At 46.2% G+C, this 72,089-nt stretch overlaps 1 protein-coding gene across 1 annotated transcript; it reads right to left on the reverse strand.

Annotated features, from left to right (window-relative positions):
• Positions 1-16,768: 16,768 nt before the first annotated feature.
• On the reverse strand, positions 16,769-49,758 carry LOC137562078 (mucin-12-like). Its single transcript, XM_068273415.1, has 4 exons — positions 49,673-49,758; positions 35,852-35,917; positions 22,699-22,876; positions 16,769-16,913 (listed from the first exon to the last, which is right to left on the reverse strand). Exons 1-4 carry the CDS (start codon positions 49,695-49,697, stop codon positions 16,769-16,771), a joined length of 414 nt encoding a protein of 137 aa, XP_068129516.1. The 5' UTR covers positions 49,698-49,758.
• Between the last annotated feature and the right edge of the window lie 22,331 nt (positions 49,759-72,089).

The following is a 72,089-nucleotide window of genomic DNA, read 5'->3' on the forward strand; positions in this document are numbered from 1 at the left end:
ATTTCCAACCCCTTGTTTTGCATACTACACTATATTGGGCTCTCGGTATTTCTTTTGTCTTTAAAAACAAATAATAGTTCATAGATTTTAGCTCTGGTATACGTCAATGAATGTGTCATTGAGCAGAGACAATGAGTAGGAACTTAAATACTTGATTTAAATCTTACTAATATTATAAATGTGAAAATGTGGATGTTTGTTACTCGATCACACAAAATGGCTGAACGGATTTGAATGAAATTTGGCACACACATAGTACATTACCTGGAATAATATATAGGCTACTTTTTATCCCCATAACCAAAAAGTCAGCGGAGGCAAATACAAATTTCACAGGGAAAATGCAAACTGCACCCCTTCTAACACTGTAAATGGAAGGTTCTCAAACTTTGTACAGTTGGTCACTGGGTGACTGGGGTTAACCACTTCACAACTGAGGGGTTTTACCCCTTGAGCACCAGAGCAATTTTCACCTTTCAGCGCTCCTTCCATTCATTCGTCTATAACTTTATTATTACTTATCACAATGAAATGAACTATAGCTTGTTCTTTTTGCCACCAATTAGGCTTTCTTTAGGTGGGACATTATGCCAAGAATTATTTTATTCTAAATGTGTTTTAATGGGAAAATAGGAAAAAATGTGGGAAAAAATGTATTATTTTTCAGTTTTCGGCCTTTATAGTTTTTAAATAATGCATGCTACTGTAATTAAAACCCATGAAATATATTTGCCCTTTTGTCCCGGTTATAAAACCGTTTAAATTATGTCCCTCTCACAATGTTTAGCACCAATATTTTATTTGGAAATAAAGGTGCATTTTTTTCAGTTTTGCGTCCATCCCTAATTACAAGCCCATAGTTTATAAAGTAACAGTGTTATACCCTCCTGTCATAAATATTTAAAAAGTTCAGTCCTTAAGGTAACTATTTATGTATTTTTTTTTATTGTAATTTTTTTTTAATTACAAAAAAAAAATAAAAAAAATTTGGGGAGTGTGGGAGGTAATGAGTTAATTATTAGTGTATAGCTAATATATTTGTATATGAAAAATGCTTTAGGCTGTAGTTTTACTATTTGGCCACAAGATGGCCACAGTAAGTTTTTGTTTATGCGACCAGCAAGCGTACAGGAAGTACACTTGCAGGAAGTTCAGGGAGGCTGGGAAACTCTTTTTTTCACAATGATCGCGCTGCTTCTCGTAGAAGCAGCTGATCATTGCGGGGGGCTTAGCTCAACGAACAGAAAAAGGTTTTTCCCATTCACTGATCTCCGGGTGAGCGGGCGGCGGCGTGCACGAGCAAGCGGGAGCGCGGACAGCGGCGGAAGCGGCGTCCCTTGGTGTTAACAGGGTGGAAAAAGGGACGAAGAAATCCGCACCGCTGGGGGTAAAGTGGTTAATATTCAGATAAGTGGGTGGAGCCTACAAAAGTCAATAAAAATTCACCTATTGATTTTTAAGGGGAATATTTCATTGCTGCCATTCTTGCACTGTTAATGGCACAAGCCTCAAACCTGGTACAGTTGATCATTGGGTGACTGGGGTTCAAATTCAAAAAAGGGGGTGGAGCCACAAACAGACAATCAGATTTGTTTCATTTCAATGCAAATTATTGATGCCAGAGACCGCAAAGCTAACAAATTTGGTCATTGAGTAATTGAGTAATTGTATGTTAGGGCTACAAAAAGTGGGCGCAGCCAACACCAGCCAAATACATACCCAGGGCAGGGAATCCCGGGTCATCAGTGGACAGAGACAAATACAATTTTCACTGGGAAAATGTAAACTGCAGCTATTCTTACATTGTTAAGGGTAGGGTTCTCAAACTTTGCACAGTTGGTCACTGGGTGACTGGGATTAATATTCAGAAAAGTGGGTGGAGCCTACAAAAGCCAATCAAAATTCACCCATTGATTTTCAAGGGGAATATTTAATTGCTGCCATTCTTGCACTGTTAATGGCACAAGCCTCAAACCTGGTACAGTTGATCATTGGGTGACTGGGGTTCAAATTCAGAAAAGGGCTGGAGCCACAAACAGCCAATCAATGCAAATTACTGCTGTCAGAGACTGCAAAACTCACAAACTTGGTAATTGAGTCATTAAGTAATTGTGTGTTAGGCTTAGAAAAAGTAGGCGGAGACAACACCAGCCAAATACATACCCGGGCAATGCTGGGCCATCGGGTAGTATAAAATAAAAATGCAGGATATCTAAAACAAAGTCATTTTTCGGAAAAGGAGAAAAGATACAATTGAATATCACATCAGTTTATTTTCACCTCAGATGTCCTTTAAAGTGGACCTGAACTCTTGCACAGGACAGAAGGAAAACAGAGAGAAATGCAACCTGTGTGTCTTTAGAGAGTTTAGCCTGACTAATTCCCCCTCATCTGTGTCTAATCACAAGTGTAATTTGATTTCCCCCCTGTGTCAGCTGACTGCCATGCCAGATAAGTTCCTTTGAAAGCACAGGATGATAACAATATGTCTGCTTCCATGAAAGAAGGAAGTAAACACATTACAGATTTATTGCAGGATTTGTGTCAGCTGTAACAAAGAATTTTTATTTTATTTTAATAAAAGAACAATAACAAAAGGATATTGCATTGCTAATAAGATACAAACATGTAGGCCCAGCATGATGAGGGTTACAGATGGAGGGTATACAAAGAGGGGGCTAAAATGCATGCTCCCCCCTCCCCCCTGAGCTGGATTTAAGCCAAGGCCGCATAGGCCATGGCCTAGGGCAACACAAAATCAAGGGTGGACAGCAGGCCATGGGGGGAGGGTCACCTGGCTACCTTTACTAGAGGGAGAGGAGTCATACGGCTATCTAAAAGGAAAGGGAATAGGTCACCTGGCTTCTTATGTTAGAGGGATGGAGGAATGGGTCATCTATCTCATCATGTCACATGTCACTTCGGGTATCCTTTAAAGGATACCCAAGGTGACATGTGACATGATGAGATAGACATGGGTATGTACAGTGCCTAGCACTTAACTGTCCCTCAGAGGGGCTCACAATGTAATCCCTACCATAGTCATAAGTCTATGTATGTATCATAGTCTAGGGCCAATTTAGGGGGAAGCCAATTAACTTATCTGTATGTTTTTGGTATGTGGGAGGAAACCAGACTGTTTGCACGTAGACACATGGAGAAAATACAAACTCCTTGCAGATGTTCACCTGGCTGAGATTTTAACCAGAAACCCAGTGTTCCAAGGCAGAGAGCTAACCACTACGCCACCATGCTACCCTAAGGCTATGGAAGTTGCTCTTTGCACTATATGACAATGTTTACTTCCCGGAAAAAAGTGGCAATGAACAGTACTTTGATATGAGGGTTGTTAATATGTTCCCATGTTTGCAGTTATTATAGCCATGTTGCATGTAATATTGTTTTCGTTATAGGATTTCTTCCAAACACTTAGTACTTGTAAACCAAGTTATGTGCCAGCAGAGGGCAGTGTTATCCCATAATTTAATGTTGCACTCTTTTTAGAGGTTTTTTTTTCTCACTTGGAAGCAGTAGCATAGCAATAGGTGATGCAGAGGCTTACTGTGTGCTCAGGACGTGTTCTAGACTTTTTGCTGCCTGAGGCAAACTTGTGAGGATTCCCCCTCCCCCCCCCCCCCCCCCACTCCCTCGGACTTGGAGTGATTGCACAGCACCCAACAATTTACTCTGCTTCATGTAATGCTCCGACATGACATGCTGCAGCTCAACAAAATAGCACACTGGCTGGCTGCGAGTCTGTGACAAACAAACTGCTCACCCTCAGCCACTCCATTCCTCCTCAGTCAGGACAGCAGTGCCACCTCCTCCCTTCTGCTGTGCAAGTCAAATGAAACACTGCTGCTCTCCTGCCTCCCCCCTCCTCACTCATTGTCAGACTCCTCACACAGCACAACAAGCTGATTTTCCCCAATAATGACCTCTTCCCCTCGCTCGCACTACTTTAGCTTCTCCTCCTACTCTGACTGCTTGTGGTAAATGTAAACACACAGTACAACCTTATTGCCCCTGTAATCTCTGCACCTGATGCAAGTGTTTCACCTTGCTTCATGAGAGAACCGGCCCTGCAGCTACTCCATTTCTCCTCAGTCAGGACAGCAGTGCCACCTCCTTCCTTCTGTTCTGCAAGTCAAATGAAACACTGCTGCTCTCCTGCCTCCTCCTCACTCACTCACTGCCAGACTCCTCACACAGCACAACAAGCTGCTTTTCCCCAATGATGACCTCTTCACCTTGCTCTCCTCTTGCTTCTCCTCCTACTCTGACTGCATGCTGTTAGTGTAAACACAGTAAAAAAATGCTGCCCCTGTAATCTCTGCGCCTGATGCAAATGTTTCACCTTGCTTCATGAGAGAACCGCCCTGTGTGTGCTGGGACTGGCAGTGGCGCTGCACCGCTGTGCCCCTGCTTCCTGGCTGCCTCTTCTTCCTCTTTAACTTCTGCTAGGGCTTAATTTCGGAGTATGGCATATTTTCGAGGAAACAGTATAAGGGGGTGGATCTACTGGTCCTTGCAATAGTGTATCTTGTAGTATTAACTGTAATACAGCTTGAAATTTAGAGAAACAGGTGGCTCTATGGGGTTGATTCATTAAAGGAAACCCGAGGTGACATTTGACATGATGAGATAGGGCTTGATTCACAAAAGAGTGCTAACTGATAGCACGGCAGTTTTCATGTGAATTTTCGCATTGCACGCAAACGTGAATTCTTGTGTGAAACTGATATCGTTTTTGCACGAACATTCTCGTTTGCGTGCAAAAATGTTATTGTTTCACGCAAAAATTCATGATCGCGCGCAATGCGAAAATTCGCGCGAAAACGAGCGTGCTATCAGTTAGCACTCTTTTGTGAATCAAGCCCATAGACTTGGGTATGTACAGTGCCTAGTACACAAATAACTATGCGGTGTTCCTTTTTTTCTTTCTCAGCCTGAAATAGTTAATATCAGGTATGTGAGTGGCTGACTCAGTCCTGACTCAGACAGGAAGTGACTACAGTGTGACCTTCACTGATAAGAAATTCCAACTATAAAACACTTTCCTAGCAGAAAATTGCTTCTGAGAGCAGGAAAGAGATAAAAAGGATCAATGGTGCCTAGATTTTAGCATACTTCAAGGAATGTAGATCTGTCATACTTCAAGGAATGTGTCATTGAGCAAAAACAATAAAACAGTTAAAACTTAAACAGTAGATTTAAACATAAAATAAAACCGCGGAATATCTTAAAAAGTCATTTTTAGGAGAAGGAAGATAGATACAATCGTTTATTTCATTCGTTTATTTTCCTTCGGGTGTCCTTTAAGCTGCTGCGCTGCTAAAGGAGCTCAGCGCACGCTATGCTGCGGTAGTGCTGGTAACTTACTTGCGCTCCTTCTAAGTCCCGGCTGCTCCACTGAACCTGCCCTGAGCCCTGGCGGGTCCAGTGATTTTAATGGACGTGATTCCCGGACTGGTGTGTTCAAATGTATGCTATTTGGGTTGCACTTCATACACTTAGTCAGTGTCACCCTTATCGCATATTGCTATGCCGACACTGTGAGAAGGGAGCACTGTACAAACAGGTTGCTCAGCTGTAGCTCAGGAATGTGTAATGTTCAATGGGGAGGGGAGGAGGGAGGATGGGCAGCGCAGGCAGTGGCTTTCTGTGCAATGGGGTAACAAAAAAAAACCCAATTCACTCGTTCGTTCTTCACTTGTTAATCAATCCAGTGTACTGGAAGGCTAAATGGCACTGTGCACCTGCTACATTCTTGGCTGAGACCTCAATGAATGATGATTTCGCCAAGCCTGTGTGAGCCTATCCTTTTCTAGCATGTGTGTGAGCCTATACTGAGTTCTTTTTACTGTTGTTATGAATGTATGCTTTGGCTGGGGGAGTGGTTAGAGTTAGGTGTCAGGCAAGCCAATAATGGAATACTGATAACAGAACATTATGGGCTTCATTCACAAAGCAGAACTAAGTGTTAGCGCTGCTGTGAAAAGCCTTTAGTGCCCCTTAAGTAGCTCTGCGCGCATTAACGGCTGCGCAGAGCTACTTCGCGCACAGCCCCGCTCGGTGCGACCTTTACAGGGCAGCGGGTGCGACGATCACTATTACCCGCGATGTACGCTGCCCGCACACTGAGCGGCGATTTACTGTGTGGGCGCAAACCACCTAACACCCTGGTTTGCGCCCACAAGGCATTAGGACTCACTAACCAGCTTAGCGCCGGTTAGTGAATCAAGCCCTATGGATTTTCTATCAGCAACACCCAGTGCCCAGTTTATCAAGTAGCTATGTTAGATGTATGCGGGTGGTCAGGGCCAGGCCGAGGCAGAGGCATGAGAGGCTTCAGCCTCAGGGTGCAGTGCAGGAAAGGGTCAAAAACTCACTTACTATTATTCCCCTATTGTGTTTGAAGCAGAGAGAAATAAGAAAAGGGGATACATGGCAGTGACTGCAAGCCAGATAACTAGAGATGAAGGTGTTGGGGGTCCTGGGGAGCCTCTTAGTCTAATAGCAGTCAGTGTGTGAATGCTGGGGTGGGAGGGATGGAGGGGCGCACTTTGGTGTCTCAGCCTTGGGTGCTGGAGGACCTTTTCCCAGCTATGCGTGGGACAAGGTGGTGGTGGTGGTGACTGTGGGGGATGTATTGTGTTTCTATGTTTGCTTAGCTATCTCACACATTGACTTGAACGCTTAGATTGTAACAAATTTTTCCAAAAACTTCTAATAAGGACGGGTTCAAAACAGGTCCACTGCCAGACCGTTCCCCAGAGCTAATGCCAGTTGAAAGGGCCGGATTTAAACTTCAGGAGCTTGTAGTCGCAGAGATTCTAGTGCCCTAAACTCCGCCCATCAACATAGGCCACACCCCAAATCATGGTCATTATTTTCTTATACCACATAAAGAGCTAAATATACATGAACCTAGCACTGGTGTGATTGGGCCTGCACAGCCAAATCTACTTTAACTATTTAAGCCACCTGGATGTGATTGTAACGTCCAGGCGGCTGCTGTTGCGCTGCTGAGCGTGCGCCCATGTTGCCCCTATTATCCTGGAGATCTAAGTCCCAGGTAGAAAGACTGACAGCTTCTTATCAGAAGCCACCATCTTTCTGATAAAAAAAAAGAGTTTCCCGTCCTTCTTATGCTTCCTGGAAGTGAGAGCATTCGCTTCCAGGACTAAAACATTTTTTTTTGACTGTGGCCATCTTGTGGCCAAATAGTGAACCTACATCTACATACATTTTTTTTTATAAAATAAACACACATTATTACATTTAAAATTAACTGTTTACCTCCCACACCAAAAATTACCAAAGTAAAATTTTTGATGAAAAAAAAAATTACAAAAAAACAAACATAAATAGTTACCTAAGATTCTGAACTCTTTTAATATGCATGTGAAGAGGGTATATTACAAATAGTAATGGACGCAAAACTGAAAAAATGCACCTTTATTTCCAAATAAAATAATGGCGCCATACATTGTGATAAGGGCATCATTTAAATGGTGTAATAACCGGGGCAAATGGGCAAATAAAATACATATGTTTTTATTATGGTAGCATGTATTATTTTAAAGCTATAATGGCCGAAAACTTGTTTCAATTTTTTTCTTAATATTGCTGTAAAAATGCATTTAGAAAAAAAGAATTCTTAGCAAAATGCACCACCCAAAGAAAGCCTAATTGGTGGTGGAAAAAACAAGATATAGATCAATTCATTGTGATAATTAGTGATAAAGTTATTGGCGAATGAATGGGAGGTAAAACTTGCTCTGATGCATAAGGTGAAAAATACCCGTGGGCTGAAATGGCTAAAAAAAAAAAAAAAAAAATGATATATGGCCCTAGTTACCTTACAAAACAGACTATACACAATTGGGGACCAGGAGACAGACCATCGGGGGTAACACACAACTAAATTGCCACCTTACATTGCCCCAAGCACACCCCTCACCAAAATGAGAAGAGCAGGTGCGAAATGGCAGTGTGTGTGTCCAGAGTGCACAGCCAATCTGCACTGAAACTGGTGCAGTACAGGGACAGAGGGAGGAGGATGCAATACCCACACCACCCACCATGTTGCTCTCACTTTGACAGGAGGCACTGATTAAGCCTCTGATCTCCACCCCTAACTATGCCAGCGGCTGCTGGACTGGAGCTGGTTGGTGAGTAACATCGTCCTCCAGCTCTGCAGAGACAGGGGACATTCAGGAAGGGAGGGGAGCTGCCTCTGCCACACAGTGGCGGCGCCAGGGGGGTGCTTAGGGGTGCTCAAGCACCCCCTAAATTTTTACAAGCACCCCCAAAGCACCCCCTGGCGTGAACTGACTTCAGGCGTCTAAGAGACGCGCCGAGTCAGTTCACAGCGGCAGCCCGAAGCAGCAGAGCAGGGCTACGGTAAGATGGCCGCCCGAAGCCCTGCTCTGCAGACTTGGAGTTGTGCATATTGGGGTCATTTCTGATAACGATTGTGCATATTGGAATCATTTCTGATAACGGTTGTGCATGTTGGGGTTATTGAATGTGTTTTTTGTTCAAATCTGCTCACATTACATGTATTTTGTTGAGAAAACCTGCACAATTTTGTGAATTTTCTGGGGAAAGGGTCACCAAAACTTGGGCCCTCTGTCTTTGCGTTGCACTTTTAAAGGGAACCCTAAGTGAGAATAATATTGAGGCTGCCATATTTATCTCCTTTTAAGCAATACCAGCTGCCTGGCTGCTGTGTTGGTCCTCTGCCTCTAATTCTTTCAACCATAGCACAGACCCTGAACAAGCATGCAGCAGGTCAGGGGTTTCTGACAATATTGTCAGAACTGACAAGATTAGCTGCATTCTTGTTTCTTGTGTAATTCAGTTCACTACTGCAGCCAAATAGATCAGCAGGGCTGCCAGGCAACTAGAATAGTTTAAAAGGAAATAAATATGGCAGCCACCATATCACTCTCACCCTGGGTTCACTTTAAATTACAGTTAGCCCCGCCCTCATCCGGTCATGACCACGCCCATTTTTTCCGATGCGACGCACTTCACGTGCTGCAGGTTGTGGCCACACCCATTTTTTGCCGCGCCACAGGTCGTCGGCTGCCCCGGAAATTGGTCCAGCACCTGCATAGCACCCCCTAAAAAAAATTTCTGGAGCCGCCACTGCTGCCACATAATGTGCCAGTAGGCACGCCTACACTACAGTGCCTTCCGGTAAATCCAGCTCTGCCAGTGGACCAACGGACATGCAGAATAAACCCCATGCTTAAAGATGAGCGTAATGGCGTAATTACGATTTCGCGAAATTTCGCGTAATTAGTGTAATTACGTTTATGGCCGTAAGTACATAATCGTAATGAAGAAGGATTTCGCGAAATTTCGCGTAAGCGTAATTTTCGCGTAATTTTCGCATTGCAACGGGTATTACGAAATTAATGCGTATGGCCATGCTCCCGAAGCGGAAAAGTTGACGCATGGATCAATGTTAGGTAGCCGCCGACTTTAAGGGTTAATAGCAAAGCCCCCTTAAATGCTAAGAGCCTCAAATTTGGAGAATATATTAAGGAGATCAGAAGGAATAAGAGGAAAATTTTTTTTTTCAAAGACCTTATAGTTTTTGAGAAAATCGATGTTAAAGTTTCAAAGGAAAAATGTAAACATTTAAAAACCCGCTGACTTTAACGGTAAATAGCAAAGCCTGCTTAAAGTTTAGGAACACCAAATTCCCAGGGTATATTAAGGGGATCAGTGGGAATAAGAGGAAACATTTTTTTTTCAAAAAGACCTTATAGTTTTTGAGAAAATCGATTTTTACGTTTCAAGGGCGAAAATGTCTTTTAAATGCGGAAAATGTCAGTTTTTTTTGCACAGGTAACAATAGTGTATTATTTTTATAGATTCCCCCAAGTGGGAAGAGTTTTACTTACTTCGTTCTCAGTGTGGGAAATATAAAAAAAAACGACGTGGGGTCCCCCCTCCCAGACCTCTTTAACCCCTTGTCCCCCATGCAGGCTGGGATAGCCAGAATGCGGAGCACCGGCCGCGTGGGGCTCCACACCCTGACTATACCAGCCCGCATGGTCTATGGATTGGGGGGTCTCAGAAGGGGAGGGGCAGCCAAGCTTTCCCCTCCCCCTCCGAGCCCTTGTCCAATCCAAGGACAAGGGGCTCTTCTCCACCTCCGATGGGCGGTGGAGGTGGAGGCCGCGATTTCCCTGGGGGGGGGGTTCATGGTGGAATCTGGGGTCCCCCAGATGCCCACCCCCCCTCCCAGGAGAAATGAGTATAGAGGTACTTGTACCCCTTACCCATTTCCTTTAAGAGTTAAAAGTAAATAAACACACAAACACTTAGAAAAAGTATTTTAATTGAACAAAAAACATAACCACGAAAAAAGTCCTTTAATATTCTTAATTAACCATTAATACTTACCTGTCCCTTTAAATAAATGATCCCTCGAAATAGCCTCGGAAATGTTCTATCAGTTACAATGTAACAAAGTTATTACAATGTAACAACTTTGTTACATTGTAACTACGCTGCACCCGACGTCACTCGCCGCCGCCGCATACGCGTCTGCGCTGCACGGACCCGACAGAGCTCTGAGCTATATAGCTCAGAGCTCTCTAAAGCATCTTTGTATTTTGGCTCCAAGGAGCCCCATTGGTCCTTAGCAGACCAATGGGGTTCCTTCAAATCAGAAAGTATTAATGGTTAATTAAGAATATTAAAGGACTTTTTTCGTGGTTATGTTTTTTGTTCAATTAAAATACTTTTTCTAAGTGTTTGTGTGTTTATTTACTTTTAACTCTTAAAGGAAATGGGTAAGGGGTACAAGTAGGTCTTTTTAAAAAAAAATGTTTTTCCTCTTATTCCCACTGATCCCCTTAATATACCCTGGGAATTTGGTGTTCCTAAACTTTAAGCAGGCTTTGCTATTAACCGTTAAAGTCGGCGGGTTTTTAAATGTTTACATTTTTCCTTTGAAACTTTAACATTGATTTTCTCAAAAACTATAAGGTCTTTTTGAAAAAAAAATTTTTCCTCTTATTCCTCCTGATCTCCTTAATATATGCTCCAAATTTGATGCTCTTAGCATTTAAGGGGGCTTTGCTATTAACCCTTAAAGTCGGCGGCTTTTTTATATTATACGGAGCGTTACGGTTTAACGCGAAATTACGGTAGCGTTTAATGCGAAATTACGGCATGAACGAAACGCGAAATTACGCGTTGAAAATTACGCTTACGGTATTTTCAATTACGATTATAATGGCAATTACGCTACTGTAATTTCGCATCGTAATCGCAAATTTCGCATGCGTAATTTTAGTAATGCGAAATTACGAAAATTTCAGCTCAACTCTACCCATGCTGTCCTGTGGGAAAATCTGGACCCACTTACACGTTTTTCGCCACCATGTCTGGGTTTGCTCGTTGCATTTCTGAACCTGACCTGCACAATTTTTTTCTGCATTGCTATAGAATAATGTATGTCCCCTTCCTAGTGCAGTGAGTTTACACATGACCACAGACCACCAGATGCACTGCCACGCCAACATAGCACAAATTGAGCCTACAAGCAGATGCAGTGGTGTAGCTAAGAAGCTATGGGCCCTGGTGCAAGTTTTACATGCCCCCCCCCCCCCCCCCCCAGCACTCTATACATAACAATTGATATGGTGCACCAAAACCTGCCAAGGACAACCACAGTGTCAGAGGTGCAAGAAGGGGATGGGGAACAGTTTGTTAATGATTACTACTATTTAAAGCATCTATAGAAGTGATTATTACCACCACAGGACCAATAGAGAGCTAATACTGTGGTTGAGGGAGGGTCCCTCTGACCCAAGGGCGATGCGATCGCTACCTCTGCAACCCCTATTGCTACACCACTGAGCAGATGAGCTGTGCAAAGACAGAGTTGTTGCGGAGTCGTTGTCTGCATCTGTTGTCTTTGATTAATGTTGTTGACCTGAGATTAACCACTTCACCCCAAAGCGGTTTTTACCCTAACGAACAAGAGCGATTTTCACCTTTCAATGCTTATCCCTTTCATTTGCCAATAGCTTAATCACTACTAATCACAATGAAATGATCTATATCTTGTTTTTTTCACCACCAATCAGGCTTTTTAGGGTTGATATTTGTTTTCAGTAATTACTATGCATTTTAAAGGGAGAAACAAGGAAAAAATAAAAAAATACACTATTTCTCCAATTTCATCCCCTATAGTTTTAATATAAACACTGCTACTGTGCATAAAACCCACACATTTTATCTGCCTATTTGTTCTGGTTATCTCAACATTTTAATGATGTCCCTAGTACAAAGTATGGTGACAATATATTATTTGGAAATAAAGGTGTATTTTTTCTATGTTCTTTTTCCTCACTAATCTCATGTGCACGCGCACGGGAATGCACGTGCATGCATGGGTGGACGCACGTGCGGGAGCGCGCACGTGCATGCGCACAGCGGCAGCGGCACCGTTTGACTTAAAAAAACGTTAAGAGACTCTAGCAGGAAATTTTTATAAGTCAGGTTGTCATTAAGTACAAGTACAAATTCATACATACCTGGGGCTTCCTCCAGCCCCCTTTGGTCTGATCACTTCCTCTCCACCGTCCTCCACCTCCTGGATCCTACGCAATCCTCCCGGTAACTTCGGCCGGTCTGTGCAGGCGCAGTGCAACCACACGTGCCTCTTATTGCGCTCCCATGGCCGAGAACGTTCTGCGTCTGTGAAGTATTATGAGGAATGAGGCAACTGAATAGGACGGTGAGGGTCAGATGGGGGCTGGAGGAAGCCTCAGGTATGTATGAATATTTTACTTTTACTTGATCTCAGGTACACTTTAATCAGAAAGACAGCAGATGTAGACATTAAGTATAAAATAAATCTGTGGAATATCTAAAAAAAAAGGGTCATTTTTAGGAGAAGGAGGATAGATACAATTGTTTTTCTCGTCAGTTTATTTTCACCTCGGATGTCCTTTAAGTTGAATGAAATAAATTGCCGTCAGTAAGATATCTCTTCTTATTACACTTTGGAGAGTTGAACAATATTGTGACAATCAGGTGAGGGGGAAACTGGGCCCCTTCTTACTCCAGGGCCACATAAGAGCTACTATGCTTACTGTGGCAACTGTTGTTCTCCTAGTCCCTTGAGTGCAATTAGGCTAAGTCTTCTCATGTTCTTCCCCACTGATTGAGTCGCAGAGAACAGGATGTAATATGAAATGTTTTTGAGGAGATGTACAGTGGGTAAAATAAAAATCTGTAGGATAAAAATGGATGAAAAAAAACGTGTGGAGTTGTAACATCTGTTTGGCTCTTTATTATCAAAGGAGGGTAACCGAGTACATGATGGTGGTATTGGCAACATACAGTACCTAAACTTAAAACTTCAAAATAACACAAAGGACAGCCAACTTGAATTAAATGGCAATAGCGGTCCCTTATTTATACAACTAGTAATAAATAACAATAAATCAAAACATCAATAAAAATAACAGTCCACATCCCAGTATAAGCAGAACCCGAGGGAGGGGCTTTGGAGGCTGGTTTACACAGCCTGTAAACCGGCACCCGGCAACAGTCACTGTCTCAAGGACAACTGTGAGCTGACACACCAAAAAGGTCCTCACCAACGGGCAGGGCCGGATTTGTACTCTTTACCGCCCAAGGCCAATGTCACCAGCCGCCCACCTTCAGTATAGGTAGGGAGATGACCCCTCCCCCTTCCCTCCAGTACAGGTAGCCAGATGACACCTACCCCCCCTTCCCACCAGTATAGGTAGCCTGATGACCCCCCCCCCCCCCCAAGTATAGGTGGCCAGATGCTTGCAAGCTTGTAAATGCTGCACCAGTTTAGTCTGCTGCTTTGGTGCTCCTCTGGTGTTTGGTGAAAAAAACAATCTTGGATAACTGGTCACTAATTGAGGCAAACCCACTACTGTCTAGGGTATTTTCCTATCCACCATCTTTTGTTTATCGTAAAGGCAAAAGTTTACGAGACAAGTTAGTGAGAGCCGACATTAAAAAGCGCACAACGCAACAGAACACTTTCCTGCCAAAAAAGATGGGTACTTTTGCCTGTTTAAATTGTCAAAATTGCTCCAGCATTATAAAGGGTGACCACATTAGACATCCCACTATGGGCAACAAAACTAATATCAAGGGACACTTTTCTTGTGTAACATCTAATGTAGATACACTTTCTGACGAAGCTCCGGGGGCGGGGGGGAAATGCATTAGCGTGACTCACAAACATATCTGCACGCCGAGCCGCCATGCCAGCGTGGTAACTGCATTGCTGAACTTCGGAAAGAGTCTGGGCCCAGTGAAATACTATGGAGGCGTACAGTGCAGCATAAAAGCTGATAAATATATATACAAGTTATATGTTTGTGGACATTAAACTATGTAGAAGTCCCTGTTGCGAGTGGACAGGTGGACGAATGCTCTGCTGTTAAAACGCTATGCTTGGAATAGGATTGAGAACAACCTTCTATATGCATAATCCAGATGATGTACCTATATATGCTGTGAATCAAGAGGACTATACAGATTGTTTCAGAAATCACGTGGTCAAATCAGATGGTGGTCACTATTAACATTGTTGCTGCAACAAAGACAACTGTTTATGCAAATCATGCTGCAGTCTTTAACATAGATCCGGAATCCAATCCATTATGTGGTGTATTTCCTCTTAGAGCATGCTAATATCTTTTTTCTGATGGTACCACAGTTTTTTACACGGACATTTGAGTTTTTGTCTATGGACATTGAGTGTATAGTAGGCCCCAAGTTTTCAGTAACTGGAAGTTCAAATAGGCCCAAGTGTTATATGTATTATATGTGATGAGTTTACCATGCGCAATATGCTTTAATTTCTGAGCTGGCAGCAATATATATGTGATCATATTGGTCCCTACTTGTCTGCCTCTGTGAGAGTATTAAAATTTGTTTACCTGGTCGTTACCCACAAAGAGGACTCAGGATACCTCACGTTACTTACTGGAGGCTGTAAGGAGCACCACTATGGTCCAATATATATATGGCGAGGGTTTTATTTTATGATGGGATGGGGTATACAGGTGCACTCCATGGGTGGATCGGCACTCACTGATATAAGCTTATACATGCTTTACCAATCTTTTTTCTTACAAATTAATAAACAATCTATATATTTTTGCAATAACTAAATGGTAAATGAATTTTGTTCTACACTCAGGCCTGGAACCCACTGAAATCCGCAAACGCAAAACGCAACCGCTAGCGTTTTGCATGAGCGGTTTGCAAGCGGATTCATGCGAGTTTTTGGTCGCGTTTTGCAACAGTGTATTTTTTTCCTCAGCGGTTGTGTAGCGTTTTGCGTTTCGCGTTTTTATCCTGATTGGTCCTGTGAATTATTTTTAATTTTGTTACAGTGTGCTGAACCGCAAAACGCTAGCAAAACCGCTCAGTTTAGGTTTTGCTGAGCGTTTCTGCTAGCGTTTCAATACTTTACATTGAAGCGCTAACGCTCCCAAAATGCTGCAGGTCCTGCGTTTGCGTTTCTGGGAAACGCAAACGCTCCTGTGGAAGTTGCCCCATCCATTAACATCAGCTGAGCGTTTTGGCAAAACGCTAGCGTATCGCAGCGCTGCCAAAATGCTCAAAAAACCGCTCTTGTGGGTTCCAGCCCTAATAGTGTGCGACATATACTGGCTTGGTAGTTTGTGGTTTTTGTCGATGGTTTAATGTTGCCAGTGTCTGCACCTATTTTTTTTATATGACTTTACAGATATAACTTTGCAAGTATAGTTATACTCGAACCGAATATACATATATTTTTTGTAACATCTAATGTAGTTTATTTTTTTTAATGCCCATGTGGGATGGGCTATGTGGGCCAAACATACCGTGAGGTCAGCGTGAGGATAAATGAGCACCAAATTAATATTTGCCTGTACAGGAAATATAATGACCCTAATAGAAAATTTGATTCTCCTATAGGAGAGCATTTTTTTGATTGTGAACATATGGTTGGCGAATTACGTTTGTGTGTACTGGAAAAAGTCGCTATCACTGAAGGAATGGACGGACAGACATGCTTGCTCAGACGTGAGCATAGATGGATTAATAAGCTAAGTACTTTAGCACCCAATGGACTAAACGATGAATTCAATCTGAAATGTTTTTTATGATTGTACTGTCTCTTTAAACTTGGCCACTTGTTCTTTAAGCATGTGCCCGCCCCTTGTGGGTGTGTTTTTTTACTCTAGGTATGTAATTTATATGTGAGCATGAGCTCTGTCATGTAACACTTGATAAAGGCCTGATGGCCGAAACGTCGTGTGGTTTTGTCACTATGGTGCAATAAAATAGTGCTACAATTGCATTTATCCAGGTAGAGACCCTGTCTTTTTCTTCTATTCCTCTGGTGCCATGGCCTAGGTGGTCTTGGCCTAAATGTGGCCTTGCCAACAGGGACCATAACCTAATACTGAGGACACCATACCAAATACAGATCCTCAACAACCATCCTGACCGTTCCCCCGCCAACTGCAAGGACAATGAAATTAAACCACCCCAGAACTCAAGAAAACAAAACCAAATATAATAACGTACAAAGGCCGGGTGGGAAACGTCTTCCACCCTCCAAGAAATGGTCAGCCTCTGCAAACGGACCGTAATGGCTATAAAATCTGAAAAAAATTACATTTCCTCATCTCTATTCATAGTTAAAATTAAACATTTTTGGCCAGAAGATACACTTCAGTTTTTTTCAATAATATTTAATCTTGACAAAGTAATATATAGCAATGAGTACAACTATGCTTCCGGCAGAAATTCCTGTGCCGAGGCCAATCTTTGAAACGGGCTCTGTACAGTGTGTTGTGGCGTATAAATAATAGTCGCTGCTTGGGCATCTGTTGGATAGAATATGATAGAGACATGGTAAGTAACAGCTGAGGTAGGTGCACAGAACATTGCTTTAAACAATTTGTGCCACAAATTACGTAATTCACTTTATTTATGCATCATTTATGTTGCTAATGTACTGTGCAATTTCACTTACTAGCTACATAAATTGCTTTAATGCCAGTGAAGTCTGAACACTTTGGGACGTATTTACTAAACCGGTAAGCAGAATGACATGCGTAAAATCTTACCTTTTATCTTACCTTACTCTTTTCATTGTGCGGTAGGACTCCACGGACGTTATTCTGCTTACTGCAGTTTATCGAATACACCCCATCACGTTTATAGAGATTTTATGTGAATTTACGCCGTTGTGGGGCATGTCAGCAATTTTACTGCATACTCTGACTTAAAGAGACTCTGTAACAAAAATGTCATCCTTTTTTCTACTATCCTACAAGTTCCTAAACCTATTCTAATGTGCTCTGGCTTACTGCAGCACTTTCTACTATCACAGTCTCTGTAATGAATCAACTTATCTAACCCCTGTGGGATTTGTCGCCCTGTGTCTGGAAGGCTGCCAACTCTTCAGTGTTGTTGATCTGTTATGCATGCCCCCCTCCAGGCCCCTCTATGCACACTCCCGTGTGTGTTATTTACATTAGGCAGCCACTCTGCTCTCTTATTTTTTACAAGCTGGATAAATTGTCCTCTGTTAGGCTGGGAAAGGTGCTGGGCAGTCACATGCTGAGGAATTACAGACACTTGCAGAGCTGTCTGCAGGAAGAAACAACCAGCCTGTCACTCTTCAGTGGGTGAGAGCTGCAGGGGGAAGAAGGTAAACACACAAATGATCTCTTGAGATTCAAAAGGAAGGCTGTACACAGCCTGCTTGTGTATGAATGTATTTTCTGTGTGGACATACTGTACATCAACCTACTTCCTGTTTTGGTGGCCATTTTGTTTGTTTCTAAACAAACTTTTTAAAACTGTTTTTGACTACTTTTAATGCAGCCGGGAGCGGCAAAATTGTGACAGAGGGAATAGGAGATGTCCCCTAACGCATTGGTATGTTTACTTTTGTGCAATTTTAACAATATAGATTCTCTTTAAAGCAGGATTGCCAGCCATAAAATCAAATTCCATTTACCCACTCCTATGTGTTTATTATGCAGTCTACAACCTGACCATGCATTGCAAGCATTCCAATCTAATTAGAAATGTTTCTGTTGTAATAAATCATATCTCAGTTAGCCTGGCTCTATTTGGAACATTGCCTGAGAGACAGGGGCGTAGCTTGGGGGGGGGGGGGGCGGGGTAGGACATGTGCCCCCGGGCGCCGCCTCCCTAAGGGCGCCCAGCCGCCTTTTGTTTGTTTTTTTAAATCTCCTCTCTGCCCGATTCTCCTGAGAGTAGCTGCGGTGCCAGCGCATGTCATTACGTGCTGTGCACGCAGCTTCCACGTGCAGGATGCTGTCACTGGAGCCCCGGGAAGTTTGAGTCAGGGCTGGAGGCCTGGCTGGATCGTGCGTGCGGGGATTTACCAGTGTGGACTGTCACTGACTCACTGGAGTACTGATCGGACTGTGTGCGCCATCCACACGGAGCAGATGCAGCTGCCTGTGCTGTGTCGTGGAATGGAGGGCGCCCCCCGGGAGCTGTCGGAGGGAGCCGCATGTGGAGACGCAGGTGAAGAGGGACTGAGAGGAGCTGCACTTTTACATGTGAGCTGGGGAGTGCTATACACATGCTGGATGCTGCAGCTGGACACCCGGGAAGTGTAATGGCCTCTGCATCTCTAAGGATTGGCTGATACAAGCACAGCAAACTGACTGTAGAGCAAGACAGGGATATTCTACTACGGACTTCAGCCACCTCAGAGTAAGCTGCCCGCTGCCTCTACTCTACCTGTCACTTGCTCGTTTTCCCTTTCAGCTGTGGAAGGATGGCTCTTGTTACAATCACTGCTTCTATAGCATTCCTAATGTTAACCCCTTCCTTCACTCCTCTTCTCGGCTATGGTATGCCAGTTTCTTCTATTCAGGCTTAGTTCAACGTCCCTAATTTTTTGGCACTAACCCTTTCATAACTGAAACTCTTGTTACTTTGCACTAGCACTTTTCTTGTGTGTATGTTACTGTTTTATTGCAATTGCACAATTGTCTAGCACATATGCCCTGTAGACTCGTGATCAGTACTTGTATCCCTCTGGGGATTCATATCAATTAATAGCACAAAGCACCTGCCTATTTCCTTAAAGGAAACATCTAAGCTGTTAAAAAAAAGAGATGCACTTACCTGGGGCTTCCTCCAGCCCGTGGCAGCTGTCCTGTGCCCTCGCTGCAGCTCCGGTGGCTCCCGGTCTTCTCCGCTGCAGAACCCGACCTCACCAGGTTGGCTTCCAAGTCAGCTTCTTCTGCGCTCCATGGCGCGGGTCACGTGGTCTTTCCGACGTCATCAGGACAGTACTGCACAGGTGCAGTAGTTCTGTGCCTGCGCAGTACCATCCTGATGACGTTGGGGAAACCACGTGACCCGCGCCGTAAAACGCAGAAGATGCTGATCCAGAACCTGACCTGGCGAGGTCGGCTGTGCCAGCAGAGAAGATCGGGAGCCACCGGAGCTGCAGCGAGGACACAGGACGGCTGCTACAAGCTGGAGGAAGCCCCAGGTAAGTGGGTCTCTTTTTTTTGTCAACAGCTTGGATCACTCATAACCCTGCTGATACTTTTCTACTATCTACCTCAATTCCACTGAGCACCTTCTGCTCAGACATATATTTTTTGTAATAAATTGTTTTTCTTCAGGTTTATTCCATACTGATATCAACTTCTTATTACTGAGATATTGTGTGGCTGTTGCTAATATCATGTAAATACTCAAATAGAATACTTATAATAGAAAAGTATACCCGTTCCTACTTAAGAACGGATTCGGGTTAAGAACGAACCTTAAAGAGAACCCAAGGTGGAATTTAATAAAGTTAGTAGGGCACAGAGGCTGGTTGTGCACACTATCACCAGCCTCTGTTGACCTATTGTGTGCCCCCAGGACCCCCCTGCGCTCTGCTGTCCCGTAACAAAAACCACCATGCTAACGAAACAAAGCGTGTCGCCAGCAGGCTGTTTACCTGTGAGTGTCTATAACCGCCACTCCCCTGCCTCCTCCAAACAGCGGGAGGGAAGGGACGCGGGCGGGTAGCACCGATATAGAGGAGACAGGGGAGCGGCGGTGACAGACACTCACAGGTAAACAGCCTGCTGGCGACACGCTTTGTTTCGCTAGCATGGTGGTTTTTGTTACGGGACAGCAGAGCGCAGGGGGGTCCTGGGGGCACACAATAGGGCAACAGAGGCTGGCGATAGTGTGCACAACCAGCCTCTGTGCCCTACTAACTTTATTAAATTCCACCTTGGGTTCTCTTTAAATCCCTATCTCGTTTGTTAACCGGGGACTACCTGTACTTGTATGATAAAATGCTAAATGCTTGAAGAAGCCTGCAGGGTCAGGGACAGGGGTCAGACAGTCAGGGATGGAATCACAGAATGTATGTATGTCATATACACATACTGTACATACATTCCCTTTCACTAACTGACTGACCCTGTCCCTGAGCCTTCAGGCTTAAAGAGAACCAGATATGAAATGAAGGAAAGGTTTATACATACCTGGGGCTTCCTCCAGCCCCATACGCACGGATCGCTCCCACGCCGCCGCCCTCCGCTGCCTGGATCCGCCGGTACCAGGTCCCGTCATTACCGCGAGTTGGCCAGTCGGCCGGCTGGACGCGGCCAATTGTCCGCATCACAGGGGCTCACTCCATATATCTTTGCGTGCGGCTGCATACTGCGCAGCCGCATGCGTAAGGGTATGGAGGGAGCCCCTGTGTATGCGTACAATTGGCCGCGTCCACCGGAAGTGACGGGACCCGGTACCGCCGATACAGGAATCGGAGGATGGCGGTGTGGGAGCGATCCAGGCTTATGGGGCTGGAAGAAGCCCCAGGTATGTATAAATCCTTTTCCTATTTTAGCTGGCCATTCGTCTCTGGTTCCTTTTAAAGCTTTTAGTATTTTATCATACATTCAGCCAGCCATTATCCCAGTATCTGGGGGGAAGAAGCTCTATCAAGTGGCTGGATAGAGTACTGGTTAAACAGAGTCTGAAGCGACTTTAAAAACAAGCTTTTTACCTTATATTCTACATGGGCATGTTTGCCCCAGCTAAAACGCCACTATCCCGCGGCTGAACAAGGGGTCTTTACCCCCCCCCCCCCAATTCCCCCCCTGCAAAATCCACAGCCAACTTGGTCGTAGATTTTGCTCTTCCTGGAGGCAGAGCTAATGGCTGTTGCTCTGCCTCCATGCGCGTCTATCAACGGCGGATCTCCGCCTCTCCCCCGCCCCACTCAGTGAAGGAAGACTGAGAGGGGCGGGGAGAGGCGGCGATCAGCGCTGAGAGGCAGGGCTGCGGCCATTAGCCTTGCTTCAACAGGAAGCGATCCCCGGACACCACAGAGGGGACTTGGGGGGGGGTAAAGACCCCTCGTTCTGACGCAGGATAGCGGCGTTTTAGCTGGGGCAAACATGCCCATGTAGAATATAAGGTAAAAAGCTGTTTTTAAAGTCACTTCAGACTCTCTGTAAGGACTCTGCCTCTAACATAGGAGACCGGGGTTCAAATAAATCTTCGCTCCTCCTGTTCAGTAAGCCAGCAGTTATTCAGTAGGAGACCTATAGAACACATCCCAGTGGCTGCAGCTCTGGCGCTTTGAGTCCGACAGGAGAAAAGCGCCAAATAAATGTTCTCTGTCAAGTCTCTGTGTCTATAGCACTGACATCTTCTGCAGCACATTACATTCGAGTACATAGTCATGTCACTGACTGTCCTCAGAGGAGCTCACACTCTAATCCTACCACAGTCATAGTCTAATGTCCTACCAGATCATTATTATGTATTTATATAGCACTGACATCTTCTGCAGTACATTAGAGTACATAGTCATATCACTATTAACTGTCCTCAGAGGAGCTCACAATCTAATCCTACCATAGCCACAGTCTACTGTCCTACCATATTATTATTATTATTATTATTATTATTCATATAGCACTGACATCTTCTGCAGCACTTTACTGAGTACATAGTCATGCCACTGACTGTCCTCAGAGGAGTGCACAATCTAATCCTACCATAGTCCTAATCTAATGTCCTCCCATATTATTATGTATTTGTATAGCAGCACCGATGACCATGCTCACATTCTGATGCGGGACCACGCCCTTTTTTGTGCTTTGCCACCATGGGGGGGGCGCATAAACTGTCTTTGTCCCCGGGCGCTGAAAGCCCTAGCTACGCCTCTGCTGAGAGAAGGAAGCTTGTAATCTCCCCTCCCACATTCCTGCTCCTCACTGATTGGCTTAGGGCAGAGTTCAGTGTGAAGCTGCTGAAATACGATCTATGCTGTGCTCACTTGTTTACAAAGCGAGCTAGATATGACTGTGCAGGAGAAAAAAAGAGTAAGGGAGGAAATGACATTAGGATTGGCGTCAGTCAGAGGCAATACAAATGGAAAAAGACTGAAACAGTTTTCTCTTTATTTACTACATAAAATTCACTGTGGACAGTGCAATACATATCTTACGTAAGCAGAACAAGTAGTTATCTACATATATACAGTATATATTGTTTTTTTTTTCCTTGGGTAGTATGGCTGTCCTTGCTGCATTTAAAGTACAAAAAAAAGCAAAAAACAACACACAGATAAACATATCAAAATTGTTTGATACTCACGAGCACTGGGGACCTTTGTTCCTAGCAATAGAGCATTCACCTCCGTTACATTCGAAAAAAAAGGGTGAGAGTGGGTGGCAATACGATACACAGGCTATAACACCTTCCACAGTCATGATCTTAGAGAAGAACTCTCGGAAGCCCTCAGGAATTGCAACCATGCAATCTTCTGTAGATGCTGCAAAGAATTACAGCAATAAAGGTTTAAATTAATTTACATGACATTTTTACACTTTACTGACATTTATGGTGTAAACACCCTGAGTGAAACTTGACTTTGACACTGCCCCCCTCCCCCCAGGATTTCAGCCCCCACCACTCCCCCCCCCCCCCCCCCAGGATTTCAGCCCCCACCCCTCCCCCCCAGGATTTCAGCCGACACCTCTCCCCCCCCCCCCCCCCAGGATTTCAGCCCCCACACTTGGTCATTAACCATCTTAGCGGTATGGACGAGCTCAGCTCGTCCATCACCGCCGATGGCTGCCGCTCAGGCCCTGCTGGGCCGATTTTGACGAAATAAAGAGCAGCACACGCAGCCGGCACTTTGCCAGCCACGTGTGCTGCCCGATCGCCGCCGCTCTGCGGCGATCCGCCGCGAGCAGCGGCGAAAGAGGGTCCCCCCAGCCGCCTGAGCCCTGCGCAGCCGGAACAAATAGTTCCGGCCAGCGCTGAGGGCTGGATCGGAGGCGGCGGACGTCAGGACGTCGGCTGACGTCCATGACGTCACTCCGCTCGTCGCCATGGCGACAGGAGAAGCCAAACACGGAAGGCTGCTCATTGCGGCCTTCCATGTTAATTTTGGCCGCCGGAGGCGATCGGAAGAACGCCTCCGGTGCGCCATCTAGTGGGCTTTCATGCAGCCAACTTTCAGTTGGCTGCATGAAATAGTTTTTTTTTTATTTACAAAAAACCCTCATGCAGCCGCCCTGGCGATCTTAATAGAACGCCAGGGTGGTTAAACAATACCGTCATGAGCAACAAACCAGCACATTGTGACATATTCACTAAATAGAATGGCATTTCACTGTAACCACGCGTGATGGTGCTACTCTTGAAGTTGTCGATCATTTTTGTTATCTTGGCTCCACAACAACACCTGCATTATCCAATAGCAAAGAAATAGACTCTCGCATTGGTAAAGTATCAACAACCTTTGGGAAGCTTTATGCTCGCGTTTGGAGAAACGAAAAACTTACCATTGCCACCAAAGTCCTTGTGTACCAGACTTGCATCCTGAGCACACTTTTGTATGCATCGGAGACTTGGACAACATACGCCAAACAAGAACACCAACTAATGCTTTCCACATGCACTGTCTAAGATCTATTTTAGGAGTCACATGGAAGGACAAAATGAGCAACGAGACTGTTCTCATAAAGACACACTGTACCAGTAGCATGGCAATCCTCAAACAGAGAAGACTCCGCTGGCTGGGTCATGTATATAGAATGGACCCAGAAAGATTACCTCGACAGGTTCTGTTGGGTCAAATTGCACATGCAAAAAGACCAGTGGGATGACCTATGCTTCATTTCAAGGACTCTTGCAAGTGTGATATGGATTGCTTTCACATTAATACCGGAGGCTGGGAGAAACGTGCTGACATTAGATCCTTATGGCGCAAGACCTAAGTACTGGCACTAAAAGACATGACGAAGTCTGGTTCAAAAATCTAAAGCAGAAAAGACTTTGCAGCCCTTTTGGTCGCACTGACTGATTAACATTTTATCTGTGATAAGAAGAAATGCTGTGCTGCTGTTGGCTTATTAGCCACAAGAGAAGAAGAGAAGATGTGGCAACACTAACAAATGATACTCACAGACGTAGCAACGACGTGGTTACTTAGCGCCTGTTACACTACCAACACACCATTACGGTACTTAGATGACAGGGGCTGCAATTGTTTATGTTTTGTTGTCCCTCCTCCCTACAATGCAAGCTGCTCTGGGATTTCAGACATGCATGGCTGTAAAGCACTTGTGCCTAAAACGGTTGCGCTGACAATCATTGCAAGATGGTTAAAGGTAGAAATTACTGATTGTGCACGTGCAAAGATGGATTAATATGTAATGGGGCCCTCAGCAAGGTAGCTGATTTGGCAACCCTTGTGGTTCTTTTGGTAATTTAAAAAGATGGCAGGTGGGCCCCTTGACACCCATTAGGCCCCAGGCACCTGCTTAGGCTGCCTGATGGATGATCTTGCTTGAAGGTCTGGGGGGAAAGCGTGACGACTGGTTTGAGGGTGCTGTGGAATGAATGAGAACAGAGAGAATTGCGGGAGTGGTGGTGGTGGGGGGGGGGGGGGCAGGGCAGTGAGGAACGAGGAGGCAAAGGGGTGGGTGGGCATTAAGATGGGCTTTCTGAATATCAAAACATGGCACATTGAATTTGTTTTTTTCATGGAAGATAGCTGCTGGGAAAAACACATGCATTAAAACACACAGAAGCACACAGCGGGATCGATTCACTAACCGGTGATAACTCAGTTATCACATGTTAAGGCTTTGCACGTGCAAACTTGCGTGCTAAGCATTTTGCACGTGCAAAGCTTATGTTGTTCGTGTGCTAAGTTTTAGCGTGTGTACAACATGCACTTTGCACTTGATAACTATGGCACTTTGATTGTTAACCTATTAGAGTGTATGCTTAGCACGCCAGTGCTAAGCTGGTTTGCATGCGATGTAATGCGCGCAAAACTTTACGTGTGGAAACTAGAAATCCATGCAGAACTGTCTCAGACATCCTAAGAAATCACTAAATAGTGCAGATTCCTTCTTAAACTGTTAGGAATAGGAGGAGCTAGGAAAGTCTCTCAGACAGTGCAGTCTGTGAGGGAAATTGCTGTTGCTGAGTAGAGATGGCCCAAACGGTTCACCCGGCGGGTAGTTTTCATGAATTTCAGCTGTTCGCGTCCGCGGTGGGGAACACATAGTGCATTCGACCCGCCTCCTATACCTTGTCAGTGGGCTAAACTTTGGCCCTCTACATCACAGTCAGCAGACACATGGCAGCCAATCAGGCTGCACTCCCCCACGGACTCCTCCTCCCCCCCCCCAATAAAAACCCAGCAGCGTTGGCCATGTTCTCAGTCTCTGTCTGCTGCTGTTGTGAGAGAAAGGGAGTGACATTGGTGGAGATAGGGAAAGTGTTAGTTAGGCTGTTGTTAGCTTGCTAGCTTGCTCCTTGCTGAAATTTGTTGCTGAAAGCACCCCAAAAAGGATCTTTTGCGGGCTAATATTCTTATGATGTGTTTTTTTTTAATTGTGTGACACTAAGGCTGCGTTTCCACTAGTGCGAATTCGCATGCGTTTTTGTATATCTTTGTCGATATGCAATATATCAGTGCCTGTGTGCTTTTACATTAATTTTACATGACACCGTATGCACATTTGCATGAAAATTCACATAGCAAAAACACATGCAAATTTCCTATTAATTGCATTACATGCGAATCGCACACTAGCCTTGCGGTGTGCAAATTCTGATGGCTCTGCTTTGCAGATTTTTCCTGCACAGTAAAATGCTCAGTTTTCCTGACAAGTGGAAACAGGCCCATTGACTATTATTGGCTATGCGATTCTGCATGCAGAAAACGCATGCAGATTCGCTCTAGTGGAAACGGGCTGTGACACTGCATAGCACTGCGTAATATGTTGGCGCTTTATAAATAAAATAAATAAATAGATACAGCCCTGTCTGTCGCAGCTGGCCCTTGCTGTACTACTATGCCAGCACACTATATTATACCATTGCATATCTTTCCACTGTATTTTTGATTGAACTTACTAAAGCATAGCTCTCTTTGTGGGTGACACTGCATAGGTACAGCCCCCAGTTCCCAGCTGGCATTTGTAGTCCGCCACTGTCTGCCAGCACACTGTATCATACCAATGCATATCTTTCCACTGTATTTGTGATTGAACTTACTCTTCCATAGCTCTCTGTGTGGGTGACACACATACAGCCCACAGAGATACAGGGACAGCTAGCTAGGCTGTTCTTTATTGCTGAAAACACCCCAAAACAAAAGCCCTATTAAAGGCTCATGTTGTGTGTGTGTGTGTGTGTGTGTGTGTGCGTGCGTGTGTGTGTGTGTGTGTGTGTGTGTGTGCGTGTGCACGCACGCGTGTGCGTGTGTTTGAGACACTGCATACAGGACAGGCCACAGTCATTTCTGGGCCTTTCAGTTATACTATCCTCTTCTATCTATTACAAGCCAACACACTCTGTCTATCATCATAAGCAGTGCTTAGCTGGCAACTGTATTTGTGATTTAAAATACTATAGGATACGTCTGTGTGTGTGTTAAAGTACACAGCCCTGTAAGACACACACACACAGCTGCTGTGTATTTGACACTGATTGTGTGCCTCTTTGTTATTACACACACTGTCTACCACTATTGAATATTGTTAGTACTACTGCGCATACCCCCAATATGGAAAGAAATAACAGGCAGAGGTAGGACACCATGCAGGTCTGTTCTAGGCCGTGCTGGGATCCCAGAAGACAAGATGAACAGAGGAACAGTTCAGAGTGGGAGACAGAGAGAAGGAGGAGGAGACGAGTTGCCGTAAGAAGCAGGGGGAGCTCGTCGGAAACAGCTCGTGACAGTGTCCGACGGCGTGTTTCGCCACCTAGGGACACGCCCTTCAACGCCAGCTGCTGCCACCACTAAAATGTCGTTAACCCAGAACTCACCAGTGTGGACATTTTTTTGTGTGTCTGCCTCAGATTACAGCAATGCATTGCCATCTGTACTATCTGCCACCAAAAATTGAGTCAGGGAAAAAGCAACGCCCACCTAGGAACAACTACTTACGAAGGCACTTGATCAAGAAGCACAAACACCAATGGGATGAGCACATGAGGAAAAGCAGAATGCAAACGTAAAGCCACCCTCCACCTCCTCTTCCTCCTCCGGGTGCAGCATCCTCAGCCACTTTATCCTCTGCTGCCCTGGAACTTTCACAGCCTCCCTCTTCCACTCTGCCACTCACGTTGATCAGTTCCTGCTCCTCTGCCCACAGCAGCCAGGTGTCCGTTAAGGAAATATTTGTGCAGAAGAAGCCAATGTCTGCCAGTCACCCCCCTGCCTGGCGTCTGACAGCTGGTTTGGCGGAACTGTTAGCCTGCCAGTGCCAGCTGTTACCATACAAGCTGGTGGACTCTGAAGCCTTCTGAAAATTTGTAGCGATTGGGACACCGCAGTGGAAGATACCAGGCTCCAATTATTTTTCCGAAAAGGCGATACCCAAACTGTACACTACTTACTCTCCCTGATCCATGTATACATACGCAAGATGTTTTAAAGCACTTTATGCCTCCAGTTTAGCAATGCAATGTGGTTTCTGCCCTGTAGGAATTATAGCCCTACTCTGCGTCAAATACGGAATTTTCCGTAAGACTTTTGGCATGTATCCCACTTCGACATGCCCCCTCCAGGTGTTAGACCCCTTGAAACAACTTTTCCATCACTTGTGGGCAGAAATAGTCCCTGTATGTTTTCAAATTCACCTGCCCATTGAAGTCTATGGTGGTTCACCCGAACTCGAACTTTTGCAGAAGTTCGCGTTTGCAGTTTGGGACATCTCTACTGCTGAGTTAACCAATACATCTGCTGTCAGCAGGCTCTGAGTGAGGGGGGAGGAGCCCTTCACAAATCACATCTAGCCTGCACTGTTGCACTATCTGGAGAACTGCTATGAAGCACTTCTTAATCTGCAGCAGTTTAGGGATGGAACTGTAGTGCAGCTCTGGAAATCTACGCTAAACTGCTGCTATTATGTAGGATTTGAGAAGTTTCTTACTATCATGCAGAACAGTCCCCCCTACTGGTTAGAACAGTTTAAGAAGAAAAAACTGTCGGTAATGCTTTAATAAATCTGCCCCTGAGATGTATTGCAGTGCGGCGTCATTGCTGTATTCTAACACAGCATTCTGCACTTCAGTTGGCGTTCACTGTGCGGTCAGTGCGTTATAGCAGTGTGCGGCACCCCAATGCACTGCATTCAGTGTGTTACTGCAAAACGCACCCGTTAACAGTGACAGTGAAGAGGAAAGCTTATCTGTAGATCCAATAAGTGGCTCCCCCACTCTCCCTACACCAGAATGCTAATCAATATAAGGATATTTACATTACATTTCCATTTCCTTGACTAACCATTGCATAATATACCTAATTAAAATACCAACTATACTTACTATACTTCTCAAAATACAACACTAAAAGAAAATTTGTAACAAACAAAAACCCTCGTGAGGGGGAAGCCTCTGCATCCTAATGAGGCTTCCTGCGGCGACCCCCCCGAACTGTGGCGGGTTACATTTTTATCTACCACAATCCAATGCAATAGTGGCTTTTCATTCGGACTAAGGAGTAAACAGCAGAGCAAATCGTTTGGGCTCGGCTATTTACACCTTGGGCCGAATGAACAACCGCTACTGCGCCTGCGCAGGATGGCGGTAGGTAAATATTGCCTGTCGCTTGTCAGGCTTTGTTGAGGAAGTTTTGGAGGAGCCAGCGCTGGATTCCCCCAGGCTACAGAGGACGGGGAAGCCTCATTGGGATCCTGAGGCTTCCCCATTCCGAGGTAAGTATCTCCCAGAGGAAGATTTTTTTGTTTCAGGTTCTCTTTAACCTCTTGAGGACTGCTGTGTTAAACCCCCCTAAAGACCAGGCGCATTGTCATTAAATTGGCCACTGCAGCTTTAAGGCCAAGCTGCAGGACCGCAAAACAGCACACAAGTGATTCCTCCCCCCTTTTCTCCCCACCAACAGAGCTCTCTGTTGGTGGGGTCTGATCGCCCCCCCAGTGTTTGTTTGTTTATTTGTGTTTGTTTTTTTAAATAAAAACTGTGGTTTTTTTCCCCTACTGTAAACCCCCCTCCCTCCCCCCGCCGGCCAATCCCTGTGATCAGCTGTCATAGGCTTCAGCCTATGACAGCCGATCACCTCCGTGGCTCAGGAGGGGACAGCCGTGTCACACGGCTGTCCCCAGTACAGCGCTGCTGCTGATCGCAGCGCTGTAAGGGTAATTAGACGGCGATTACGCCGTCTAACAGTCTCCCGAGCGGCAATAGCCGCTCGGAGACTGAAGAGGGGGCGGAGCTCCGCCCTCCGAGAATGAGATGCGCGCGCAGTCTGCACGCGATCTCCTGCAAAACAGAGCCCTGGGACTTTACGCCAATTGGTGTTAGGCGGTCCTGGGGCTGCCGCTGCGGCCATGCCCAACGGCAAAAGGTTAACCCTGTTGATCTTCCCTTACCATCCCTTTATGTTAAATAGTTGTCTTGCTTCACGTTCCCACCTTGAAGAAGGTTACACTTTCTTAGCACCTCTACTCTATTAACCCCCCTGGCAGTATGATTATTTCCAGGTTTTATGGTCTTTTTAAAAGGTTTCAGACCCTAAAATCAGGAAAAAAGCATGCCGCCAGAGTCTCTGCAGCAGCCCTCTCACTTACCTCCCTGGTTTCCAGCGCTGCAATTTTAACTCCGTCCTCCAGGTGGCGCTGTAACTCTTTGGAGAAATAAGTGATGGTGATCTCACCACAGTGATTTAGAGCCTCGGAGGAGAAGAAGGAGATTGGCTACCGATGCCTGGATCCCCTGGGAGGTGAGTAAAAGCTCCTGCTGCATGCTCTACTGTGCATAGAGCTCCTGGCGGCTAGTCCGAGCTCAGCTTAGGATTACCGGCAGGGAGGTTTATGGATGGAACCCGATCTGTCACTGTGTAGGTCAAAAACCCAGGCAGGTTTGGATACCGCTCCACTAGACTACTGTCGTAAAATTTCTTTGACACAAGTTCCATATCACTCAACTTTTCAAACCTTCTTGGGAGCATATTAGAAGTTTATGTGTTTAATTTATCAATGTAATGTTTTATTATGTGCTCAAAGAATTGACACCTACTGTTATACATGGTCCTACTGCAATGTGTATTACAGATGAAAAAGATTACTTATCATATCTTGTGATATTTTTTGTATGTTTATAATTCTCAATAAAAAGCGATTGAATAAAAAATTATAAAAAAAACCAGTGACAGTGAAGCATATGTTTCATTGGCAGTATGCTTCACAGTATGCGACGCAAAGTGGATGATGTGCAGTGCCACTTTGCCGTTCTGTTGTGTACCGTCTGTCACAGGGAATGCAATGCAACTCCCATCTATCTTATGGCTTCATGCTATAATCATTTACAATCCATTGTTTCACTCAAAATTACACAGTTTTAGCCTTTAGGCACAGGAATCAGGTGCATGCTAGCATATCTAGAGTAGTGTTGATCGAACAGTGCTTGACACTATTCGTTATTCCCCGAATAATGGGCCGTTCGGGTTCGAGTCGAACACAGCCGAACACCGCATGGTGTTCGTGACGATGCTCTACCACGCTGCTCAAACTCCTCCCCCCTACTGTGATTGGCCGAGCGTGAACCGAACTTGGCCGAGCGTGCACCGAACTTGGCCGAGCGGTCACCCGAACACGCGGCTTGCCACGCTGCTCAAACTTCTCCCCCCTACTTTGATTGGCCGAGCGTGCACTGAACTTGGCCGAGTGGTCACCCGAACGCGCGGCTCTGCCACGCTGCTCAAACTCCTCCCCCCTACTGTGATTGGCCGAGCGTGAACCGAACTTGGCCGAGCGTGCACCGAACTTGGCCGAGCAGTCACCCGAACGCGCGGCTCGCGCTGTGATTGGCCGAGTGGGTCACGTGGTTCGGGACTATAAATACCCGAACGCGCGTTATCGAAGCCATTTGCTTTGGGGTTTAGCTTTGGGCAGGTAGGAGGGAGCGTCAGCGCACTTCCAGCCAGGCCAGCCACAGGTCCCTGGCCCCCAGCCTCACCGCTGACAGTAGCACCCACAGGGCCTCTGCCTCACACAGCACTGCTGCAGGCCTGCAGCCACAGAGAACTGAGCCTCTGCCTCACTGCTGACAGCACCACACAGCCACCCACAGAGCCCCTGCCTCACCACTGCCAGCCAGGCCAGACAGGCCAGCCACAGGGCTCTATCCTCACCACTGACAGCACCCACAGGGCCTCTGACTCACCACTGCCAGCAGGCACTGCCAGCAGAAGTGTTGCACCAAAAGACAGTAGTGGCAGCTGGGATCAGGTGTGTCTCCAAAAAACACACTGTATTGCAATTAATGTTGTCTTAGTGTTGCACCAAAAGACAGTACTTTCAGTGGCAGCTGGGATCAGTTGTCTCCAAAAAAACACACTTTATTGCATTTTACTCGTGCTTAGTGTTGTATAATAAAACAATACTTTCAGGGGAAAAATTGTGCCCACAAATAATAAAAAAAAAGTTTATTTCATCTTTGTGACAAGTAAAGAGTTACGACTACTATGAAGAAATACAGTGAAAGAGGGAGGGGCAGGGGAAGAGGTGTTTCCCCTGACGGTTCACGTAGAGGCCGTGGTGGCGCATCTAAGAAAACCCACTTAATACCGCTCATCTTGTCCAGGCAAAAAACAACCCTCAATAATCCAGAAGAACAGGACCAGTTAGTAAATTGGTTGACCTCTCAAGCATCCAGCAGCGGGTTAAGCACCAGCCCATCCTTGTCAGGCACGAGGTCCTCTGCCAGTTACAAGGAGTCAGTGGGCACAAAGGTGACACAACCAGCAGCTACACCATGCACACAACGGCCAAATAACGAGTCCGAAGAATTGTTCCACGACACAATGGGCTATTCGCAGGAGCTATTCTCATTCCCACCCCCACAAACTTCCAACTGTGAAAGGACAATGGAACAGTCACAAATCTTTCGCCCGGATTCACAAGCAGTGGATGCTGAAAATGCACCAATTACTGAAAGGCAAAGCGAGGATGAAGACACCCAAATCTCAGCGCAATGTGCGCAGGAATTTGAATCGCAGGAGGTCTGCCTAGAAGATGAGGAAGAGATGGGATTGAGGTGCGCAGAGGTTGTTCTGGGGAGCTCTACTCCGTGACTGCACACATATGAGGCAATGGAAGAGGAGGGTTTTTTGGACGATGAAGCCACAGACCCAGATTGGGAACCAGACCGTCGTCGTCGGGATAGCAGTACAGATGAGTCAGCTGAAGAACCCACTGCTGCAAGAGTTCGTGTTGTGCCACAAAGTAGTCAGGGAATATCGGCCACAACAAACGCACAAGTGAGACGCAAAAGAGGCACGCACCAAACTCCCAAGCAAAGCAGTAGGTCCTCCAAAGTCTGGTCTTTCTTTGAAGACAGCAGGGAGGATGTAACCATGGTGATTTGCAAGGTGTGCAGGAACACACTGAGCAGGGGAAAAAATGTCAACAACCTCACCACCACCAGCATGCGCCGGCACATGGAAGCCAAACATAGCACTCTGTGGTCAAGCGCGCAAGGCCAGGGTACCCGCTCGCTTCCAGCCCCCAGCAACACTGCCTCCGTTGTGGACACCAGACCCTCCTCAGCAGCCCAGTCATTACGTGGTGGCCAACCATCCGTAGTACCCAATGTCAGTTTCAGTAATAGTGCTCTTGACTGTTCCCAGTCAGTGTTAAAGTTGGCAAAGCTGAGACACATCCCTTGCCTGGCCCACATTCTGAACCTAGTTGTTCAGCGGTTCCTGAGGACATACCCAGGCATGGCGGATCTTCTGCTGAACGTGCGACGAGTGGCAAAACATTTCCAAAAGTCCAGTACCGCTTCGGGCGCACTCACCAAGTTGCAGCAGCGATTCAGTCTACCCAACCATCGCTTGGTGTCTGATGTCCCCAAGCGGTGGAATTCTACGCTGCACATGCTAGGCTGCTAGCACGCCTTTGCAGTAGTCCAGTACATGATGGAGCAGTACCGAGGTTTATCTAGTCAGCTGCCAATCTTCTGTGGATCTTTTCTGACACCCAGGCAGCAGCCCACAGAACAGCAATCACACTGTTCCACCTCCAACACCACTCGCCTGCAGAGGATGGTCAAGGACTACATGTCAGATGGCGTAGCCGTGTTCAACAATCCATCAGTCCCCTTTAACTATTGGGTCTCTAAGCTAGACACCTGGCACGAACTGGCAATGTACGCAGTAGAGGTGCTGGCTTGCCCTGCAGCCAGTGTTATATCCGAACATTGTTTCAGTGCAGCCGGAGGCATCATTACAGATAGGCGTATTCGCCTCTCCACAGCAAATTCAGACCGTCTGACACAAATTAAAATAAATAAATCGTGGATTGGAACCCCCCCCCCCCCCTGACCAAGCAGCACCCTGAACATCTGTGCTGGGTTAGCGTGCAATTTTCAGGAATATCTCATTTCTATTACATTTATCACTGCATGGCGACAAAATGCATTGCTTTACGCATGCATTTTGTCCTCATGCCAGGCCTGGGTTGTGTCTCAAAGCGTGGCCTTGCTCTCCTGTACCTCCTCTTCTATCCTGTGTGCTGGGTTAGCGTTGTCGGTCCCATTGGTACTACGACAGCTTTTCAGGATCTCATTTGATCCCCCCCCCCCCCCCCACACTATTCCCAAGCCATTTTGCAGAAGTTTCCCTCATTTTTTGTGGTTTTTCTGGCCTGCAAAGCAGGAATATTCGGGTCTCTATTGACTTCGAGTGTGCCGAATATCTGGACCATGTTCGGCCAAACCGAACCCAAATATCTGGATAACACTAATCCAGAGGCGTAATTAGGGGTTTCAGCACCCGGGGACATAGACAGTTTTTGCACCCCCCCCCCCCCCCCCAGACAAAATGGGCATTGCCACCCATCAGAATGTTTTCATGGTCATGGGTGGAGTCAAATGTACAAATGCAATATAAGTATGGCCATTTGTGCCCCCCTTCCCTCTGTTTAGATAGCTTAATGTGCCCCCTTCTCCAATTCAGATAACCTGATGTGCCCCCCTTTAGTTAGCCAGATGTGCCCCCCTTTAGTTAGCCAGAAGTGCCCCGCCTCTCCTCCATTTAGACAGGCAGATGTTCCCCCTCTTTAGATAGCCAGATGTGCCCCACTTTTTCTGCTGCTATTAATGTTTCTGCACTTCTCTGTAGAGGGAGGGAGAGAAGCAGAGGCACTTCAGCCAGTCACTGAGCTGCTTCTCCCAGACTTGGGGGTGCAGTTACTGTGCTGAGTGCCCTCACAGTGCTGCACCCGGGGACATATGTTCCCCCTTGCCCACCCATAGCTACTCCTCTGAGCATATCCTAAAATGTGGAGTTACGGACTCTCTATGTCTGTAAAATGGAGTTATTGTCGCCAGGACCAGCCGCACTGAGGGCCATTTTCCACCATATGCGCCAGTTTTTCATTCATCGGTAATGAAGATAAACAATGGATAATTCCACTAACATCGGGTGTGTACAGTCACAACATGATGATTACTAAAGATCCATCATGTTGGGTCTTTAGGGTGTCCGACACCCAAACACTACACAATGCAATTGTTCTCACTGCTCCCATGCCCGTCAGAACCTGTGCTCTTCGTCCCTCCACCCCACAAAGGCTGATGATGCATATATATATATCATCATGGCTGCTCTGTTGCCCGGTCCCCTTTATGATCCCTTGGGCGACATAGCCCAATCTTCAGGACATCTTCAGGTGAGTATGCAGCTTTAGGCACAAATTAGGAGTGCTGAAACATTGTGGACAAGGCACTGCGACTTTCTGTCTGCCTTTTCCATATGAACTTTCCATTTCCCGTTGTCCTGCCGCTTCCTTTGTCATGGCTGAATCAGTGAAGAGTCAAGCCTTTAAAGAGGAACTCCAGTGAAAATAATGTAAAAAAAAAAGTGCTTCATTTTTACAATAATTATGTATAAATGATTTAGTCAGTGTTTGCTCATTGTAAAATCTTTCCTCTCCCCAATTTACATTCTGACATGTATTACACGGTGACATTTTTACCGTGGGCAGGTTATGTAGCTGCTGCTAGCTGTTTTGGCTGTTAGAGACAGCTGTAAACAGCTAATTCCTGTTTGTGAACCTTATTACATTGTAACAAACTGCCAAAAGTACCGCGGTCCCAGAGCTTCTTGTGGGAGGTGTTTCAGCACAATATCAGCCATACAGCGCCCCTGATAATCTGTTTGTGAAAAGCAATATATTTCTCATGTAAAAGGGGTATCAGCTACTGATTGGGATAAAGTTCAATTCTTGGTTGGAGTTTCTCTTTAAGCACTTACCTGCTGCTCTAACAGTGTTGTTTATGGATGCACACAGGGTTCCAAATAGGGGATAAGAACAGTCTTCTAGAAAAGAATTACAAAAAATAAATATATTAAGCATTTGCATACGGTATATATTACTGCTGATCATACTGTAAGAATTGGACTGTTTGAAATTCTCAGCTTGCTTTTGTTAAGCAGCCATTCCACATGCTCCGAAAACAAAAGACTTCACCTCCTGCCTAACTGACCTTAAAGAGAAACTCCGACCAAGAATTGAACTTTATCCCAATCAGTAGCTGATACCCCCTTTTACATGATAAATCTATTCCTTTTCACAAACAGACCATCAGGGGGCGCTGTATGGCTGATATTGTGGTGAAACCCCTCCCACAAGAAACTATGAGTCCATACTCCTGGCAGTTTCCTGTCTGTGAACCTTGCTGCATTGTGGGAAATAGCTGATTACAGCTGTTTCCAACTGCCAAAAAAGCATGCAGCAGCTACATCATCTGCCAACAGTAAAAATGTTGCCATGTAATAAATGTCAGAATGTAAATCAGGGATTTAAAATATTTTACAATGGGAAAACACTGACTAAATAATTTATACATAATTCTTGTAAAAATGAAGCACTTTTTTATTACATTATTTTCACTGGAGTTCCCCTTTAAGGTGGAGATACAGTTTAAATCTGCTTTCAGCCAATGACACTGAGCCTCGTAAAAGGGAAGTGATGTGTGGTGAGGGGGTGGAGTCAAGGAGTATATTGTCTTTGAGCATGCTGCTTCTAGGGGCTTTTGCTGGAATCTGCTGCTGGGCTGCTATCTGGGATCATGGCTGGGTAAGACTGTATGGGTGTCTGTAATCAGAGGCGTATCTAGAGGGGTGCAGGCATGGCTTATGCCATGGGCGCCACAGCACCATGGGCGCCATACCTGCTTCTGTGCTGGGCTGCAATGCCTGCTTTTGTGCTGCGCTGCCATGCTTGCCTCCGTGCCTCCCCTCATATAAGATTCATTCCTTTATCCGGGGTACATGGCAGTAGTAGAAAAGAGGACAGAGAGGGAAGAAGAGATATTTCTAGAAAAGTTACTTCAGCAATGTCACGAGTCAAAAAAAAAAAAACACAGGCAGCCATAACACATGTATGTGAGAAAGTATGCTGTTTTTAGACGGGAAGGGGGCTCTAACGGGAGGGAGCGGGGAGGAGGGGCGCAATTTTTGTGTTTGCCATAGGCTCTATATTACCCAGGTACGCCCCTGTCTGTAATATGGTATGTATTTTATAAGATCTTGGGGAAGCTTCAAGCTGCATTAAACTAGGAATTAATGTATAAATTATGGGCATTGTTTTCAATGGGTAATGCGTAACATTGTTGAATTACTCTGTACTTGTTGCTTACTGTAATACATCAATGTCTGTACCTGTATCGCAAAAATATCACATGCAATATAAACTTTATTTATACTGTTGTTGATGTGTATTTCTTTGTCAAACGACCACCTAGAATTTACGAGAACTAGATATTGTTGTCTTTATTAACCACCCTGGCGTTCTGATTAAATCGCCAGGGTGGCTGCGGGAGGGTTTTTTTTAAATAAAAAAAAAACTATTTCATGCAGCCAACTGAAAGTTGGCTGCATGAAAGCCCACTAGAGGGCGCTCCGGAGGCGATCTTCCGATCGCCTCCGGCGCCCAGAATAAACAAGGAAGGCCGCAATGAGCGGCCTTCCTTGTTTCGCTTATATCGTCGCCATAGCGACGAGCGGAGTGACGTCATCGACGTCAGCCGACGTCCTGACGTCAGCCGCCTCCGATCCAGCCCTTAGCGCTGGCCGGAACTTTTTGTTCCGGCTACGCTGGGCTCAGGCGGCTAGGGGGGCCCTCTTTCGCCGCTGCTCGCAGCGAATCGCCGCAGAGCGGCGGCGATCAGGCAGCACACGCGGCTGGCAAAGTGCCGGCTGCGTGTGCTGCTTTTTATTTCGTTAAAATCGGCCCAGCAGGGCCTGAGCGGCAGCCTCGTCCAGACCGCTCAGCTGGTTAATATCCCATTGTTGATACAATATTTTCAGCAATATCCGATTTCTTACAATACAGAGGAAATTAGTTAAAACTAAAAGAAGAAAAAAAAAATCTCAGGCAAAAGCATAAGCTGTAGAGACCATTACTTAGATGAGTGAGCAAACTCATGAGCAGGGATGCTCATCCGGATCCTGACCATTTTTCCGCTATCCGGGTCGGATCCGGATTCCGGATACCTGGGCCAAAATCCGGATAGCTCTATGCGGATATCTGGCCGCATAATCCGGATACCCGAGGATATCCGACGCATGTCCGGATCCGGGTACTGTAACTAAGGAGATGATGTCATTGAGCCAATCAGAGGGCTCCCAGCCAATCAGAGGGCTCCCAGCAGAAGCCCTAGCAACCAATCACAGAGGGGAACTCTGGCCAGCCCCACCTAACCTCATTGAGCCAATCAGAGGCCTCCCAGCCTAAGCCCTGGCACCCAATCACAGAAGGGAACCCTGGCCAGCCCCCCTGTGTAGTAAGGAGGGCTGGCATGATGAGACAGATCGTCCTTGCTTGTGTGGCTGGCTGGTTGGTCACTGACAGACTTGCTCCAGTGCTGTTGGCTTAGCAAGTGCTGCCTGTATACAGTGATAAACCTAAAGCTTTGAGCAGGCCCGCCATCAGGGGGGGACATCCGTGACTCCCGTCACGGGCCCGGCCCTGCAGGGGGGCCCCATCCCCGCCGCGGCCCTGGCGGGTGCCGCCCGGCCGCCGCTCAACCCCCCATGACCGCTGCTCCCTCCCTCCCTCCATCCCTCTAACCGCCGCCGCCTCCACCTAGTCAGACCCCGATCAGACGGCGACAATAGTGCGGGCGCTAGGACCCAGCGCCCGCACTGATATGCGGAAGTGACGTCACTTCCGCATATAGAGCGGGTGCGTCCAGCGCCCGCTCTGGTCGGGTCGCCGCTGATCTTGAGGTCTGACGCTGGGCAGCACTCACTGGCAAGGTAGGGGAGGCAGCGGAGGCGGCGACGACGACGACGGCGGCAGCGGCTGGGGGGGGGCGGCTCCCTGTCACTCGCTCACTAGCTAAAGGGCCTCCCTGTCATTCACTCACTACTTAAAGGGCCTCCCTGTCACTCACTCACTACTTAAAGGGCCTCCCTGTCACTCACTCACTACCTAAAGGGCCTCCCTGTCACTCACTCACTACTTAAAGGGCCTCCCTGTCACTCACTAGCTAAAGGGCCTCCCTGTCACTCACTCACTACTTAAAGGGCCTCCCTGTCACTCACTCACTACTTAAAGGGCCTCCCTGTCACTCACTCACTACCTAAAGGGCCTCCCTGTCACTCACTCACTACCTAAAGGGCCTCCCTGTCACTCACTCACTACTTAAAGGGCCTCCCTGTCACTCACTCACTACCTAAAGGGCCTCCCTGTCACTCACTCCCTACTTAAAGGGCCTCCCTGTCACTCACTCCCTACTTAAAGGGCCTCCCTGTCACTCACTCACTAGCTAAAGGGCCTCCCTGTCACTCACTCACTACTTAAAGGGCCTCCCTGTCACTCACTCACTACTTAAAGGGCCTCCCTGTCACTCACTCACTACTTAAAGGGACTCCCTGTCACTCACTCCCTAAAGGGCCTCCCTGTCACTCACTCACTAGCTAAAGGGCCTCCCTGTCACTCACTCACTACTTAAAGGGCCTCCCTGTCACTCACTCACTACCTAAAGGGCCTCCCTGTCACTCACTCACTACCTAAAGGGCCTCCCTGTCACTCACTCACTACCTAAAGGGCCTCCCTGTCACTCACTCACTACCTAAAGGGCCTCCCTGTCACTCACTCACTAGCTAAAGGGCCTCCCTGTCACTCACTCACTAGCTAAAGGGCCTCCCTGTCACTCACTCACTAGCTAAAGGGCCTCCCTGTCACTCACTCATTAGCTAAAGGGCCTCCCTGTCACTTACTCACTAGCTAAAGGGGCTCCCTGTCACTCACTCACTACCTAAAGGGGCTCCCTGTCACTCACTCACTACCTAAAGGGGCTCCCTGTCACTCACTCACTACCTAAAGGGGCTCCCTGTCACTCACTCACTACCTAAAAGGGCTCCCTGTCACTCACTGCCTAAAGGGCTCCATGTCACTCACTGCCTAAAGGGCTCCATGTCACTCACTACCTAACCTGGGGGTCCCTGTCAGAATCCAGGTGAGAGGTGTCTACCATAATAAGGGGGCATTCTGCCTATTTATGTGAAATGCTGTCTATTTATGTGCCTCATGACTGCTGAATTTGTCTTGTTGGGGGCCTAATGATTGAATTTTTACTTGTTGGGGGCCTCATGATTTGTTGGGAGCCTCAAGATTGCTGAATTTGTCTTGTTGGGGGCCTCATGATTTGTTGGGGGTCTCACGATTGCTGAATTTGTCTTGTTGGGGGCCTCATGATTGCTGAATTTGTCTTGTTGGGGGCTTCATGATTGCTGAATTTGTCTTGTTGGGGGCCTCATGATTGCTGAATTTGTCTTGTTGGGGGCCTCATGGTTTGTTGGGGGCCTCATGATTGCTAACTGCGAGACTATGGGAAAAGCTGAATCATTACCATATGAGACAATAGCATTAAACCTACTTTTTTAGCTTTTTTAAACAGAAAATAAAACTGGGAGGTTCTAAAAAAATGATGGAGCACTTCCTCCTTCCGGCTTGAAGGAGGAAGTGCTCGATATCGAGGCTTGCAACGCGTCCATTCGGACACTTGCACCTCGTTGAAACGCTGGGTGGAGTACGGCGTTCTGGGTAATTAACCCCGCCGCATCTAGCCACTCAGCTGTGGCAATTAGAGCTAACTTGAATCACGAGTATCCACCGTGGTTATTCGTGATTAATTTGTGGACAGCAAGCCTCCAACTAGCTCTGCCAACATGTAATGGCTACGCACATTTCTCAGTTTGTGTGTGGGGGGGGGGGGGGGGCCCGGACTGATGATTTGTGAGGGGCCCCAAAATTTCTGATGGCGGCCCTGGCTTTGAGTGCTAAACACCTTCACTACACTATTGTTCTATTGTTTTTTTAGCTAGGTAGCTTGTAATTGTTTGATTTCATTCACTCAGTTAGGTCCTGTCTTTATCTGTGTGTGCTATGCTGTGCAGGCCAGCAGGACAGTATAGGTTAGGGAATAGGATTACTGTGTTATTGTATTGTAGTTAGTACTGAAGTCAGTTGTTAGGCCTGGTGCACACCAAAAACCGCTAGCAGATCCGCAAAATGCTAGCAGATTTTGAAACGCTTTTTCTTTTTCTGTAGCGTTTCAGCTAGCGTTTTGCGGTTTTGTGTAGCGGTTTTGGTGTATTAGATTTCCTGTATTGTTACAGTAAAGCTGTTACTGAACAGCTACTGTAACAAAAACGCCTGGCAAACCGCTCTGAAGTGCCGTTTTTCAGAGCGGTTTGCGTTTTTCCTATACTTAACATTGAGGCAGAAACGCATCCGCAATCCAAAATCTGCTGCAGCCCGGGAGTATGCGTTTCTGCAAAACGCCTCCCGCTCTGGTGTGCAACAGCCCATTGAAATACATTACCCTAGCAGATCCGCACCCGCAGGCGGATCGCAAACCGCAGCGGAAACGCTCTGGTGTGCACTAGGCCTTAGAGAGTAGTACTGTGCACGGTTGGCGCTACCATAGAGGCAAAGGGGGCAATTGCCCGAGGGCCCCAGAGCTTGTAGGGGTCCCCCGTGGCTACAAGAGAAAAACATTTTTTTCAAAAAGACCTTATAGTTTTTGAGAAAATCGATTTTAAAGTTTCGAAGGAAAAAAGTATACTTTTAAATGCGGTAGATGTCACTTTTAGTAGCAAACCTAAAGGTAGTGTAATTTTACATGCATTAAAAGAAAGCGCAATACATTTCCTGACGGCGTTTCCAGGGGGCCCATACGCAGCTTTGGCCAGGGATTGCTATACAGCCGCAATATGGCTGCATGAAGATCCCTGGCATTTTTTCCTATTTTCCCAATTTCTTTTTTTTTTATGTTTAGAGTGTGGTCATTTTTTTTTTAATTATGTGGGGTCCCCCCTCCTGAAACTTTTTAACCCCTTGTCCCCCCATGCAGGCTGGGGTAGCCAGAATGTGGAGCTCCAACCGATTGGGGCTTCGCACCCTGACTATACCAGCTGCAAAAAAGGTCCCCTAATGCCGATTTTTGTTCCGGGGTATCTATTGGGGGGGGGGGGGGGGGCTCAGGTTTATTTTGCCCTGGGGCCCCATTGTTGCTTAAACCGGCCCTGGTACTGTGTTAGCTTACTACAGATTACTGCAGTGCTGCTGTGCTGAGCATTGTCAGTGTGACAGTTAGACAGATAGTGTGCACTGTCTGTCCTCTACTCTGCGGCCTGTCACTCCATGATGATTTGATGTAAAGTCCAACCCCGATTTTATTAAAGTAAAAGTACCCCACATCATCTGGTGACATCATCACGTATAAGTTGTACTATGTCTGCTGGCACCGGCAGCCGGGGGAGGGGCAACAAGGGCAAGAGGACAGGGAGCAACATTATGGCCACCTTCAGAAGTAGGGATGCTCAAATTCGGCTTCGGGAGATATCCGGATTTTTGCTATCCGGATATCTCCCACTAATGCTGTGCGGGCTGGGCAGGGGGGGGGGGGGGGGGTCAAGCTTACCTCTCTGACGTCTTCTTCGGTCGTCCCTCGGCGCCTCCCACGATGCGCTGCATGCGCGTCACGTGATTACAAACACTTCCTCCTTCAACCCGGAAGGAGGAAGTGTTTGTAATCAGGTGACCGCCGCTTGGAGCACATCGTGGGAGGCGCCGAGGGACAACCGAAGAAGACGTCAGAGAGGTAAGCTTGACCCCCCCGCCCAGCCCGCACAGCATTACTGGGAGATATCCGGATAGCAAAAATCCGGATATCTCCCGAAGCCGAATTTGAGCATCCCTGCTCAGAAGGTATGCCGTGTCAGTGTCGACCCCAGCGGGCAGCCTACCCTCAGTCAGCGAGCTTTTCACTCCAGGCACCATGATTGAACTCAGGGCTGTTAGCCACAAGGAGTTCGAGGAGGATGTTCTGGGTTTTGAGGAGGGGGGTATGATGTTGATGATGGGATGAAGGACCGTGACTACCATCCACAGGATGGGGATGTCAGCTCTGACTCTGAGGAGGAGGATGCGGCGGTGGGTTTGGCACGGAGGATCAGCATTGCAGACAGTGGCCGTGGAATGCGGGACCCACATCCTTCTGCCTCTACCACCAGCCGCACCACTCAACTCCCAACCGCCACAGGGAGAAAAGCCGCAGCATCCCATTCAGGCCGCAGGGGAATCTTCACCTCCCCAATCTGGCAGTTTTTCACTCTGCCCTCATTGGACAGTAAGTTTGCCATATGCAATGTGTGCAAACTACAGATGAGCAGAGGTTGTGACCCCTACAAGTATGGCACTTCCAGCTTCATCACCCATCTGGCCAAAAAACATGGTGTTGAGCATGAGGAGTTCAAGAGGCTGAAGCAAGCTGACGCTGGCTCCCACCGCCACGGTGCCACAGGCCACTGCTACTGATACCACCACCTATATTCAACCCAAAACACAATTTCGGTGTCATTTTTTGGAGGTGTCTGGGCTGAAAACTGTCATGTCCCAGTTGTGCGATTGGACTTTGGACACAATGTCGGCTGCACGACCGCTGTCTGGAACCTAGTCCTGATGTTAATTGACAGTTTTTTTTTTTTTTTTCATTTTATGTCCACCAAATAATATATTAGTGTTTCCCTTTAAAAAACATGATGCTACATGCATCATTTACCCTAAAACCCCTTTTTAAAGCTATTTAAAGGGCACTTCCGGTTTTTCTATCCGGGTACCCGAATAGGTCGGGTATCCGCGGGTAATGCGGCCGGGTATCCGCGTTCATGCAGATATCCACAAGGTCGGATCCGGATATCTGGGTACCCGGATCCAAATTCATTCGGGTATTAAAAAGTACTACCTGAGCATCACTGCTCATGAGTTATGTGCTGGGGAAGTTACTGGTTTATTTCTAGCTAGTGGGAGAAGTGGTGAGCCCCATGGTCCAGTATAGTTGGACAAATAAATATCTTAAGATTACTTGCATAGGCAGGCCTGGATTTACATCACGGGAGCCTATAGGAACAGATGTCCTGGCACCCTAGACTCCGCCCTCCATGGACCTACAAACCCTCCCACAGATCTGCACCGCAAGTGTGCTGACTGGTCCAACTGTCAATTCTTTCTTACTTCCTTTGCCCGACATAGGTAGCCACTGGTGCCCCTTAGTATTAGGTAACCAGAGCTATCCTCGGTATTAAGTAGCTAGAGGTACCCCCGACTGAAGAGGGATCTTGTCAGTGGAATGCAGAGACCCGGGTGAGTAAGCTCTCCTTCACACTCCGCTCGGGACTCTGCATAGGGAAGAAGGCACTTGGGGTGGGCAGTGAGCCACCATTTCATCATCAGACGCCTGTAGGCACGTGCCTACAGTGCCTTATGGTAATTCTAGCCTTGTGTAAGTAATATACTCACAAGGGTGAGTTGCAACAATTTGCAACCACTGTCTGAGCCTGTGGGAAAATAACCCCCCCCCCCCCCCCCCTCAGTATCCCAGGGCTGTTGGTGCAGATGCTGGTCGGTCGCTCTCCTGATTAAGTTCTGAGGAGACCAAGGTCCTTGTTACTAGGATCCCCTTGGGATATAGGCTGTGCTAAGATCACTGATATACTACTAATAAATGTTATGTAAATGAGAAGTGTAGCTTCTTACCTTCTCAGAAGGACAAACCATTACTAATGGAAAAGAAATAGGGATGCTCATTCGATTCCCGAGGAAATTACATTTCTGCATTTCCGATCCAAAAATGGAAATTGGAAATCGTATTTCTGTGGCATTACCGCAACTCAGTAATTTCAATTACAATCACAGTCCAGAACGCGGAAGTATTTGGCCGATCAGAGAATGGAAAAAATGACCAAAAAAAGACTCCTTCAAAATTAGAAAATGGACTTCTGCATAAATACAGCATTACCCTAACTTGGTAATGTTAGCTCAATCACAGGACTCAGAAGCATTGGACCAATCAGAGAATGAAGAATCAACTAAGAAGTATTTGCCCAGTCAGAGAATGCAAAAGATGACCAAAAAAAGACTCCTCGGAAAGCTGAATCAGAAACTGGAAACTGGAAATTGGAAATCCATGGAATCGGTAATCGGCATTGGCGGGAATCGGAGTTTCTGTGGAATCGGAAATTGGCTTTTCCGACCATGCCTAAAAAGAAATATTTATTCATGCACAATAGTCAAGGCATTTCATGGGTCCTTGCATGCTTCTTCAGGTCAATACATGCTTCTTCAGGCCTATACAGCAAGGACCCGTGAAATGCATTGTCTATTGTGCATGAATAAATCTTACTTTTTCATTACTTATGGTTTGTCCTTCTGAGAAGGTAAGAAGTTACACTTCTCATTTATATAACATTTAGCACTAGTATATCATCAAGGGTGCCTTCACCAGTGATTTGTTTCTAGCTCTCCTACCCAGTCCCAAGGTACAGGCCAAACAGAGTATGCTGAATACTGGTGTCCCTGAAACGTGTCCGGGACGGACTGACCATTCGGGCACTCTGGCGCGGACCAAGGGCCCGTGGTCAGCGGCGGGAAAGGGGGGTCGTCTCCCCCCCTTCTCTCACCCTTGGGGCTCCCCCTTCCTTGCACCCCACTCCAGAATTGTGGTGTGACAGCGGGCGGCAGCGGAACACTTCTTCCTACTCCTCTTGCGAGCGTGAGCTCTGTGCGTCGCTGGTCTCGTGACATTACTGACTAGACCAGAGCAGTGGCGCACAGATCTCCCTTTTGCACTGGGTAAAGAAGGAAGTGTTCTGCTGCCCCCTGCTGTCACACTGCAATTCTAGAGGGGGGAGCGAGGAAGAGGGAGCCCTAAGAGTGAGGGAGGAAGGGGGGAGACAGTCCCCCTTTCCTGCTGCTGTGCCGGCTGCTCCCCCTTCACTGCGCTGCCACCCCTCCTTCTGGGGACACCTAGCTACCTATTCTGAGGACACCTACAGACCTGGCTATCTATACTAGGGACACCTATAAATCTGGCTACCTATTCTGGGGACACCTATAGACCTGGCTACCTATTCTGGGGACACCTACAGACCTGGCTATCAAAACTGGAGACACCTACAGACCTGGCTATCAAAACTGGAGACACCTATAGATCTGGTTATCTAAACTGGAGACACATGTAGACCTAACTACTTATACTGGGTACACCTATAGACATGGCTACTTATACTGGGGACACCTACAGACTTGGCTATCTAAACTGGAGACACTTATAGACTTGTGTTCTAAACTGGGGACACCTATAGACCAGGCTACTTATACTGGGGACATCTATAGACCTGGCTACCTATTCTGGGGACACCTATAGACCTGGCTGCTTATACTGGGGACACCTGTATACCTGACTATATATACTGGGGACACCTGTAGACCTGGCTACCTATACTGGGTGTAGACCTGGTTACTTCTACTGGGAATACCTATAGACCTGGTTACCTGTACTAGGGGCACCTATTTTGTGGGAACTGCTGCCAGATTAACTATTTTTGGGGAACAGCTGCCAGATTATGCATATTTTGGGGAACCGCTGCCAAATTATGTGTATGTTGGGGGAACCGCTTCTGTCAGATTACATCTGTTTTGTGGGAACCATTGCCATATTATCTGTATTTTGGAGGAACCTCTGCCAGATTACGTGTATTTTTGGTGAAATGTTGTCGGATTACATGTATTTTGGGGGGAGACACTACGGCAGAGCTTAAACTTCCTCAGCAGACCTATTACACCACTGCTAAGGTCATGCATATTTTGCCCCACCCACGACCACACCCACATTCCGTTGGGTGACCACGCCCATTTTTCAATGCGCCGAGCCTAGCGCAATGCAGGGGTTTTGATCAGTGAAACATATGCTGTCAGAAAATGTTTATATTTTTGTCAGTAAAAAGGTTGTCAACATTGGTATGGGACCCCATAATGTCCTATTGCCTGGGGGCCCCATGAGTTGCCATTCCGCCCCTGAACGTGTCTAGATTACATTGAAATGATCACAGCAGAGTCCTAAAAAGGTATCTGCAGCACCATCACACCTACAGAGAAGCCTAGCAGGCTTCCAGCCATAAGAACACCAGGCCTCCTGCCAGCCAGAGACTGCCACCAGCCCTCTAGAAGCCCTGAAGCCGTCCACAAGTGAGCTCTGCACCATCTGGATGAGTACAGAGTTTACAATCTAATCCCTTCCATAGCCATAGTCTAACATCCTACGGAATAACGGAATTCTTATTATTTCTGTATTTATATACAACAGAGTACATAGTAATGTCACTAATTGTCTTCAGAGGAGCTCACAATCTGATCCCTTCGAAGAATCGGCTTTGTTCACCAAGTGTGACAGATGCCGCACCCAGAATTATTTGTGGTACGCACAGCATGGTAATAGTACAATTAACAGACATTAAGGACAGGCATTTAAACATTGAAAAAACAAGAGAGAACACCGAGTGCCCAATATAGTGCAGTATGTACTGGACTGATGTGGGTGATGAGAGGCAAGTATGTTAAGATATACTCACAAACATGGGTTACCACTAAGGCAACCAATGTAAATGCAGGTGGGGAGGTTAGACCTGCCCCCACTCAGGATTAAGAAGTCACTCTCTGTAGATCTGGAAACAAGCGGTTAACACCTTTCCAAGCAAGGGGTTAAAACCCTTTATGATATGTTGATATGCATATGTTATGATTTACTGTTTATGATTTGACTACTGTGTACATGTTTATACCCTTTCTGTATGTCTGAATATGTTTAAATGCCTTGTTGAAATGAACAGAATTGCCCAAAGGATAAAAGTAACTAAAACTTAAAAAAAAACACCAAGACCGTGGCGCGTGGGGGGGGGGGGGGGGATGTTCGATAGTAGTATTGGTGGACTTACCTCCTCCAAGTAGACACAAAAACGGATTGATATATATATATATATATATATATATATATATACGGTATATATATATATATGTATGTATATATATGTATATATATATATATATATATATATATATATATATATATATATATATATATATGTATGTATGTATGTATGTATGTATGTATGTATGTATGTATGTATGTATGTATATATATATATATATATATATATATATATATACATATACATATATATATATATATATATATATATATATATATATATATATATATATATATATACCCCAAAGGGTCAAAGCGACACATTTCGCAGGTGTGGCCCCGCTTCATCAGGCAATAGGGGATGGAGCATACAGCAACAAGTGTCTATGAATCAGCCTAGGGCCTCTGTGGGAGACATCACCTATTGCCTGATGAAGTGGGGCCTCACCCGCAAAATGCATTGCTTTGATCCTTTGGAGTGTATATATAAATACATTTGCTTGTTGAAAAACAATTAAAAAATACAGGGACCAGAAGGTCCACACCGAAGACACAGCTGGTATAAAGCGTATATATATATATAGGCATAACTGATATCCTCCAATATGAGCGTATAAAGGGTATGGCCCGGGCCATAGGTAATGCAGTTACAGTACAGTAATTACAAGCGACAAAGCAGTAAAAGACAAAGAATATAAATAAAAACACAGACTTATGATTCCATAAGGTGCTAGTGTATAGTAGTATAATTGAGTATAATTTCGTGTTTCCACAATTACGGATGCAAACTTTGCCTCTACAACGCAAATTCTTAATTTCGTAATTGCCGTACAAATCTTAATTCAGAATTTTGTAAGCATAATTTACATCATGTAATTTCGTGTAATTTCCACAAATTCTCATTTAATGCAAATTTTTTTGCATTTATAGAAACAGTTATTTTAATTATGAAACTGGATGTAATTTCATTTCTAAGAGTAATGATGCAAATTTGAGTAATTACTAAATTCAGGAAAGTCACTAATTTTACTGCCATTACTGATAATGCAAAGGCCATAATCGTAATTTTGTGAATTACACAAAGTTTCATGTAATCATAATTAGGTCATTGCGCTCATCACTAGTGTATAGTGCAATGAAACCAATAGGTGCAGTACATCTGTGGGTATTTAAGAATAATCAATTGCAATGGCAGCTGCAGAACTGTGGTTACCCATACAAACCAATAGACAGTCTAGGGGGGGGGGGGGGGGGGGGTGCAGCTCCACCATTCAATAGAGCGTCCTTAAAGGGAGTCTGTACTGTGAAAATCTTACATACCGTATATACTCTCATATAAGCCGACTCGCATATAAGTCGAGGTACCCACTTTTCCCCCATAAACCAGGAAAAAGTGATTGACTCGCATATAAGCCCCATCCCCAGTATAGCTTCAGGATAAATAACCAAATGTGCTCCCATTATGAGACATTCCCCCTTTCCTAAGCCAAATAGGCCCCCAGTATGAAGCTGCCGACCTCCCCATAGCCAGATTTGCATCCATGTCTCTGCTAATTGCCCCTCACATCTGCTTAGCACCCAGCCTCTTCTAGACACCCATCCTGCTGACAGGGACATTGCCCAAGACAAATCTTCTACTTCTGGACTCTTAAATGCTGCTAACAGGAGTGTATTTCCCCATGATGGCAGATTAGAACTATCACCAAACACAGGACAAATCAGTGAGGTGAAGCTGGACTCACTAGGGAACTAAGTGCTTCTCACTGATCTGCAAAGCTGCAGGCAGAGAATGTACCTGATCCTTGAGACACAGCCCACATCTGCCATGATTAACTTCATTCTCCTCTGCACGTCTCATCTGTCATCTCCATGTGCACTCCTGAGCTGTCTTCTAGTGTTGTCCGGATCATGAACGATTCGGATCTTTGATCCGAATCTATTTTATGAGTCGATCATCCGAATCATCAAAATGAGTGATTCGGATCGCAAAAGGGGCGGGGCCAGAAGCGACACGCCCCTCTCAGCGGGCAGCGGGGTCCTGGAAGCAGAGCAGAGATGGATCGCTCTGTTGGAAGGGAGGCAGCCTTGCAGGGAGACAGGTAGATGAGAGAGAGGGGACATGGGTGCCACTGCCAGATATGTGTAGAGCACACATACTGGCTATAACGTGCTGCCCATTATAGGCTGGCTGTTCCTTAGTTGTACACAGTGAACACATTGGAAGCTTTTGGCTCAGCACAGCTCAGTAACTTTGCAGACAGTGTGATTGAAAGGCAATATAATCCTCCTGCACTCGGCACTACACAGCTGCACTTATCTTCTGGGAATGCTTTCTTTCACTGTGCGACCTTTTCTTTCAAAGTGTACAGATGAACATATAGGTGAAATATATGTAAAGCATATGACTTCAGCATGTGGGTATTACGTGCAAACATTTCTGCTCTCTGCTCGTCCCTCCTCCCATCTCTGTCCACTCCCTGCCCTCTGTCCATCTTCTCCCCTTCTCTGTGTGTCCACTGACTCCACTCCCTCCCCTTCTCCTGTCCACAGACCTGTCCTGCTGTTCATTTCACCCCCGAATGCTTCCGGTAGTAAAATGATCCGAGATTCGGATCAAAGATCCGGATCTCTTCAATGATCCGATTCGAATCATCCGGATCATTGAAAAGATCCGAACTTCCCATCTCTACTGTCTTCCTGACTGCTGCCATCTACTGGGCATGTGTGGAAGATAGCAAAGCATGCAGGGAGATGTAGTTTCTTGAAGCCCGGTATTTACTTGTAACTTTGACTGGCTTTACTTTGTTCCCTCAGCACGCTGAGGTCGGGAAATGTACAGTTGCTTCCTGTATTCTCAATGCTGCATCCTCCGTGGCAAGGCTGTGCTGTTATGTGCCGATACATATGTTCATGTGACAGGCAGCCACACGCAGTGATTATGCCCGGATCTGTATACTGCCGTGGCTGCAGCTCACTATCAGAGCTTCATGATATTGAGCTGCAGCGACAGCAATATACAGATCCGTGCATAATCACTGCGTGTGGCTACCTGTCACATAATCATATGTATCAGCACATAAGCATTAAAAATATAAGAAGCAACTGTACATTTCCCGGCTTCAGCGTGTGGGGAGGGAGCGGAGTAAAGCAGTGAAGTAACATCAAAAGGATGCCTGCTCTCTGTAATGCTGGGAGCTCTGGGGAACGTTAGTCTGTTTACTGCTGCACTACGCTGCTGCGGGCATGAGGACAGTGGGGGCACAGCCAGCTGACTCGCATAGAAGCCGAAGGGGGGGACTTTTCAGTACATTTTTTGTACTGAAAAATTCGGCTTCTATGCGAGTATATACGGTAAATAAAAGTACCAGCCTGTTTGTTGTCTTCTCCTAGCCCCCTCTGTGACATTTTCGCTACTCCTGCTGCTTTCTTGGTGATAAAATCACTGTTTTATACATTGTTTATGTAAACAATGAAGATGGCCGCCAAACAGGAAATGCATCATCAGAGCAGGTGCCTGTTTGCAGAGGCTCCTCTCAAACGTGACTTCACTGCTGTAATATTTCTCCCACTTGTTGCCTTGGCTGCTTGTCTGGGCTTTGAACTGATCTTTCTGCACTCACATCTGTTCACAAGGTCACAGGCAGGCTGGCTGTGAGCAGAGACCTTGTCTGACTCATACATACAGCACACACACAGAGCCTGCAGGGGGTGTGAGGGAGGTGTGCATAATTTCTCCCTATCACAGCACATTCCTCTCTGGGCTAACAAGGCTCGACAAAGGAAAGAAGATTAGATATATTACAGAGACACTGCAACTAGAAAAGGCTGCAGTAAGCCAGATCACATTAGAACAGGTATAGGAACTTATAGGATAGAAGAAATAAGGCTGAAATTTGTGTTACAGTGTCTCTTTAATGAGTAGCATGGTCAGGCGACCACTTCCTCAGAAGGATCCGATGTCTGTGGTGCTTCTGATGAAGTGGTTATACCTGCTGTGTGCAGGGGCGCCTTTAGGCATAGGCAGTACAGGCCTTTGCCTGGAGTGCCACTGGTCCTGGGGGCGCCATGTTGCTGGATTAAGCCCTGCCCCTTAAGCTAAGCCATACCCCTAAGCCCCACCCCCATGGGTGTTCTATTACTTGCTTCTGCTGCATCTGCTTAGCGTAAGTTGCAGGCAGCTGCCACTGTTTCCCTCTGTGCCTTGTGCCTCCATTTCTCCCCCTTTGTGCCTCCTTCTGTCCCTTTTGTGCCTCCTTCTGTCTCCTTGTGCGTCCCTTAGTCCCTTGTGCCATGTCTGACCCCCTATTTGTCCTTCTGTCTCCCTTTATGCCTCCTGTCCACCTTTGTGCCTCCTTCTGTCTCCATGTGCCTCCTTCAGTCCCCCTGTGCCACCTCTGCCTCCTTCTGTGCCCCTTTGTGCCTCCTTCTGTCTCCCTTTGTGCCTCATGAAAGTGAAGCCCTGCCTATGTATATTTTCTGGTGAAACGCTGCCCAAATTACGTGTATTTTTTGGTGAAACTCTGCTCGCATTCTGTATTTTCTGGTGAAACACTACCGCATTTACAAGTATTTTTCTGGTGAAACGCTGCCACAATACGTGTAATTTCTGGTGAAACGCTGACGCATTACGATTATTTTCTGGTGAAACACTGTTGCATTACGATCATTTTCTGGTGAAACACTGTTGCATTACGATTATTTTCTGGTGAAACCCTGCCGCATTACGAATATTTTTGGGTGAAACATTGCCACATTACGATTATTTTCATGGGGGGGTCGCCACGGGGGAGTGAGGGAGGCGCCACAGGTTTTTCTCGCCTGGAGTGACAAGACGGCTAGAGGCACCCCTGGCTGTGTGTTTGATGTGAACCTTCTGGTCCCTGTACTTTTTAATTGTTTTTAAAGGGGTTCTTCCGCGAATGAGGAAAAAAATAAAAAGTGGTTTATGCATAAACTATTAAACATCCTTCTAAAATAGTGTAAAAAGTTTGTTTTTAAAAATGAATGGTTTCATCAATACAACATGCAATGTAAATAGTGACGGATGATGACTGGGAGGCTAATCCTTTTGTTAGGGGAGGTTTATTTTTACTTTCTTTTCACAAACATAACTCCTGCCTAAGTAGTTTTCAGTGGTATAACCCACTTCTAGCAGGAATCGCTGTTATAGCCCTAACTGGCTGACCTCTGCTGAGCTGCTGAATATGTGTTTGCATTGTTGCTAGGCAACCAGACCCCGGGTGCAGAGACTCGTTTGTGAAGAGTCACAAGCTGCTGGGAGAATCAGTCCCATCTACACCATATGATTCTTTGTCAGATTCGATTCAATTTGATTTGATTCATTGATTTGATTTTATTCAATCTGACATTTCCGATTCATGATTTGATTCAATTTGAATCGAATTTAATCGAATCATGAATTGGACATTTTAAATTGAATCAAATCAAATTGAATCAAATCTGACAAAGAATCATATGGTGTAGATGGGACTGATTCATTCTCCCAGCAGCTTATGACTGGTCACAAATGAGTCTCTGCATGGCATCTGGTTGCCTAGCAACAATGTAAACACATATTCAGCAGTGGGTTATACCACTGAAAACTACTTAGGCAGGACAATTAAAGGTAAAGAGGCATCCTGGTTGAAAGAAAAGCATCTAAGGAGGCTCCCTTTGCCATATCGACTTGTTCATCTGGCACTTTTATTGGCCTGATGAAGCGGGCTTGGACCCGCAAAAAGCGTTGCCTGTGCTAAATAAAAATCTTTTGTCATATACAGGGATTTCGTTATTGAGGTAAGCCACCTCATATTATTTCCTCGATTTTGAGCTGTTTTTAGATGCTTTTATTTCAACCTGGGCGCCTCTTTACCCTCAATTGTGCATAGCTATACCCCCAAACAATCTGTGTTTGAGGGGTGGTGACAGACCACCTGTGGGTGCCCCACAGTGGACACCTGTCTCTACTTTTTCATGGAGAGCGACCACATCCAGGTCCCGGCTGGGACAACCCCGAGTGGAGTCGGGTTTATGGTCTCCACCTGCTTCCTACGATTGGTTGCCCTTGCAACCTCCTTTTGTGAGTAGTAATTTATTGAAATTCCTTTTTTCAATTGCATACTAATATACTACACTATTGGGCTCCCGTATTTGTCTCATATATTTTTTTCCTTGCAATGTGCTGAGACACCACCACCACACTACTTAGGCAGGAGTTATGTTTGTGTAAAAAAAGTAAAAAAAAAAAACACCCCTAACAAATGGATTAGCCTCCCAGTCCTTTATACGTCACTGTTTACATTACATGTTGTTGTATTGATGAAACCATTTATTTTTTTAAAAAACTTTTTACACTATTTTAGAAGGATGTTTAATAGTTTATGCATAAACCACTTTTTATTTTTTTCCTCATTCGCGGAAGAACCCTTTTGAAGGAAACCTAAACCCAATAAAAAAATGAGTTTTACTTACCTGGAGCTTCTACCAGCCCCCTGCAGCCATCCTGTGCCCTCAACGTCACTCCCCGAACCTCTGGTCCCCCGCCGCCAGCTAGTTTAGTTTTGCTGACTGGGAGTCGGCAGGCCACCACGCCTATCATTGCATGCATTACCGCAGTTAGAGGACGCTATAGCGGGTGCAACGCGTACAAAGATACATGTTGACACCCGCTATAGCGTCCTGCAACCACGGTTACGCATGCAATGATATGCGTGGCGGCCCGCCGACTCCCAGTCAGCAAAACTAAACTAGCTGGTGGCGGGGGATCAGAGGATCCGGGAGTGACGCCGATGGCACAGGATGGCTGCAGGGGGCTGGTAAGAGCCCCAGGTAAGTGAAGCTCATTTTTTTTTTATTGGGTTTAGGTTTCCTTTAAGGTTGTTTGTCTCTTTTGTGGCTGAATATTAATAAAGTTGTTTTGATATCTTACATGAGTGGATGCTTGATTGTTTTCAGGTAATCCCTAAATATTGCAGTGGTGCTATTGGAGGAATAATCCTTACTTCACTGCACGCTGCTTAATTCCTTTTCAGGGATCGCCATAGGTCTGAAGTACAAACCCTAAATACAGCCCTGCAAGGTATGAGGTTGTAAACAGAAGAAACATATTGTTTACTTACCTATAGTACTGTGTGAGGAGGTGGTGACATTAATAGCAGTGTTTGGTGAAGGAAATGCTTGGAGCACTGAAACAGCAAAATAAATTATTAAGCAAATAAATCAAATTAAAAAACAAACAAACAAACAAAAAAAAAAACAACAACAAAAAAACAGAGAAAATGGAAGAATTTGGGCTTCTATTACATAAATCTTCTTTCTTTTATAACTGGGTCAGCTGACTTTAAAATTGTATTCCGTGCTGAGATGAACCCAAGCTTGTTTGAATCCTATACAATAAAACCTAACTGTCCCTGCATCATCCTTTCCCTGTCTGTGTGTCTGTGTTTTTTGTTCTGCACATGTGCGCAGTACAGTTGGGACAGGAGGACGAGCGGGAGCGCGCGCATTGACTGGCGGTGGTTGCGGCGTGAAAATGACCTAGAGCCTGTTTTTATTCGGGTTTAGGTCAATTAGGTCAAAAATAAAAATTATAATCACAACTACAATAATATAAAGTGTTTAGAGCAGTGTTTCTCAACATTTTATTGGTATGTTCCCCTTTTAAAACCCTGTACTCACCAAGCACCCCCTAGCATAGTAAACGTTATCACAAGTATCCCTTGACAAATATATATGTAATCGCAGTACATGACAATTGGTTCTAAATAGGGATGGGACGAATCCACAATTTCTTCGAATCCGAATCCGGATCCGAATCTAAAAAGGTTCTCGAATATCTCGAACCTTTCGAATCCCGAATCTAACGAATCCTGCACATAAGAATTGTGCGATCCATGGAATAGTTGCCCGCACTATTGGTAGCTAGGTAAAGGTGTCTTCAGTATAGCAAGCAAGGTATAGGGGCCTTCAGTATAGGCAGCAGAGTATAGGGGGCTTCAGTATAGGTAGCAGGGTATAGGGGCCTTCAGTATAGGCAGCAGAGTATAGGGGGCTTCAGTATAGGTAGCAGGGTATAGGGGCCTTCAGTATAGTCAGCAGGGTATAGTGGCCTTCATTATAGGCAGCCGGGTATAGTGGCCTTCAGTATAGGCAGCAGAGTATAGGGGGCTTCAGTATAGGTAGCAGGGTATAGGGGCCTTCAGTATAGTCAGCAGGGTATAGTGGCCTTCATTATAGGCAGCCGGGTATAGTGGCCTTCAGTATAGTCAGCAGGGTATAGGGGTCTTCAGTATAGGCAGCAGGGTATAGTGGCCTTCAGTATAGTCAGCAGGGTATAGGGGTCTTCAGTATAGGCAGCAGGGTATAGGGGTCTTCAGTATAGGCAGCAGGGTATAGGGGCCTTCAGTTTAGGTAGCAGAGTATAGGGGGCTTCATTATAGGCAGCCGGGTATAGTGGCCTTCAGTATAGGCAGCCGGGTATAGTGGCCTTCAGTATAGTCAGCAGGGTATAGGGGTCTTCAGTATAGGCAGCAGGGTATAGGGGCCTTCAGTATAGGCAGCAGGGTATAGGGGTCTTCAGTATAGGCAGCAGGGTATAGGGGCCTTCAGTATAGGCAGCAGAGTATAGGGGGCTTCAGTATAGGCAGCAGGGTATAGGGGTCTTCAGTATAGGCAGCAGGGTATAGGGGCCTTCAGTATAGGTAGCAGAGTATAGGGGGCTTCAGTATAGGTAGCAGAGTATAGGGGCCTTCAGTATAGGCAGCAGGGTATAGGGGCCTTCAGTATAGGTAGCAGAGTATAGGGGGCTTCAGTATAGGTAGCACGGTATAGGGGGCTTCAGTATAGGTAGCAGGGTATAGGGGCCTTCAGTATAGGTAGCAGGGTATAGGGGCCTTCAGTATAGGTAGCAAGCTATGGGGGGGGGGCTTCAGTATATGTAACAGGCTATGGGGGGCTTCAGTATAGGTAGCAGGCTATGGGGGGGCTTCAGTATAGTTAGCAGGCTATGGGGGTGCTTCAGTATAGGTAACAGGCTATGGGGGGCTTCAGTATAGGTAGCAGGCTATGGGGGGCTTCAGTATAGGTAGCAGGCTATGGGGGGGCTTCAGTATGGGGGGGCTTCAGTATAGGTAGCAGGCTATGGGGGGCTTCAGTATAGGTAGCAGGCTATGGGGGGGCTTCAGTATAGGTAGCAGGCTATGGGGGGCTTCAGTATAGGTAGCAGGCTATGGGGGGCTTCAGCATAGTTAGCAGGCTATGGGGGGCTTTAGTATAGGTAACAGGCTATGGGGGGCTTCAGTGTGGGGGGCTTCAGTATAGTTAGCAGGCTATGGGGGCTTTAGTATAGGTAACAGGCTATGGGGGCTTCAGTATAGGTAGCAGGCTATTGGGGGCTTCAGCATAGTTAGCAGGCTATGGGGGGCTTTAGTATAGGTAGCAGAGTATGGGGGGCTTCAGTATAGATAGAAGGCTATGGGGGCTTTAGTATAGGTAGCAGGCTATGGGGGGCTTCAGTATAGATAGCAGGCTATGGGGGGCTTCGTATGGGGGCTGCATTATAGATAGCAGGCTATGGGGGCTTCTTATGGGTGGCACATATCCTTCTCCCACCCCCCGCAGCCTCCTCCGCTCGTCCCCCTGCATACATAAGGAGAAGCAGCCTCTCACCTCCAGCATCAGCGTGGAGCCCGGAGCGGCAGCCTTCTCCCTTCACTTCCTAGTTCCCCCTAGTGGCCACTGGACCGGCTCTTACTGATGACGCGTAGTAAGAGCCAGTCACTAGGGGGAATGAGAAAGTCTTCAGGAGGTCTGCCGCTCCGGGCTCCACGCTGGAGGTGAGAGGCTGCTTCCTCTTATTTATGCGGCGGGCGAGCGGAGGAGCCTGCGGGGAGCGGGAGGAGGACAATTGCGAGCGGGGGAAGCGGCGGATGCGCGGTGATGCAGCGTCGGGATTCGGCGAACGGAAAATGGCGTCGGGATTCGAGTCCACGAATCTCGAATATTTCCTAATATTCGAGGGATTCGTGGATTCGCCGGATTCGTCGTCCCATCCCTAGTTCTAAACAATTTCCAAGCATTTGCTATTGCTTTTAATTAGCTACAACACTAATTTTGCGTTGTTTATCATTTTCTAAAACTCTAAATTTGTTATTCTTGGTTAAGTATATGTGTAAACATATACAAATAAGAAGTATGTTTTTTTTCCAGAATACAATGAGCTATAAATTACTTTTTTCCTATGTTGCTGTCACTTACAGTAGGCAGTAGAAATCTCACAGAAACGGTTTTGGACTAGCCCATCTCTTCATGGGGGATTCTTAGGGTGTTGTTTATTTTTAAAAGCACTTAGTGAATGGCAGTTGCTCTGTCCAACTGCCAAAAAACTGTGTAGCGAGCAGGGAAGCTGTCCAGCATCATTGTTTAAAGCTAATGGGAACCATATTAAATAAAAAAGATTCAGATACTCACCTAAGGAGAGGGAAGGCTCGGTCCTAATGAGCCTTCCCTCTCCTCTCCCAGTGCCCTCGTTGCTGCGCTGGCTCCCCCGTTCGCATCTGCCGCCGCAGGGACTTCGGAAGTCTTCGGGAGCCGAGTCCTCCCGAAGACAGATGGCTCCATACTGCGCACGAGCTTCATAGAAGGCACTCGCGCGTGCGCAGTGTAAAGCGGCCCGTCTTCGGGAGCCCGAGTGCTCCCAAAGACTTCTGAAAACTCCCTTCAGTGGCGGAAGTGGCAGTATTTGACCGAACTGGTCGAATATTGCTATGGGGGATCCTGAGCGGGACCGGGCAACGGGAGAGGAGAGGGAAGTTTCTTCATTAGGACTCAAAGCCTTCCCTCTTCTTAGGTGAGTATCTGACTTTTGTCTTTTTAGGAGGTGTAACATTGACTTTAAATCCTTTTTATGGGAATATCTTTATAAAGAATAAAAGCATTGCTGAGAATCCCCCATGAAAGGATGGACTAGTCCAAAACCTGTCAGTTCTGTGAGATTTCTACTACCTACTGTAAGTGACAACAACATAGGAGAAAAGTAATTTATGGCTCATTTTACTCTGGAAAAAAAACATACTTCTTATTTGTCTATGTTTGCACATATCTAAATTTTAAAATATTTCACCAACTTGCCCCTATAAAATCAAAAAGCGCTCAGAAAAGCTCTTCTGGTGTGCACCAGGTTTCAAACTCGAGTCAAAGGCTCAAATCTCACACCAAAGGCACCAGTACAATATTCAGCTGACCCCTGGTGGTTGTCCATAAATTATTTGCTGCTGTTACTTTTCTTTGATCAGCTAAATAAAGAAAAAAGAGCTGTGTGCTGCAACAGCCTGGCCTGTTTTTTTTTTTTTTTTTTTTTTTTCAATAGGCATTGAGGGAGATTGAGCACCCTTACCCAAGTTGGACATAAGCTGTAGTTCAAAAGAACTCAGAAACAAAAAAAACTAACATCCTGTGTCTTCTAGAATACTTACTGTTTAGGAGAGGAAGGAGAAGGAGGAATAAGCTAGTGGTCATCATCATCATCTTCAGGACAGTGTAGTGTGTCTTGTAGCTATAGTATCTATGGAGCCCTTTTTATACCCGTATCGCAGAAGACCGGTGTGTGCAATCTCATAAAAAATGAGGAAAAAAACAGAGAAAAATGTTTTGTCTTTGTTTTACAAGAATAGAATGAAAGCCTTAATTTTTACTTTCATTTTTACTTCATCAATCATTAAACAGCCTAGATTTTTGTTCTTGGTCCCAGCATCTAAGTCAGAAGACAGAGAAAGGGCATTTATGCTATGGACATTGGCCCTCAACGCGAAAGAGTGCAGTAATGAATCTGCTAGACCTAAGACTTTAATTTCACCTGATTCTTTTTAATGATCTCTGTTTAAGAGGGAATGCCCTTATTCCGTGGCTAGCTATAAAACAAAGACAAAAATAAACCCTAAATAGTTGTTGTGGGGTCTGTTCTTAGTATTTCAGCTTTGAAAACAAGGTTAATTTTGCAAAATGTAGCCAGGATATTATGGGTACTTGTACTACCCAGGTGTCCTAAAAAATATCCAATCCTGACCCTAAACTCTCCAACCTACAATGTATATACAGTACTTCACCGTTTCCCTGAGCCTACACTTCCCTCCTCCCTTGTCCTACACTAACTTTACTTCCCTTCTCCCTAGTACAGGTCCCCCCAAGAGCCCCCCCTCCCTTTCCCTATGAAGAGCCGCAGCAGAGCCTATGTTACCTCCTCAGGATCCTGGCACTTCCAGCTAGTCTTCCTCCTGTCCTCTTGGGGCACTCTATCTCTATGCTGACTCGCTGAGATCACCCTCTGTCAGGGCCGGGCCGAGGCAGAGGCGAGAGGTCAAGGGGGTTATTGTTACACCTCTTACTCATATTTGTAGTTCTCTGGACCTCTGTATGTAAAATATGCTAGGATCTGTCATTCGTTAGTCCTCTGAATGTAGAATATGCTGGGTTCTGTAGTTGTTTGGATTCTGGTATGCACGCTATCCTGGAATCCGTAGCTCTCCAGATCTCTGTACCTCTGAAATTGTAATTTCCAGGTATAAATTGATATCCAGGACCGGATTTAGGACAAGGCCACCTAGGCCATGGCCTAGGGCACCACAGCAGCAAGGGCACCAAAGCAGCAGGCTAAATTGGTGCAATCTTGCAAATGCTGCAATGCAGGGAGATCAGATGAGTGCCTGACCGCAGTACTCTGCAGCTAGCCGCCTGTTCAGCAGCCATCTTGCTCTCTGTGCACGTTTGCATTGTGGCCGGCGGCTATGGACAGAAAGGAAGAGGAAGCTTCTGCACTGGAGATGAGTGGAGAAATGAGTGACACTGATGGCTGCTGCGGTGTGAAGGCGAGCTGGCTACCTATACTGAAAGGTGGGGGGTGGGAAAAGGAGGGATTAAGGGAGTCATCTGGCTATCTATACTAGAGGGAAGGGGGGAGGGGTCATCTGGCTACCTATACTGGGGGCTCATCAGGTTATCTATACTAGAGGGAATGGGGGAGGGGTCATCTGGATACCTATACTGGAGGGAAGGGGGGAAAGGTCATCTCACTACCTATTCGAAGGGGGGCGGCTGGTGACAGTTGGCCTTGGGCGGTAAAGAGTACAAATCGGGCCCTGTTGATATCACCTATTTAGCTAAAGCCGCCAGAGGGAGTGGGTGTGGTGCTAGATGTGGCTATCTAGAAGGGAACATTGATATCCTTCTCGTTGTAACTATTCCTTAACCTTGCTTGTTAGATTTTGAAAAAATACTCCTAAAGTGCTTATTTTTCACAGACTTGCATAAACAAGTGGCACATTTTAAGGAAAACATGATTTTGACATATTTGTAAGTGCTCATTATTAGTCAGTAACCAAATGAATACTATGGGCTTGATTCACTAAACTGTGATAAGACAAATATCACACCTTATCAAAGTTATCACATGTTATCCAAAGTTATCACAGGTTATCAAAGTTAACACGCCTTATCAGAGTAGCATAGCGAGTGCTACGAACGTATGCCTGGTAATTGGCAATGGCACTCGTCCTGCCCTGAGCCCTGGCGGGTTCGTAGCGCTCGCTATGCTACTCTGATAAGGCACGTTAACTTTAATAACGTGTGATAATGGCCTCAATTTATAAAAATGAGTGCGGTAGTTCAGAGACGGGTGGGAAATTACCGCTAGCGGTAAATGAGAGTTTTTGCAGTGCATTCTTAAAAAAAATTCCGAGTGCGAGGTGATTGCGATAGCAGGCGGTAAGTGTGCGGTAAGTGTGCGGAAAGCTGTCGGTATAATTTGTTGAGTGCGGTAGTTTGCCGCTGACTTCCTAATGACAAGGTGCATGCTGGGTAGAAGTGGGCAGTTTTAGACACGTGATTTATTTTTTATAAATTATATATATATATATATATATATATATATATATATATATATATATATATATATATATATAACTTAATACATTAAGTTGAAAGGGCTCCATTTGTCACCTAAAATGCTACTGTGTAGAGCAAACTCGCCAGGACTTTGTTGGCGATAACAACACGTTATTTATCGCTTCCTTACTCCCCCCTTTTTTTTTCATGAATACACTTCATTCAGTTTACCGACACAAACAACGTTTTCATTACCGCACTATTACCGTAAAACGTGCGTAAAACATGTGTTAAATTTTTTGAATTCACTATCAACAACATACCATGAGGTAATTTACCGCTTGGGCGATAATGCATGCGGTAATGCTTTATGAATCGAGGCCCATGTTGGATATCGTGCGATATCTTTGATAAGGTGTGATATTTGTCTTATCATGGTTTAGTGAATCAAGCCCAAAATGTGAATGAGAAGCCCTAACTCCATTGTATCTCAGGTACTTTTATGATTGTGCAAAGTGTATGCAGCTGACACACCCGTAAAACCAAAGATCATCTCCACAACCAGGAAATATGTCTCTAAGTTTAGGTTTAGGTTTCCTCTTTCCCGGCAATGTGTGTACATTTTATACGTTAATGACATGTAAATAGGCATTTACGATATAACGGCATCATTTACGCTATTCTGAAACTCTCCGTGAGCATTTACAGGAATCGAACACTGCTGGAGTTTAAAAAAAAAGTGTTAAAACTGACCTTGACCTTGTCCACCTATAGGATACATGAGGCGAAAAAAGTACAAGTGCATTTTTACTTACCTGTGGCTTCTTCCAGCCTCTAGAAGTCACTGTGTCCATCGCCGCAGTTCCACAGTCACCAAGTGTCCTTCTGTCCCCTCCACAGTGCATGTGAAGAAGCCGCCGACCTGGCTGGGCTTTGTGCATGTGTGGGTGCAAGCACGCCCTGCTCAAGGTCGCGCTCCTGCTGCCCAGGGCCGGTTTAAGCAACAATGGGGCCCCAGGGCAAAATAAACCTGGGGGGCCCCCCAACATATACCCCGGAACAAAAATCGGAATTAGGGGACCTTTTTTGCAGCTGGTATAGTCAGGGTGTGAAGTCCCAATCGGTCAGAGCTCCACATTCTGGCTATCCCAGCCTGCATGGGGGACAAAGGGTTAAAAAGTTTCAGGAGGGGGGACCCCACATAATTTTTTTTTAAAATTCCCACACTCTAAACATAAAAAAAAAATTGGGAAAATAGGAAAAAATGCCAGGGATCTTCATACAGCCATATTGCGGCTGTATAGCGATCCCTGGCCAAAGCGCTGCGGCTGCGTATAGACCCCCTGGAAACCCCGTCAGGAAATTTACTGCGCTTTCGTTTGATGCATGTAAAATTACACTACCGTTAGGTTTGCTACTAAAAGTGACATTTACCGCATTTAAAACTATACTTTTTTCCTTCTAAACTTTAAAATCGATTTTCTCAAAAACTATAAGCTCTTTTTGAAAAATTGTTTTTCCTCTTATTCCTAATGATCTCCTTAACATATCCTGCAAATTTAGGGTTTGTAGCATTTAAGGTGGATTTGCTATTAACCATTAAAGTCGACAGGTTTTTAAATGTGTTTTGTTTTTTTCCTTTGAAACTTTAAAATCGATTTTCTCAAAAACTATAAGGCCGATTTGCAAAATTTTTTTTTCCTCTTGTAGCCACTGAGGGCCCCTACAAGCTCTGGGGCCCTGGGGCAGCTGCCTCCTTTGCCTTAATGGTAGCGCCGGCCCTGTTGCTGCCGGGAGCATTCTTGCTAAGCCTTGCCAATACAGTACCATGCCCCCGCTCCATACATACCATTAACTCTGTATTAAATATTAAAATACAGTCATTGAAAGTATAATAACCTTTGGGGAGCCGTGGAACTCAACCTTTAAGCACAGCAGAGCTCACAAACAGCCTAAGAAGTTGGCCTCACTGCTGTGAGTGCTGTCGGCGATTAGTGCTGGTTGGTCGAGACTGCTGATTTAGGTTAGTTCGGAACTCTGGGACTCCACTGTATACTTTTGGCCCCTAGAATATGTATAGCCTAATCCTGGGTACAAAAGATATAGGTTGGAAAACAATTATTTATTGGATTTATATAGCGCCAAGACATTACTCAGGGATGGACAATAAATATGGTTACAGACAATGATAACAGGGGTGACCAACAACACAATACAGGTAATACGCAATAAGATACACAATGCCAGATCATACACTGGCATACTGAATTACTGAAATAAATCGTCTTTTGCATGATATTCTAATCTTTTGAGTTTCACCTGAACTACCCGTGTTTCCCTGAATTTAAGACATACCCTTAAAATAAACCCTAGCATATATTTCAAGTATACTCGAAATATAAGACATCCTCCTAAAATAAGCCCTAGTGACAGTGAGCGCTAGGGTTCTGCTCCCTTCAGCCCCTTCGCAATCGCTCACCCACCCGCCTGCTTGCTTTACCTCCTCTGTGCCGGCTCCTGTCCCCCTCCTAACAAAGTCGGACCCCCCTTCAGTTTATGCCGAGCATAATTCAAACCGCAGATCAGCGGTCCTGTAGCCCACTAACAGTGCCGCCCTGTACAGGAAGTAAACAGAGATCACTTCCTGTATATGGCAGCGCTTACTGGACTGCATTAGCTGCCTTCGTCGGTCGCCACTGATCTCCAGTTTGCATTATGCCTGGCATAAACCGCAAGAGGATCCAACTTTCTGAAGGCATGGGACAGGAGCCGGTACAAAGGAGGTAAAGCGAGTGGGTGGAATCTGCCTATATACACAGGGGGGAATCTGCCTATATACTCAGGGGGGAATCTGCCTATATACACAGAGGGGAATCTGCCTATGTATACAGGGGGAATCTGCCTATATACAGGGGAGTTCTGGCTAAATACTAAAGGGGGATCTGCCTACCCCCACAAAATATAAGACCTCCCTGAAAATAAGCCCTAGCACATATTTTGGAAGAAAAAATAATATAAGACAGTGTCTTATTTTCGTGGAAACACGGTAGTCCCAATACTGTATATACTCGTGTATAAGCCGACTCGTGTATAAGCCGACCCCCAACTTTTTACCTTTAAAACAGGAAAAAATGATTGACTCGTGTATAAGCCGGGGATAGGAGACGGAGCAGCTACTGTTGGCTACGGGACACAGGGTAAAATGCAATTTTGCATCATTCTGCCTGCACTCCACACTGCCCATTCATACATTAGTAGCAGCACACAGGCAAAGCACAGGAGGTGACATGCAGTACACAGCTACAAAGCACTGGGGACACAGCTGACCGGTCTCCAGTTAGCACAGGCCATCAGTCTTCAGTCAAGTGCAATCCACAGTCTGCCCGAGGGAGAGTGCTTCAGAAGACTGGGGACATAGCTGCAGGGCAATGCACACACACTGTCACCAAACACATTGTTTGCAAGAGGCAGAACGTTAGGGATTACTCTTCTGCAATGAAAGCTTATTATGACTCTTTACACTGTCAGATTTAGCTACTGGTAGCTAAACATGATTAGGTAGCCTTTTCTGACATTATACTGCCATCCTGTCCCCCCAAGTGGAGTGTTATCATAGTTAAATCATGCACACTGTGCAGGCTGAGAGCGGCCATCCCACCCCCCGAGTGGAGCGGCATGTGTGTAAAGTTGTTACTGAACGCACCCGGTGTAAAGTTGTTATTGAACGCTTCTGACAGCAACATGTACTCAGGTGAGGCATCGCTGCATTGCTTTCACCTGTTGGCTGCTGCACGGACTTCCCCTGTATAGGTTGCTCCGGTGGTGTTTAACTTCCTCCTCAGTGGCTGGATGGTGTAAAGTGGCTGGATGGTGTAATGGTTAAGGTCTCTGCCTCTGACGCAGGAGACCAGGGTTCGAATCTCGGCTCTGCCTGTTCAGTAAGCCAGCACCTATTCAGCAGGAGACCTTGGGCAAGTTTCCCTAACACTGCTACTGCCTGTAGAGCGTGTCCTAGTGGCTGCAGCTCTGGCGCTTTGAGTCTGCCAGGAGAAAAGTGCGATATAAATGTTATTTGTCTTGTCTCAGCCCCCTCATGCCGATCTCCCCGCTCTCCATTACTGGGTCTCGGTAAACTGCGCGGCTCCAGCGGGGAGATCGGCGTGAGGGGGCTGAGGAGGAAGTTAAACACCACCGGAGCAACCTATACAGGGGAAGTCCGTGCAGCAGCCAACAGGTGAGAGCAATGCAAGAGCGATGCCTCACCTTAGTACATGTTGCTGTCGGGACAATCCGGGTGCGTTCAGTGACAACTTTTCACACATGCTGCTCCACTCGGGGGGCGGGATGGTCGCTCTCAGCCCGCACAGCATGCCAGTGACAGTGGTGGTGCACTAGGGGAGGGTTCCCTTTGGAGGTGACTCGTGTATAAGCCGAGACCCCCATGTAACGATCGGTGTAACACAGAGAGGATCTGATTACCGGTGAACTGCAGTCTCACCAGGAATACAGAATATACCCGATTATTGGTGATCTGCAGTATCACCGATAATCAGATATATCTACTAACCTCTGGACACCAGATAGAACAAGTGAGTGTTAGATGCAACAGTATACTTTGAGTACTTCTCCAGAAGTATGTTCCTTCCTCTGGCCTAGACTCTCCAGGAGGGAGGAGCTAGGCTGAAGGAAAGAGCGTGAGTGACACCCGAGAGAGAGGGTGTTACTAACAGGTCTGGGAACTGCCTCTAGCAGTAAGGCCAGTTCTCGAGGTCGGCAAGCCAGGTCGTTAACACACAGACAGATAAGGTACAGATTCAGGAGGCAGATACGGAATCCAATAAACAGACAGGGTTTGGCAACGGAGTATCAGAATAGCACAGTACAGAATCAGGAGCCAAATGCAGAGTCCAGGAACGAGCAGAGATTGGCAACAGGATAACAGAAATAGCAAGGTACAGAATCAGAGTTCAGAGGGATGGTCAGACAGGCAGAAGGTCATAACAAATAATACAGTTCAATATTCCTAATGCTAAGGTGTGAGTTCCTTGATCGTCAACACCTTTGGAAACTATGCTAGAACACAGATACAGACAAGGTCTGAGTGCTACCTCGTAGTGATCGCAACGGCAGACAACCAGAGAATGACCAGCACCCAGTATACGTATATAGCAAAGCGCTCTCCAGCGCCTCCCCTAAGTGCTGGACCAATGGCAGGTGGTGAAAATGTCAGCTGACCCGCCTGGTCAGCTGACCCTTTTCTGGCTGTCATATAAGCTCTGCCTCTCAGCGCGCTTGTGCGTCCTTCTGAACCTGTGTGGACTAGCAGTCCCAGCCACACCAGACATGTCTTGTAATGTGACCACTGATTCAGACGCGGAAACCGCCGCCCCGCTCTCCAAGCGAGCGGCGGTTTCCCCGCGTCAGCTGCAATGTCAGCTGCTTTGCCATGCGTGCAATCCGCCGCATCCAACGCGGACTCCACCTCTCTGCCCATGCAGCATGCGGCGGTTTCTTCGAGTTGTGCCGCCATGTTAGACGCGGAAACAGCCACCTCACTCTGAGCCCTTGCGGCGGCTTTTCCGCGTTTCCTCACACCCCACTTTTGGGCCACTTTTTTGGGCCCAAAAACTTGGCTTATACACGAGTATATACGGTAATTCAAGTTAATGTTATTCTGTGAGAAGGCTGTATGATCAGGTAGAATAAACAAGGAGGGAGGGCCCTTGTGTTGCCACACCCCCCTCCATAAAACAAAACCAAACACACACACACACACACGAGAATATAAACCATGTGTTGTATAAGGTGGATGTATAATACAGGGAGTCCCCATAATACAAGCACAGTGGAGCAGTGTAATATTTACCTGCTCCAGCAGTGTGCCCTGTCTCCTCTCACTCCTGGCAGCCACACCCTCTATGCTGCCAACCTTTGACTCCCAATGCATGTCATGTGATAAGAAGTGTGTGTCTAGCAGCTGATCATGTGCCTACAGGCGCCTGATGATAGAAAGGCGGCTCACTCTGCTCTTTAACCACTTAAAGAGACTCTGAAGTGAGAATAAATCTCGCTTCAGAGCTCATAGTTAGCAGGGGCACGTGTGCCCCTGCTAAACCGCCGCAATAGCGCCGCTAAACGGGGGTCCCAAACCCCCCACTGCGACACTTGGTCGCAGACTTGGTCGCTCCTGGAGGCAGGGCTAACGGCTGCAGCCCTGCCTCCAGTCGCGTCTGTCAGCGGCGCATCGCCGCCTCACCCCCGCCCCTTTCAGTGAAGGAAGACTGAGAGGGGTGGGGAAGAGGCGGAGATACGCGCTGACAGACGCGCGTGGGGCAGGGCTGCGGCGGTTAGCCCTGCCCCAACCAGGAAGCGCTCCCCCGCATTACGGAGGGGATTTGGGGGATCAGGGACCCCCGTTAAGCCGCGGGATAGGGGCGGTTTAGCAGGGGCACACGTGCCCCTGCTATCTATGAGGTCTGAAGCGAGATTTATTCTCGCTTCAGACTCTCTTTAAAGGGACTCCGAGCAGTGCATAAACTATGGAAAGATGCATATCATTTTAAAGCTCTCTTTCTCCTCTTTTCAATGATATATAAACCGCCGCCCTAAGCCTTTTAGTTTTCGCTATTTTCACGATTGAAATTGCAGCGGCCGCGATTTCAATCGCGAAAATAGAGAAAACTTAAAGGCGCAGGGCGACGATTTAGGTATCGCCAGAAAGAGGAGAAAGAGAGCTTTAAAATGATATCCATCTTTCCATAGTTACTTGTATTACACAGGACGACACTTTCCCCAGTGTCAGCAGCTCCATTCAGCAGAAAAAGTCGCCCTGTGTAATACAATGTAACTATGGAAAGATGGATATCATTTTAAAGCTCTCTTTCTCCTCTTTCTGGCGACACCTAAATCGTCGCTCTACGCCTTTTAGTTTTCTCTATTTTCACGATTGAAATCGCGGCCGCGGCAATTTCAATCGCGAAAATAGCGAAAACTAAAAGCCGTAGGGCGGCGGTTTATATATCATTGGAAAGAGGAGAAAGAGAGCTTTAAAATGATATGCATCTTTCCATAGTTTCTGCACTGCTCGGAGTCCCTTTAAGGACCGCAGTCTTTTCACCCCTTAAGGACCAAAGCCTTTTTTTTTCCATTCAGACCACTGCAGCTTTAACGGTTTATTGCACGGTCATACAACCTACCACCTAAATGAATTTTACCTCCTTTTTTGTCACTAATACAGCTTTTTTTGGTGGTATTTGATTGCTGCTGTGATTTTTAGTTTTTATTATATTCATCAAAAAAGACATGAATTTTGTCAAAAAAATGTTTTTTTTTTAACTTTCTGTGCTGACATTTTTCAAATAAAGTAAAATTTCTATATACATTTTTGTCCAAATGTACTGTGCTACATGTCTTTGATAAAAAAAAATCCAATAAGTGTATATTTATTGGATTGGGTAAACGTTATAGCGTTTACAAACTATGGTGCCAAAAGTGAATTTTCCCATTTTGAAGCATCTCTGACTTTTCTGAGCACCTGTCATGTTACATGAGGTGCTAAAATTCCAGGATAGTATAAATACTCCCCAAATGATTCCATTTTGGAAAGAAGACATCCCAAAGTATTCACTAAGAGGCATGGTGAGTTCATAGAAGATTTTATTTTTTGTCACAAGTTTGCGGAAAATTCAATTTCTGATAACTTGTGACAAAAAAAAATGAAATCTGCCACGGACTCACCATGCCCCTCTCTGAATACTTTGGGGTGTCTACTTTCCAAAATGGGGTCATTTGTGGGGTGTGTTTACTGTCCTGGCATTTTGGGGGGTGCTAAATTGTAAGCACCCCTGTAAAGCCTAAAAGTGCTCATTGGACTTTGGGCCCCTTAGCACACCTAGGCTGCAAAAAGGGGTAAAAAATGTGGTATCGCCATACTCTAGATAAATAGTATAATGTGTTTTGTGGTGTCTTTTTACACATACCCATGCTGGGTTCGAGAAATATCTCTGTAAATGAGATTTTGTTTGATTTTTCACACACAATTGTCCATTTACAGAGAGATTTCTCCCACCCAGCATGGGTATGTGTAAAAAATACACCCCCAAACACATTATACTACTTCTCCTGAATGCGGCGATACCACATGTGTGACACTTTTTTGCAGCCTAGGTGCGCTAAGGGGCCCAACGTCCTATGAGTACCTTTAGGATTTCACAGGGCATTTTGAGGCATTTGGTTTCTAGACTACTCCTAACGGTTTAGGGCTCCTAAAATGTCAGGGCAGTATAGGAACCCCACAAGTGACCCCATTTTAGAAAGACACACTGCCCTGGCATTTTAGGGGCCCTAAACCGTGAGGAGTAGTCTAGAAACCAAATGCCTCAAAATGCCCTGTGAAATCCTAAAGGTGTGCAATCCTACAGGCGCCTGATGATAGAAAGGCGGCTCACTCTGCTCTTTAACCACTTAAAGAGACTCTGAAGTGAGAATAAATCTCGCTTCAGAGCTCATAGTTAGCAGGGGCACGTGTGCCCCTGCTAAACCGCCGCAATAGCGCCGCTAAACGGGGGTCCCACCACTTTGCCGCCGCCCATGGGCTGTGGGCGGTCGGCAAGTGGTTAAGTCTCCATGCCTCCTAGTCCTTTCCTATGCAACTTAATTCTGAGGGTACCTCTGGCTACCTAATACTAAGAGACACCTGTAGCTACCTATGATGGGCAAGGCAAGTAAGAGAGAAGTAACAGCTGGGACAGCCAGCACATTTGTGGTGCAGTTAGGTGTGGGTTTGTAGGTTCATGGAGAGCGAAGTATGGGTGCCAAGACATCTGTGCCTATAGGCTCTTGTGATGTAAATCCGGGCCTGACTGTATTCCAGGTACTTTTATGATTGTGCAAAGTGTATGCAGCGGACACACCAGTAAAACCAAAGATCATCTCCACAACCAGGAAATATATCTTAAACTTTAGGTTTAGGTTTCCTCTTTCCCGGCAATGTGTGTACATCTTATAGGTTAATGACATGTAAATAGGCATTTACGATATAACGGCATCATTTATAGAGTTGGGCCGAACGGTTCGCCTGCGAACGGTTCCATGCGAACTTCAGTGGTTCGCGTTCGCGTCCCGCAGGCGAACCTTTGCGGAAGTTCGGTTCGCCCCATAATGCACATGGAGGGTCAACTTTGACCCTCTACATCACAGTCAGGAGGCCCAGTGTAGCCAATTAGGCTACACTAGCCCCTGGAGCCCCACCCCCCCTTATATAAGGCAGGCAGCGGCGGCCATTACGGTCACTCGTGTGCTGCCTGCGTTAGTGAGAGTAGGGCGAGCTGCTGCAGACTGTCTCTCAGGGAAAGATTAGTTAGGCTTAACTTGTTCCTGTCTGGCTGCATACCTGTTCTGTGAACCCACCACTGCATACCTGTTCTGTGAACCCACCACTGCATACCTGTGCTGTGAACCCACCACTGCATACCTGTGCTGTGAACCCACCACTGCATACCTGTGCTGTGAACCCACCACTGCATACCTGTGCTGTGAACCCACCACTGCATACCTGTTCAGTGAACCTGCCACTGCATACCTGTTCTGTTCAGTGGACCCGCCACTGTATACCTGTTCATTGAACCCACCACTGCATACCTGTGCTGTGAACCCACCACTGCATACCTGTTCTGTGAACCCACCACTGCATACCTGTTCAGTGAACCCGCCACTGCATACCTGTTCTGTTCAGTGGACCCGCCACTGTATACCTGTTCAGTGAACCCACCACTGCATACCTGTGCTGTGAACCCACCACTGCATACCTGTTCTGTGAACCCACCACTGCATACCTGTTCAGTGAACCCGCCACTGCATACCTGTTCTGTTCAGTGGACCCGCCACTGTATACCTGTTCTGTGAACCCGCCACTGCATACCTGTTCTGTTCAGTGAACCTGCCACTGCATACCTGTTCTGTGAACCCGCCACTGTATACCTGTTCTGTTTAGTGAACCCGCCACTGTATACCTGTTCTGTTTAGTGAACCCGCCACTGCATACCTGTTCTGTTCAGTGGACCCGCCACTGTATACCTGTTCAGTGAACCCGCCACTGCATACCTGTTGTGTTCAGTGAACCTGCCACTGCATGCCTGTTCTGTGAACCCGCCACTGTATACCTGTTCTATTTAGTGAACCCGCCACTGTATACCTGTTCTGTTTAGTGAACCCGCCACTGCATACCTGTTCTGTTCAGTGGACCCGCCACTGTATACCTGTTCTGTGAACCCGCCACTGCATACCTGTTGTGTTCAGTGAACCTGCCACTGCATACCTGTTCTGTGAACCCGCCACTG

This window comes from Hyperolius riggenbachi, chromosome 3 (genome assembly GCF_040937935.1).
Source record: "Hyperolius riggenbachi isolate aHypRig1 chromosome 3, aHypRig1.pri, whole genome shotgun sequence".
NCBI lineage: Eukaryota > Metazoa > Chordata > Amphibia > Anura > Hyperoliidae > Hyperolius > Hyperolius riggenbachi.

Coding starts and splice junctions, on each gene's coding strand:
- LOC137562078 (XM_068273415.1), bottom strand. CDS start 49,697: ATGTGGGCTGTGTCTCAAGGATCAG. Junction 35,918..49,672: donor GGCTGTGTCTCAAGGATCAG/GTACATTCTCTG, acceptor ATTCTTTTCTAG/AAGACTGTTCTTATCCCCTA. Junction 16,914..22,698: donor AACAAAGGTCCCCAGTGCTC/GTGAGTATCAAA, acceptor TCTATCCAACAG/ATGCCCAAGCAGCGACTATT.